Consider the following 72,089-nt stretch of genomic DNA (forward strand, 5'->3'; position numbering starts at 1 on the left):
TGATGCTCCAAGCAGCTCCATGAGGTAGAAGATGAAGTTTAGTCCATATTTAAAAATGAGGAAACGTTGATACAGAGAAGTTAAGTAACATATGTAAGGTCACAAAGCTTGTAGGTGGCAGCTTGAGTCCTAAGCCTGGTCGCTGAGGAGTCCTGCTTGTTGGTATGGAAGTGCATCATTGATACTAAGCTTATAAAAATGCAAAACAGGACCCATATATTGTTAATGGATAAAAACCAAGTTCAGAAGAGTGGCTGCCTCTGACGAGGCAAGGAAGAGAATAGAACTTCTTGAGAAGTTTCAGCTTGATTGGAAATGTTTCATCACTTTAAAAAATTTTTGAGTCAAATAGAGCAAGATGTTAATATTTTATTATTTTTTTTTAAATTAGCCATTCTTTTCCCAAGCTTTCTCTTTGTTCTTGTTAAAAATACTTTAAAATATCCCTAATTATAGATACCTCCTCCCTCATTCCACAAAATCATTTTCATTTACTCTTTCAGAATTAAGAGTGTGAAATATATTTTTTAATTTATTTAAGAACCTGGGAAAACTCACAAAATAACTTTTGAGTCACCCAGGTCTATGACCCAAGACAAAGTTGGTTGAGAGAAACATGTCCATGGAGAATCAGGAATAATTTTGCAGGTGATCTCCTGAGCAAGGTTAAATAATTATTAAGCATTCTGGGCATGGAGCTAACTAGAAGGTTTTTGCTTAAAAGAACAATGGCATTCTAAATCCATTTCACTCTTTGAAATTTAATTTAAAAAATTAACAATTTCTATTTGCAATATCCAACACAAAGGCAGTATCTGGTTTACTTCTTAGAGATGTCAACTGTCCTTAGAAAATTGTTCAGAGCAAGAGATGACTCTCTTGGTGTAGTTCCTGGACAGACTGGAACAGGTTTCAGGCCACCTACTGTTATCACTAAGTAATAGAAGCCACGGTCTTCCCACCTTCACGTCACCAAATCTTAAGCAACGTGTGTCTTGCCATCCGTCACAGTCAGATGTAGATAGAGTATGATGAACCCCATCCATTCTCCCTGTCGTGTTCATCCATCACTGCCTGGGGAATTCCAAGAGCCTGAGGAGGACCTGTAAGTAGTACAGAAAGTGAAGCCAGGATGAGAATTTGGGAGATACATGTGCTTGTCCCAACTCTGTTATAAAAATAATAGAATTTTAGAATGTGAATGTCAAAGGGTCCTCATCGATCGTCTCACCCACTGCCATCATTTTAAAGATGAGACTCCGAGTGAGGGAGTGACTTGGCCAGGGCCATACACAGCCCATCAATAATTATGGATTGAGAAACAAATGCACTGGAGGGAGAGGGTATTCACATACAGGACTCAAGGGTCTCGGCCGTACTACAGAGCAGTGTGACAGTGTGGTGGTCTGATTCATAACCTCTGACGGTCCCCTTGATTGTCAGCACATTAAAGGGGGGCTACTGTGAGCCCCCTGCCTGTCCTCAGGTTTACTGTGAGGGTAGAACAAAATGGAGACATTTTCCCAGTTTCCTCTGCTTCGCTTTTGGTTACACCTTCTGTCATTCTGCCTTTTATCCTACTGTTTTATTAACTTCATGTCATAAAGAACTCTTGTCATTGTCATTTCTTTAGAAGATCATAAGAGGTACTAAATCTAAATGTAGATGTCATCTAGTCCCTCCAGATTAAAGCGTCACACAAACAGAGGTCATTGCAGATCTGTTTACTCACTGTTTGATAAAATGTTGCTTTTTCTACTCAGCTGTTCTGTCAGGGTTGTGTGTGTGTGTGTGTGTGTGTGTGTGTGTGTGTGTGTATATTGAAGGTGGACAAAGTAGAGGCAGGTAGGGCAGGGGAAGATGCATGAAGCACCTAAAAAGTGGCAACAGTATTTTGGAAAACAGCCTAAGAAGGGGACAGTGGAAGGAGGCTTGACTTGGAGAACAAGATTCCAATGTTACAGTCTGAGCAAAGTCAATTGTGACCAAATCAATCTTACAGAGCTTAAAGGAAAAACAACCAACCAACCAACCAAACAAACAGTAGATGAGTCTGGATGTTCCACGCTACCTCTTTTACTCAAACTCAACTCCATTTACCATCTTTGTATATGATCCAGAAGCAGCTCGTCCGCATCCTTCCTATGTTGTAATGGAACATTGTGCTTCTTGAAAGCGTGGCTGATGCCAGCCTTGAAGAATGCTAAATACCCATGTCACTTGTCACTAATAGAACCGAGCTCCCAATTAGCCTTTTCCACCTGACCCACTTACCATGAGGCCTCACCACAGGTCTGCACCTCACAAAATGGGGATCCTGCTCTTGTTTAATTGGGGCCATAAAGCCACAGAATGAATATGCATGGATGCTAATTTTAGTTGGAAAATTAGGAGAGATATTAAGTCTTTTAACAAACCATTTGAAGTATTTTCACATAAAATGGACATAGCCTAGAGTAGAATGCAAAAATTGCCTGCTTTGGGGAAAACAATGACTACCAGAAATTTCCCCTAAGCTTGTGCTTCAGGTGATCTCCTGGCCCTGAGGCTATGCCTTTGTTGTCTGTGCTGTAAAGGAGAAATGTTCCTAATCACCTCAGCTCTCCTGTACCAGGCATTGGATGAGACTTGTCCTCTGGGAGGAGCTGTGACCACGGGTGAGACAGAGATGGCTTTCTTGGGCTGAAGTCAAATGCCATAGAGGAACCCAGCTGAGAGCTGTCAGCCACCAACTGCAGCTGGAGCTGTGAACTGATCTGGGCGATGCCCTTGGGACCCACTCCATCCAGGGTCTGCTAGCCGCTCCCCATCTCAGCACAAACTAATGATAGAATTACAGGACTCTCTGTGGGTCTGTTATGCAAACACATGCAGCCTGAGAGGAAGCAGCTGTTTCCGGGGAGCACCATCCATGGTCTTCAAGGGCTGCCAGTGGACTGAATTCAGATGCAAGTACACACAGGGAAAGTCTTTTCATACATCACCAAATAAGCTTATTTTCCAAAATGACCATCTCTTTGACTCCCTTCCTGTTCCCCTCAAGCAAATTATTTCCATTTCAGAGTGCCAGAATTTGCCCTTAATGATTGGGATTTGGGGGAGAGAAAAGCTTTTTTGCTCTATGTATATATTCACCTGTGTAATATAATGGGCATCAAATTGATCCTGTTAGATAGAATTCATAATAATTACCTTTAGGGCTAAAAATGTCCCAACCAAACAGTCTTTTTTTCCTTTTTTTTTTTTTTTTAAGGTGCTTTCATCAGTTTTCTGGCAGAAAAAAGAAAGGAGGAAAATGTACTTGAAAATATCTAAAATGTTTTCTTTAGTAAATGTCTAATGTTTCAAAGTTAAAAGAATTTGAGGATAGGTCTATATTTTTTTAATTTGGGAAGTTCAAAACCTTAAAATTTAAAAAATCATCAAAGGACACTCAGGTCTGTGCTCAGGTGTCACTCAGTCCCCTGATGCTAAACACTGGTATGAATGTTGTCTTCATACAAATACCACCCTCTTCACTTTTACTCAGCCTGAGCCAGACTCTAGTATTAACCCTTTCCTGTCTTCCTACCCACCTTAGGGGCCAGGGCAGGGTAAGGAGGGATAAGCTTAGAGATACGTGACAAAGCAAACCCAAATATTAAAATACTAAGAAAAATAAAAAGAGGGTCTGAGATCAAAAAATGGTAATATACCGTGACCTATAAGAGGCAGAGAAAATTCACTTCTGTGCACCTAAAGTCAGGAGTGGGCGGGGGGAGAGCAAAAAAACAACAACAACAAAAAAAACCGCCTGAGCTTTATAATAAGAACTCAAAGAAAGGAAAATCACCACTTTTTTGGGAAGTTATTGAAAGTAAGCTGTTGTGTGGATTTTGATTTACTTGTATCTAATTTCATAATTTTCACTGGTAGAATGATACGTTCATTATTTTTAAATTTTAAATTCACCTTTAGGAACTAAAAACTGTTGCCTTTTATTTGATACTTCAGCTCTTTGTTTACAATTTCCAGATAGAAATAACTAATACTATTGCTGGAATCTCCTTATTAACTTTTCTTTAAGGTCCAAGCAGGAGCTAACCCTTTAAGACCCTGCATCAGTGAGTAATTGCTGTGAGACACATACAGCAAAAAAAACCAAAAAACAAAAAACAAAAAAAACAGAAACAAAACAACAAACTTAGGGTATGTGGTGGTGAACTTGTGTGTCCACTTAGGTAAGCTTGAACGGTGTCTCCAGATTTCCCTTTGTTGCATAGTTCTAGGTCAGCGTGGGCCACAAGAGATGTTTTCCTCCAGAGGGGAAGGTGGAAGTGAAGGTTCTGGGTTTCTGTGCTGGGAAGGTGGGTTCGGAGCATGTAGTGCAGTAATAGCACACCCACGTCGCTGCTCATCTCCTGGGGCACCTTGCTGGCTGGGCTGCAGCTCCTTCAGCCACACTAGATCTCCTCCTCCAGCTTTCCTGACTCTGGACCAGATGAGTGTTCAGCTCTTCCTAAAGGGACACCCCTGTCATCTAAGTTGGAGCCTTTGAGGGATGAGCACTGATGTCAGTTCCAATCAGTCCTCACTGCTCACCCTCACAGGTTCATTTGCTGTCATTGGATTAGACACTCTAGATATGGATTTCCCTTCTCTGTTATAATGCTTCTGCCAAACCAACATCCCTGAACTTATGGAATATCTTATTCACTATCATGGTGTTCCCACACCATTGATTCTGACCAAGGCATTCATTTAAAAGCCAGTGAAGTACGGCAGTATGCCCATGCTTATGGAATTCACTGGTCTTACTATATTCCCCATAACCCTGAAGCAGCTGGTTTTATAGATTGGTGGGATGGCTTTTGAAGGCTGGGAAGTGTCATGCAAGGTGTTAGTGCTTTAAGTCATTGACCTGCTGTGGAGGTATTTCTACTATTAGACAAGATTCATGGATTTGATTATAAAGGAATTTCCATGGAAGTGAATCTTCTTCCTAGTGCTAGATTAGCAACATTTTTGCCTCCCCTCCCTGCAGCTTTGGGCTTTGCTGGTGTAGAAGGTAGTTCTCAAGTGAAGAAGGCTTTTACCAGAAGACACAACAATAGTTCAATCAAATAATTAAGCTGGAAGTGGAGACTCTCTTCTGGACACTCAGGGTTGTTCATACTGGTAATTAATAGGTGAAGAACAGGGTTACTTATACTGGCTGGGATACGTGATTCTGATTGTCAAGGGAAAATGGTATTACCGCTTCACGATCAGGGTAAACAAGGCTCTCTTTGGAATACAAATGTTCTTTAAGGTGCCTCTTAATGCACTCATGCCCTATGATTCAAGCCAACAGAAAACTGAACAACCCAGTACAGTCAGAATTGCTAATGGTGTAGACTCTTTAGGAGTAATTATTTAGATCACATCACTGGGCAACAAACCAAACTAAGGTGTTTGCTTAAAGCAATGGGAATAGAGAATGAGTAATAGAAAAAGGTGGTAAAAAATACCTGCTCTAACTATGGGACCAATTTCAGAAATATGAGAAGTTTGTATAAATGCTGGCCAGGCTTGATTTTTCTCAGATAGGTTTGCTCCTGCATCTGTGATCAGCTGGTGGTTTGGCTGGGACATGAAGCTCTCTCTGCTCCATGTGGCCATTCGTCCTCCAGCCTTCACCTTGTGCTCATAGACAAAGCAGGATTCTAAGCTGAGTAAGAGAAAGACTAGAAGAACGTATGGCCATATTATGATTTTAGCCAGCCTAGACTCAGAGCAGGCAGGGACTACGAAGTTTCAAGACAAAAGGCGTGGCTACAAGGAGACTCTTCATTGTGGCTGAATGCAGTCTACCGTGGACTTTATAGCTTATGGAGAACACTAAGATGCTGATAAATGTCATAGTAGAAAGTCTGAAAGATTTGTTACAGCCTTCACTCCTGATACCACACTTCACCCGCTTAGAACTTGCCTCCTATTTCTCACTTTATTACTAAGGATTCAACCATGTTTTTCCAGTGCCATCTTTGCATCTCCAATTTTAACACCGATCTTTGATTACATTTTCCTGATTGCCACTGGTAGTGACGACTGGAAGTTTGTGAAGATTTGGGGTGTCCCACAAACTGTATCAGCCTCCTCAAAGCTACCTCAAATGAACATATTATCTAAACAAACCTTATGTAGATCTTGTGTAACTGCAGTTTTAAAGACAAATCCTTTAATCCCTTCTCCATTTACCTAATTTGAACCCTATGAATTTGCCAACTTTTAACCCCTCTGACCGGCAAAAATGGTGGTGTCTAATAGTTGAATTAATAGTTGAATTAATTTCAGGTTACTGAAAGTTTTGGTTTTTTTTTTCCCCTTTGGCACAGTGTCTTCAAGGTATCGCTTGGCATTTAACACAACTGGAACCTCCCATTCTTATATACTCTTTTCAGATACGTTCTCCTCATCCCTGGCCAACTCAGGGGGCCAGCTCAGGTATCCAGGAGACTGAAACATTTCATTAACTGCAGAATCAAAAGACAAGGGGAAGCTAGTAAGCAAAGAAGGCACTAAAGTCTCATGCTTTCTTCTGTGAAAATGTCACTGTCCCCTGGAGGTATCCATTCATTTTATTCTTTTGTCGTGTTGAACTGTACTGGGATAATAGTCTGCTATTTAAGGCAGTTTAAAATGGAAATCCTCCTGTTGAGTCGTTTCCATATGTTAGCACCTTATTAAAAAAATCTTTATTAATTTTTAAATTGCATTAATAATTATAATTTGCCTAGCACTTGGGAAATGAAATTGGGGAATGGGGGTGTGTGTAGAGGTAAATCGCAGGAATGGGGTGGGAATAATAGGAACAGGGAATTTGTTATGTTCTCTTTTTGCACCTTCCCTCTCTCAACCCCCACCCCCACCCCCTTTAAATTTCTCTGTGCTCTTCAGGAAAGAAAGACTGAGATCTGAGATATTATATTGTTGGTGTTGTATACAAGTGAGTAGTATATACTTATAGTTTGTCACTTTAGAAATATACGTTGGATCATGACGTGTTGGAGCTAGGGAGGAATCGTAATGGTACACAGGTTGACCACAAAAGTCTACTAGAATCTCCTTCCAGTGTCTTTTCCAAGGGCTGTGATCACGTAGGTGATACTAGGTTTCTCCCAGGATGCTCTCCCACAATGCAAAGCCGTCCAGTCTGTTTGAGGAATTTCTGATAATGAATAGTTTTCCTAAATGAGCCAGAATTTGCTTCCCTGAAATTTTCAGTCATTGATTCTGTTTTTCCAATTAGAAGGCTGTTCAGGAAAAAAAAAATTCAATTTTAGTTGCATAGCACAGACTTAGGGATTGTGGTTTTGTGTGAGTACTGTAAATTGGAAAGGACTGTATGCAAGTATATGCTATTATTATTGTCTCATATGAAAAAAATAAAGCATTTGAAATCAACTATTTAGTCAATGAATTGAATAATTTATTTAAAAAATGACCTAAGCTTCTCCCTATGATTAAATTCCTAAATTAGAGAAATATTATCCCAATGGTAGTCATTCATACTTAATTGAAAGTGGTATTTTTAGAAGCCTTTTTGAGAAGTGTAAGTTGCATTTTACTTTTTCAAAGATAAATCAAGAAATGAGTATAAGTTTTACAAGTAGATCCATAGGGTTCAGTTAAATATTAATCTAAATTTAGTGTATTTTGTGTGATTAATCTTATAAAATATGATTTACATACAACTATTTGTAAATATTTTTGTTAGTAAAATGAGATATATGTATAACTAAATTATCCTTTAAGCACTTTATTCCTTATTGTAAGTGGCTAATCAAACGCGGTACTACTGCTTGGCCACCCATAGTTTTGTACCGGGTAATAGGCTAGTCAAGAGAAGGTGCAGATGAGGAAAGAACTGAGAATCTAGGATTCTGTTCTACAGAATTCTGTAGAATCTTCTGACAGGTTTCCTAGCAACGCGGATATGTTCTTTGTTTCCTCAAAACTCTTGAGGACAAATATTGCATTGACCTTGCTGACCCACCAGTGAAAGACGATGTTTCCACTTTTGGTCTTTGCAAATAAGCCTCACCCCTCTGCTTGGACCAGGAAAGCTGTCTAGAGCTCTGACCCTCGTCGTAATTGTGGAGCGGGCTGGTCTGTGTGTGGAGCGCCTAGAGGCTCCAGGCGCCCTTGGCTGCTGATGGCTGGCCACTCACTGTTCTCACCCCCGACCTTGCAGCTGCCTTGCATCCTAGCTTTATTTCTCTCTCTGCCCTCCTCTTAAGGAAAATACCTTGTGTGAATTAAGCCCTCCTGGTGCTTTTGCTCAGATAGCTACTTATTGTCACCCAGTCTGATGCACTCACTTCTCTGAAGGACTTCCATCCTGCCCTATCCTGTCCATACTCCAGAATGCCACCAGAGTGAGCTTCAAAATAATCTAATCAGGACATTTCCATCACTTAACTCTGCTTTTCCCACCCTCTGGAATTAGCTGTCTATAACTTATTACGTAGAATTTATTTAGCACTACAAAGGGCTGATTGGTCTGCATCCTCAGAAGAGTCTTCTCTGTGAAAGTCCTCCTGTGTATCCTGCACACCACCCACACTGCACTTGTCAAAGTTTCTGTATTAGTAATTGCATCAGTTTCCTATGGCTGCTGTAACAGATGGCCGCAAATTTGGCTGACTTAAAACAACGGAAATGTTGTGAGCAAATGCTCACAATTCTGTTGCCCAGAAGTCCAAAACGAGTATCACTGGATGGAAATCAGGGTGTCAGAACGGCCATACTCTCCCTGGACATGAGAATCTGTTCTTTGCCTCTTCCAGAAGCGGGTGACTGCCAGCATTCCTGGACTTGGGCCACATCACTCCTTCCCCTGCCTCAGTGGTCACAATTGCCTTCCTTTCTGTGTGCTTTTCCCTCTGCTTCCCTCTTATAAAGATACTTGTGATTCCATTTAGAGCTCATCTGGAGAGTCCAAGATCATCTCCTCCCCCAACTCAAGTTCTTCAATTTAATCACATCCTGCAAAGTCTTTGCCAGTAAGACAACATTCGTAGGTTCTGGACGTTAGGATGTAGACATGTCTTTGGGGAGCATCATTTAGCCTACCACACTTATCTATTGCTGAGTAGTGTATTAACCCCCAAATTTATTAGCTTAAAACAGCAATACTATATATTATCTCCTAGTTTCTGTGAGCCAGGAATATGGGTGTGATCGTGGGGAGCCTTGTCAGAACCTGCCCCGCTCAGCTCCCCAAACATGGCCTGTCCTTTCATTACTGCATGCGTTTTCCCCTCACGCTGGTTCAGAGCTGCCTGCCTGTGGAATTCTCCCATATGCCTCCAGTCTGATCTCAAATAGCATCTCTGCAGTGAAGTGCGTCCACACAGTATTTGGAATCCTGCAGCATTTTGTTTACATGTCTGTGTAAACTGTAGCTGTTGAGACATTTGACTCTCTCATTAAGCTGGGGATTCTCTGAGGTCTGGGGCTCTGCCATCTTCCTCGGGATTCTCAGTGTCTTTGTAGCACAGTGAGCAGCACTTAATAAATATTGTTCTGAATATTATTTATTTTCACAGTTGCACAATTTGGTGCTTATCTGATTGAAATGGGATTATCAAACTTCATTGTTCATAGTTTTCTTTGAAGAATCATAGTTCGTCTATCGTGTTTTAGCAGTGTTTCTTTAACTTCACTGTACAAATAAATCCCTTGCAATTTCTGTTAAAATGCAAATTCTTATTCTCTGAACCTGGGATGTAGCTCAAGATTCTGAATTCCTAACTTGTTCCAAGCTGATGCCTGTGTTGTTTGTCCAAGGACCACATCATGAAAGAAAATATTAGCTATCTGGTCATTCTATATTAAGGGTTGGGAAATTTTTCTGTAAAAGACCAGATAGTAAATATTTTCATCTTGGTCCATACAAGCTGTACTGCAACCATTCGGCTCTGGCATAGACAATATGTAACCGAAAGAGTGAGGCTGTGTCCCAGTTCGACTTTATAAACAAGTATTTGGTTAGATTTGGTCCATGGGCCATACTTTGCTAGCTAACCCTGTTCTGCAGGGTCTCCATGTACCTGCCCAACTAAAAAAAAGTGATTTAAAACTAGATCAGATCTGGTAAGGTTTCACTAAGATATTAAATAGATTATACTGGTTTAAAGTACGTTTGCTTTTGAACAGGGAACATACAGTATCTTAACTCAAAGGGACACAGCGCTACAGAGGAAGATTTTCAGGCATTGGGGTCAGGCAGCAGGAAGTTAACGGATACTTTTGATTGAGGGGTCTTTGGAGGGCCTTGTATTTGTGCAACATTGGAAGTTGCTTGCCCTGTCTATATGTGAGGTCAGTCTTGTTACTCAGGGGGAGTTGTGAGCATCTGAGGGTCCCTGCTGAAGCCTTTCTGAGACAGCTTACTTACCAGGATGGCTGAGAAGCCACAAGGGGAACAATGAGCCCTGTTGTTGGAACTGTAAATAATGAACTGACTGCAGTAGTTCTGCTCTTTAGGGCCCCATTCTGACTGCTATTCAATTGTAAATATCCCCTTTCTGCTGATGTGCTGGAGGGCAGAGAGCTGGTTACTATATATTATGCTAAACATTCCCTGGAATCCAACTGCAGGAAGAGAGGACAATGCAGGCAGCGAAACCAGCCCTTTAACTTGCTGTGCATCTGCTTCTGTCTCCCCGTAACTCACAGTGCTGAGACAGCCCGCGCCTTCCCTTTGACACGTGGATATTTTTATAGGTATGGAATACATATATGCATATCAGAATGCATTGCTCTTTGATTCCTTCAGTGGCACCTTCCTGGAGATAAAAAGAGGTCGACTTACGCCATTTATTTTCCCTGCAGTGTTTTTTCCTCTTTCACTTGGTCTTGTTCTGCTTTAACTTTCCCCTGAGAAGCTATAAATAGCTTGGGAGGTATTTCAGAGATGCTTAAATTAATATTCGTTTCACATCTGTTGCCCGTGGCTGTCACCAAGACCCTGGCTTGAGTTGCTGACCAATTACTGCATTAACTTTTTCTAGATGTGATCCTTTCATTTGCCAGTTTCCTAGATTAATTCCTGATTCACTCCTGCTTTCTTGACCTTTGAGCTTCTTGGCTCTCAGCTATGTTTTGGCCCTCTGGTCCTGCCTATTTCTGCATCTGTTCCCTGAACTTGATCTCTGGGCTCTTACGATTCCTACTAAACTTTGGAAACTTTCCTGTGTATTAGATAAAGCAGGACAGTTGTTCCATAGGTAAATTTATAGAGCTTCAGGACTTAAAGGGACCCTAGAAATCATTAATGATAAACCTTTTAAGATGAAGGCCACGAGGCCCAGAGATGTTGCCTGATTGGCCGAAGTCATCCAGATTCCACCCAGATGTCAGCCTCCTTCCCACTCCCCGCTGTCCTCCTCCCTGGGCAGCCACTCTGCTTCTGGTATATTTGGGAAAAGTGTTTATGTTTCCTCCCATCCTCTCGTGACTTGGTTCCTGCCTTAGGTTATCAAATGTGTGGCTCCCAGAAGTCCGGGGGTCTTCTGAAGCTTTGTTAATAACGTCATGCCCACCACTCTTTAAAGTGCCATCAGTTTAATGATGTGTTTTGTAGCACACCTCTCCCAAGCAGACTTTCACTTATTTGGCAGAATCACGTGAATACCCCAGCTGCAAGGGAGGCTGAGAGATTAGCTACTGAGCTTTTCCCATCTCTGTGGAGGCAGGCGGAAGAAAGGGGCTGTGATGATGCGTTGAGTTAGCCAACTTAAGAGTGTCTACCACACCTTCCTACATAAAAAGCAGAGGTTGTTCTAGAAACGATCCCTGAGACCTTTCTCAGATCCAACTGTTTGTGAGTCTCTGAATAGGGAGAAAGAATTCAGTATATAGGACCACTTTTTAAAAAATTGTTTTTTCTTTTTTTGGGCAGTAAGGTAATTAGGTTTGTTTGTTTGTTTGCTTGTTTATTTATTGGAGGTACTGGGGGTTGAACCAGGACCTTGTGCATGCTAAGCACACACTATGCTTCTGAGTTATACCCTTCTCCTGTAGAATCACTTTTATGTGTAAAGCAATTCCTGGTTTCTGTCCAAGTTCTCCCCAAGAAAAGCATCCTCTCATAGTCCATGTACAGGTTAGAGGAGGAGTTGGGGAGAAAGTTTGGAGTAAAAATTGATGCTGCACCTCTCTGGGTTTCTCTATAAGGTAATGTAGTTATATGGTGGCACAGTGTCACCTCCAGGAGGAGAGAGAGGAGGCCAATATTCACATGATAATGTTGTTCTGGTAGTTCTAGGAAAGGAGAAAAACAAAAAAAATCTATTCAAATGGAAATATTCCTAAGAGAGGTACTCTATGTACTGGTATTACATAATGATTTTTCAGTTAAATTTGTGTTAATGATTTTAGGTTTTAGAAAATTTGGAAAACTAGGAGGAAAGCATTTTGGTTTGAAAAGTTCCCTTTCAGTCTTCACTCACATACCTAATTTTGCATGGTTGCAGTCTTACATGTGTACTATTTTGTGCCCTGATCTTTCCACTCAACATTATCAGATTATTATTATCATTGTTATTATTTTACAGAAAGTGGTGTAAGAGCAAATAGAAGGAATAGGAATGACCAAATGAAGTAGTTACACAGGGGTGGAGACAGAGGGACAGGAGAATCCTGGTGTGCTGATGAGAAACTTTGGCTCCTTCACTGACGTATCCAAGATCTTACAAAGATGACGACTTAAGACAGCAAAGTGAGCTTTGGCTGCTGGGACAGCGGGATTCTCTTTAGGAATCCAAGATAGGTACTCAACGTCCAACTACCTCTTGACAGTTCTTAACCACTTGACATAGGAAGTCACTTTGACCCACTGAGCTCACTTCTCTTTGGAATCAACAATTGTTAAGAAATACCATATATTTCTTAGAGTCATGTTTACTTAGTGTATGATGTAAGCACATCCCCAGAGAAAAAGTGCTGACAAACAAAGCATCCTTTAATACCAGGATCACACACAGTGGGTCAACATTACTTCCTACGTCAAGTGGTTAAGAACTGCCAAGAGATAAGTTAAATATTTCAGGAGTCATTAATGCCATTTGCCAATGATGTTCAGTTTTCCGTCCTTTTGAGCACACAGTAGGATTGCATTTTTGGCTTCTCTTTGGTTGGCTGGGGCAATGTAACTAGTGCTTTTCAAATGGGTTGTGAGCCTAAGTGATGAGTTTACTTGCATGCTAAAGCATTCAGTTGTATCTTGTACAAGTGAGAACCTTTAGCACTTTCTTTTCCTCTGACACAAACAACTAACAGTGTTCAAGGTTGTTGTTTCTCTGTTAGTCTGTTCACAAGTAACTGCAAAGAGCAGTTTCTTTCTTTGGGAAAATTCTGGTAATAGGAGTGAGAACTCTACCTCTAAGGTAGGGTTAAGCCATTGGAGTCTGGGAGATATTTACTATCATTCCAAAACTTAGTCTATCCTGACTGTAAAGACTACTTCTGACGTAGAAAGAATCTGAGATCTTTTACCTAGGACGTAAAGAAAAAGTGAATCTGTCAGGGTCATATTAAACGTTTACGATACAGTATATACACATCGATGTATTCGATGGGAAGGGAATCGGACCTAGTTCTTTCAGCCATTAATTGCTTATATAATTTGTGGCTAATCACTTGATTATCCAATAGTATCATCAGTTCATATAAGAAAGGTAAGATAATGGCATGTCTTTCCTTTTATTTATCCAGTTTTCAAGATAATGAATTGTTCCCTGTCAACTTCAGAAGGTGGCCAATTTACCTTGAGTTTGAATCCTTTGGAATTCTCACCCTCATTAAAACTCAAATTGCCCCAAGTAGAAGCCTTTCTGAATTGCCTCCTGTATGCTTTTGGCATCACCCTGGTAGTCCTTAATATGTTCCATGTTCTCTGGTATGTCAAGATATTCTAGGCCTAAACCAGGAATCAGCCATTTTACCAAGAAATTTTAGTGCCTGTAATGGAAAAAAGATACTAAGATCAGAGTCTGGACTTGCTATTGATATTAGTTTGTTTATATTCTTCTAAACTTCAAATGGATAGAAGTAGGGAGGAAAAATATGTATATATGGCTTGTTGCGAGTTTATTGTTTATCATTTTATTTACTGATATCTCCAACTCAAATTCAAGACTCTAAGGTTTTACTTAGCTTTGGTATTATTGTTGGGAAATAAATCTCCATGGATCTGTTGTGCTTCTGAAAGTCTTGAGAGCAGTGGTGTGACCATCTTTGTTCTAGACTGTCTTCTGAAGGTATTTGTATAGTGAGTAGCCTTGAAAGATAATATCTCTGTCCAAGACAAAGGCTAGTGTATTAGCCAGAGTTCTCCAGAGAAACAGAGCTGATAGGATCTATACATTAAAAAATAACAATAAATGCTGGAGAGGGTGTGGAGGAAAGGGAACCTTCCTCATTTAGTCTGAATTTCGTAAGTCATGTATGGATGTACGGTACTCTATACAAGTGATACTCACCTTATGTTGGTGTCTCTAGTAATTCTGATTGTCTGAAGTCTGTTCTCTGGAAGATTCCTTAGGAAGGTCTTCTCGAGACAATATGAAAATATTACATGAATTCTGTCATGCTGGTAGCAGTCTGTGTCTTATATACTTGAAGGTCACTTTTGTTTGTTATAAAATCCTAGTCTCACATTGTCTTTGTCTAAAATACATTACTCAGTATTTTTCTGGCATAAACCATCTGTTCAAATATCTGATGATAATTTGGTTTTCTTTCTTTTCTAGGTCAAAAGAACTTTTTGCTTAGATGACCAAAAGATTTTCTTTCCTTAAAATCCGGGAAATTTATTAGGCTGTGCCTGGGTGACAATTGGTAGTCTTAGATATAGGATGTGCTTTTTATTATTTTAAGTCTTTTTTCTATAAAATTATTTATGAGCTAAAATTTGTAGTATTTGTTAGCTTTTATATTTATTTTCTTCAGGAAATGCTATTTATATGTTGGAACTTCTCTGTGCAACTTGTCCATTTCTCTCAAATTATTGTTATTTCTTTTTGATTTATGAATTTTTTTAAACTTCTGTTCTCTTAAGGCATTATTTGCTGTGATCATTCTCTTGTTTTTCTTCTAGTTTAGTCTTCCCTTCTATAACGTATTCTCTTTTGTTTTTAATCTTTGAATTTACTCCTCATTTTTTGAATTTTCTTATTCTGATTTATGTTGCTCTTTACTTTTAATCATTTTATATGCATTTTAGCTAATTTTTGCAGGTTTTTTAAAAACAATTTTACACCTCCCTCCTTTGTTTGATCATACGTTGATAATATTCTTTTCTTGTTTATAGGAATATTATTCTTTTCCTTTTTTTTTCTCATTTTGGTTTCATGGTAACCTTATATGGAATTTGATCTCAAGCTTTTTTGATGCTCAAATTAATGAATTTGAATTTGAATGAATTTCCTGAAATTTTAGAAGTATGTTCAAATTAGACAGCTCTTCTTCACAAAAGACCTTCTGTGACTTTTGTTGAAAGTCCAAAAATATGATGGTTTGCATTCTGAGATTTCCTGGTTCTGTTTTCTGCCCCCACTTTTGTCGGGATAGTCTCACTCCTTTCTCTATCTTGTCCCACCTCTGCTCAATCTCCTTTTCTCTCACAGCAGTTTAACCTCATGTGGGACAAGTCACTTTCGTGAGTTCATAAGGGCTAGACTGCCCCAGTCTTCTCGGCTCGCTCCATGAGCCTTTCCTGTACTCACTACTGTTGGAGTCCTTAAATTTACCCTGGAATTTTGAAATTTTGAGTTAAGGCCTGTTTCCTGTTTTGGAGGTTTTTTTTTTTTACTCCAAGGTTCATCTCATAACCTGTTGATTCCTTCTGCTTTCTCCCACACGCATGCCAAGGTAGGCCTCGTGTTATCAGTCTTTGGTCTCTACATGGGGGAAAATGTTGTACAGAGGTTTTTAATTGTCCTCTCTAGTTTTTTTATTCTTACGCAGGGATTCAAGAAGACCAAAGACAATGTGGCCACCACAACTGCCATCTTTGTGGAATTCCCCCATCTATTTACTTTTTTATTTAAAACATGTTATGTAACAGCTACAGTTATGTAAATGCCAGAGGTACAAAAGTGAATAGGATGCTGTTCCCCCTTTGAAGAAACTAGTGTAAAATTGAGAAAAAGCTTTGAATACTATGGCATGTTTTTCCTTTGGTTTTTTAACTTAAATTATTTGTGAAGTATAATATACATGCAGGAAAGTGGACATTTTTAAATTGGGCGACTGAGTAAATTTTCACAAATTGAACAAACCCATGTAACCAGTATCTACATTAAGGAACAGAATGTTGTCAGTACTTCATCAGCTTTTGTCTTGCTCCCTTCCTGTCCATCCGCTCTGACTTGCAAGAGCATAAGAGGAACCACTTCCCTGTCTTCGAACAATATAGACGAGTTTTCCTTGTTTCTGCTCTTTATATGACTGGAATGATAACAATATGTACTTTTTTTGCTCAACATTATACTTTTTATGATAATCGTTATTGCATAGTTGTGTGTATTTAAAGTGTGTTCTCATTTCTCTGTGGATATACCACAGCTTTTTTATCCATTCTACTGATTATAAATATTTACATATCCTAGTTTGATTCAGCGCTCTGGGTGGGATCCAGACAGGGAAAAGCTATGACCAAAACTATCTTTCAGGAAACTAGTTCTGGGAGTTCTTTGTAAGAGTAGATTAGAAGAGGGAGACAACAAAATAAAAAGGCTAGTTTAACCGCTATAGAAGAAAATAAGGGATTCGAATATATTAAATAGAAGAAAGACAAACGTTTGGATATGAGTCACTGTATACTGGTAGAATCTGCCAAACCTGTGTGAGGGAGAACAAATAATTACAGTTGACATAGAATTTGGGGTGGGAAGAGGATGGTGAATTCAGATAGGCTATCCTGATGCAAAGCCTATTTACATGCGACTCTACCTTTTCCTCTTATTTCCTGTTCCTACAAGTCCTGAACTGATCCCTCAGGCTTCCTGGAACCATGTACATTAACAAATACAAGACCTTATATTTTTTACACTTAACTAGTAATGCAGTGATTTCAGTAATACAGGGTCCCAGTAACATAAAACACCCATTGAGAAGAATCTGCAATTACTGCCTTCCACTTCACACGACTGTATTATTTTTATTTTATGTCACACACACAAGTTCTTTAAAGGAGCTAATCGAGATTGACAGCTCCTGGGCTGCAGCTCTTCCCTCGCAGGCACACAAGCCAGCCCCACTTCTTTATGTCTGTGCTGTGCTGCACCCACCCAGATGTCTGTGCTCGCCGCCGGAAGCTCGGGTGCTGCGCTTTCCCCCGGCCTGCCCTCCCTTATGAACAGGAAGAAAAGTGTTCCCCGATGGCCTGAGGAAGGGCATGTGACACCAGCAAACTCTCCACATCACGCAGAAGTCTCAGTTCTGAGCGGAGCCTCCCTGTTGATCTATAGTTTTCTACAGTCGGCAGGCACTGATGAAATTTGCATGTGAGCAGACTCTTTGCCTCTTATGGTCCCATCTGTTCCTGCTGTTAATTTTTCACCTGGAGCCCTAATTATAACTAACTTTGGGCAGAAATGCCTATGACATCACTGTCAGGAGATCAGAGCTTCAGGTGGGAAATAAGGTGATGAAGCAGATGGACGTCATCTGAGCAAAGATCTTAGTGTTTCATAAATATCCACTGCCTAAGAATAATAGTGAAAGGAAACGCTGAAGACGGAAGCCAGGACAATAACTCCTAATTACACTGCTCTTTGTTTTTTCCCTTTTCTAACTTATCCCATGTCACCTGTAGTGTAGGGCTGTGATTCGTAGGTATTAGAATCACACTGTTAGTAAGCCTGGCTTCCCTAGGATCCATCATGTGAAATAGACACCCTCTTGGCTTATAGGTTAAGCTAAGACTCTGGATTCCATGACTTTGCCATCCTAGGAGTAGCCAGTGAAGCACCTGGAAGACCACTCAGAAGAAGAAGCCATCACAAAGTTTGTATTTGTCCAAATATTTCTCCACAGTATAAGCAGATTCGTAATTCTTCCAGATTCAGCCCATCTCCCATCTTATCACTCATAGGACCATTGTTATGGGAGGCCGGAGGGGAAGATCTCGCCCTCTTCCTCTAGTGACACGGAGCTTCAGCCAATCAGCTGTCTAGAAAATTGCCTGAAGTATGTACTCCTCTTATGGATGTGCTAAGAACACAAAAAATTACTCACTGACGATGAAAAATATACCTACCAAATATAAGGAAAATGGAAAGGGTATAGAAATGAGATTCAAACTTACAGCCAAGATGGAAAGGAGATTAAGGATTCTAAGCTAGTCTCCAAACAGTAAAATTTCCAACTTCTACTTAAATCCATCACCTACCCTTTTAAAAAATGTTTTTCCATCAAAATATTTCTTTCATGACTGTTCTGTTGACTCTATCAGCTCATGAGCTGCAACTTGGTAGAATAGGTCAGTTTAGGACAGAAAGAGCTAACATGGGGCATTTTACTAGTTGAAGGGGCCTTGCTTAGTCTGATTGAGAATCACATAGCAATTTTCCAAGGATACAGTCATAAGCAGCTTCCCCCCCCCCCCCCCACTATTTGAATGGGACTTGACACAGCCAGCCTCACAGAAAATACACACGCACAAGCAAAATTTATTGCCACCTCCTGCCCTCCAGAGGTCCATTGAGGGGGGCAAAATACAACGATCCTTTGTCAAACAGGAGTTATCTTTTTTCCTACTCCGTGTGGGCTTTGGTAATTACTCTGATGGCAGAAATGAGCAGGCAGATACAGCCAAACAACCTACAAGTTCTTCAGGGAAGCTGGACTTTTACTGACAATCAGAAGAGAAATAGCCAGTCAGTCAGTGGATCTCCACAAGTGATACAAAATCAGCTTTCATATCAAGCCAAGTGAGCAACTGTTCCCTTCCTCTCCCCTGAAGGACAGCTTTCTGTCTTATGGGACCAACTATGCACAGATCCGCCTCCTGGGGACAGTCGAGCTCAGGGCAAGGCTACCTATCACATCCAGAGTTAATAGTCATGTTAGGGCTTCTCCCTAGCCTCCTGAGCAGAAATATACTTTTGAGACAGTTGAAAACCCAGGCACATGTTCCCATTTCAAATACAGTGTTGGAGTCTGAATTCAAACTGTTGCGATATTATCAAGTTGCTTCATGTGGCTTTATATTGAAGGACTACTGGTTTCCAGTACTTGTAGGGAGCATCTCATTGGTACAGAACACAGGTCTGGCTGCTCACCGCTCTAAAAGTTAATACTCGAGACAAGTGCTGGTAGGAATAGAAAGGTTGCTTTTATCAGAAGACTGGCAATCTGGAGAGAAGACAGGTCTCAGAACCAACTCCAAAGCTTCTGCTTGACCATGAAAGTTTTTAAAGGGAAGATGGGGACATAATCTCAGTTAATCACTGAAGTAGGGGCTCAGATTCATTGCCATCTCCCACTGCATGCAGACCTGTCAACATCTTGTGATTTAGTTACTATATTGTTCATACAGATTGTTTACAAGATTACTGAAGGGGAAGCTGGGGAAAATATCTGGTTGGTTTTTAATTAGTTTTTCTTCATTTCTATTTCTTTGCTCTAAGGAAAAACCAACAGGTTAGGTAAAGTATTGTGTAATCAAAAGAAAGATCTGTTTGGGCCACAGCTGAGTAGGGTATAGGAGTGCCTGGTTTAAGATTAGTTACAGTATAGCTTTGCTAAAGTGACAAAATAAAGGGGCCTCCTGCAGAGATCTCTTTCCTACAGAGTTCTTTTCTGCAAAAAGTTGCTTACAAATCCCCTTGGTCAGACATCATTCCATTTCTTTAGGATCATGGATGAAGGTCCATTTTCTGTACCTTCTTCATGCTGACATAGGGCACCATATTTGTGGAGTGGAAGATGTCAACATGGGTTTGTAGCATCTCTCTTTGCTGACAATTTTAGTTGCCCACTTACTTATATAGGCAGTGCAAGAGACAATTATTTTGATGCTCACAAAGATACAGATTATTTTGAGCAATAGTGTTAATCCCGTTCTCTTGAGGCCAGTTCTTGGAATTATGTTAGCCATAGGTTTAGTACGGGTCGAGATGGAGCAGCTTATGTCATGGTTACAATATGGTCATGATGCAGTTAGCTTTTTCCCTCTGGTGGGAGTTAGAGTATCTGTAAAACAACTCAGGAATGTGCATCAGACACTGGAAGATTCTATGACTGCATTGTCCTAATCATTAACTGAGCATGCTTCCTTGTGACTCAGGGAGGCCTGGGAGAATCCAGTTTTTCTATAAACAAGAGGCAGGGGACATGGAGGGCCTTTGTGTTTGGGGTGGAGGAGGGAACTCACAGGACTCTGCTTGGTTTCATCATGACCAAAGATAAAACCTTTCCTTGTGAAATAACATTTGTTTGAGTAGTGCCTAGAATTTTTTCTAGCTCTAAGCAAGGAGGGGCTTATCTAAGGATTCTCTTACCAAGATGAGTCTTGAAATAATGTGAATCTGCATGGACAGGTTCAGAAGACAGACACAGATCAGCAAACACAGGAAAGGCATCTTGAGCATAGAAATACAGAGAGTAAGACCATCTTTGGGGAAGAGTTAAGACAGATTTTTATCCTGGTGGCAGTGTCATTCCTTCATAAAAGCCCTCAGCTGACAGACAACAGAAAAAAATCCTAGTTATACAGCCCAAGATATATCCATACAAAAAAAAAAGAAAGACAGAAAAGGAAATCTAGGTAAACTAGCTGATTTCAAGTTTTTAAAACAAGGCCTGAGAGTAAAAAATGTACAAAGTCCAAATAAACAGGTATATACACAGAGGAGATTCATTGTCCACTGCCAGTCGTAGCTGAATTTTTTTGCCAGTAGGTTCCCTTATATCACCTAAAAGTAAATCCACACCAGTGACAGATAATGGGTATAATGTGACCTTCTTCCTCTCTTGTTTTTATTCTTCTCTTAAGGTGTAATAAAATAGCTGACATTTCAGGCCAAGAGTCAGAAAGTGTTGGTTGAACATAGACTGACCTGAGCCTCTCTTTTTGCCAAGACTACTTCTTAGAAAATCAATGCATTGGTTTTGGTGTCTTGATTAGAAGCCTTGACTTAGAAGAAATATCTCAGATTTCTTTCATATAAATCCTCTTACAAAGAATTGGCCCCAGTCATCATGTGCTGGATACTGTCATGATTCTCAAAATAAGAAATGAACCTTGTTCCTCTCCAACAGAGGGGGGGGGAATATATATATATATATATATATATGTATATATATGTACACACACATGCACACATATACATATACATATACATATATATGAGTTTGTGTTTCTCGTTTTTCCACCGATTGAAAAAGAAGTTTCAGCACCATTTTGACAAAGTCGTCTAGCCAAATATTTTTATTACCTTTTTAGCAGACACCTGAGTAAAAATCAAGACAACGAGAAAAGTATTTCTTTCGGATATCTGCATAATGATCCTGCCTCAGTGATTGTGTATGTTGAAGGTAAGAGAGGATGTCCTAGAAACGGCCACAAGATTTTATTCATTTTACTCCTTTTGGTGGGCTCTGTACATGTGCTGCAGAAGGGTTCCTTTAGCAGAGTGGAAGTTGGGGGCCAAAGCATTGCCCCCGGCAAAGCTTATTCTGTCCTGTTGTGAGCATCCCCGATGGACTTGCTCGGTGATCTGAGACAACTTGCTTATTCTCACTGAATTTTGTCTCCCATTTTCTATTTCCGTTAGATTCTCTAATTAGCTATTTATACCAGTTCCAGCCATTTGTGTACTGCCATAGGAAAAATAAATTTAAAAAATATAGCGTGTGAAGCCAGCCCACAATTAATGAAGAAATCTCATTTATTTTGTCTTGAAGCTGGATGTTAGGAATTCAAAATTTATTTTCCCATAGAAAAATATTATAAAGCATAGACAGGTTATTAATTTAGACTACCACATTTTATTTTTTAGAGAATGTAGATGAAGATTAAAATCTATTTTTAAAACCCTGTTGTCTCGTCCACGATACTGTATTTGCATTTTCCAGATTCACATACCATGAGCATACCTGCTCCCAGCGCAATCCCACCCCCTTGAACCGGGTTAGGGTCGGGGGTAGGGGTCAGCTGAGATCCAAGTGGTAGCAATGGCTCAAGTGGGGAAGGAAGGAGAGGAAGTCTCCATGGCAACCATAGCTCAGTTGGGAGGACTCAGTCCCCAAGCCTTAGGCATCTTTTGTTTCATGGGTGAAGGGTGAGGATTCTGAGTGTCTCCAAGAAGAGCAGGAAGAGTTAAGAAAACTCCCAGCAGTCCCTTTGTTGAGGTGAAGCTATAGGAGGGAAAGTATCTGTGCGAAAGGAAGATTTGGGATTGAGCGTCATTGGTCTCTGATGATGTCCAAGTTCTCTGGCTTATTGGTTGTTTATCTGTAGCTCCTGACACCATGCCAGGCAAATAATAGGCTTCTGGTAAATATTAAATTGTCCTGGAAGATTATCCTTGGAAGAATTAAAAAATAAGTCACTTTGCATAGGATCTAGCTAAAATAATCCTGCTCAAATTTGTATTTCACTCTCTAGAGGGTTGTAAGCTTCCAAATATTTGCAAATGTTTGCATACTATGGTACACAAAGAGCAGGGGTAGACACTGTTGTTGGAATAGAACTATGACCTACAAGTTCACTGGTAATAGGCTAGAATAGAAACTTCTGCCCTAACACTCTAATGACTCAAAACAACCAGCCAAGAAACAATAGAGCAGAGGGGACAAGAGCCCACATTTTAGAATCAAACGGAACTTGATTTGATTCATAGTTCTGTGCAACGTGGCTGAGTTTCGTGTTCTCAAACTCTCCATTTGTTTATGTGTAAAAATGGAAATATTTTTAGAAGAATGCACTGCCACATTGGATCGTGGTGAAGATTAAATGAGATATTGGACGTGAAGTTGCCTGGTGCATAGTAAGAACTTAACAATGAATGCTATCTTACAATATTTCTGACTTTGGGGAAATGTGACTCGAAGGCAAAATAAAAGCCTTTCTACAGAGCTGAGACCAGCCACACCAGGGCCAGGAGTGAATTTCAGGGCGCTCCGCCCCGTACCTGAGCTCCCTTGAATGCTGATCGCAGCCATCACAGCTCATGGGGGGAGAGAGGGAGAGGCGGGAGGAGTCAGCATCATGTTTCTCCTGCGGGCTCGTGTCGTCCGCCATGACTTCCACATCCATTGTGCTTGTGCTCCAGGCGGCTCTGTTATTAGTTTCGGTTGCTGGTTCTCCTCCAGCTGTGTGTCCATCAGGGTCCATTGCAGAATAGCAATCTGTCCTCACACGACACAAACGCAGTGTGGCAGTCTGTGAAAAATACCCTCAGAACCCTAGGCCTCCCCTAGTCTCGACCCTCAGCGGCTCACTGCTTGGAAGACGTTGTTCCCAAAGTTTCCAAGGTCTCCTTTGTTACTTCTCAGTCATACTTGCAGCTTGTCGCTCTGAGCTAACTAGCCCCACAGCTAGACCTTTGACAAAGATATTGTCTTTTGCTGGTATTGTCTATTTCCTTAGCAGAAAAAAGTCAAGGCTGGGGATCTTTGATTCTGAGAGATTATCATTTCACTCATCCTGGAAGGACATACACAGGTTATCTTTCATCCCTGCCTTCAAGTCATCATGGTCCCCTAGTCAATATGTCATTACCTCCCCTGTCACCTATAACCACAACCTTTTTATTAACTCTGTGTCACAGTGTCATGACATGAAACTGCCCCATGCTTGCTTCTGATTTCTCTTCCCACATCTCTGAACTTCCCTTTCAGGAATCCATGCTTCGTATGTTTTTGTGTCTGTCTTAGCATCTTAACCCCTTAACCCCCAGCCTTGGGAAACCACATAGAAACTCATGTCTGTGACAGATGGAGCGACATGACCCTCTCAAGGCTTCTTGCTTTCCTGGAGTATATCACGTCCACACAGCACCATCCTGGGTCAGCTGCCGTGTGAAGTTCATTGTCCCCGGGAGTGTTCACTCCTACAGTTCCTCCATTATCAGCGGGCTTGTGAATTCCTGCTCCTCCTCCTCCCTGCCCTAACAGTCAGATGGAAGAAATGGACAAAAAGCAGCTCGTTAACAAACATTAAGTGATCATGTTGTAGTTCTTGGGAGTCATTCGGATCAAGAGGAAGTCAGAGTAGAAGAAAACAAGAGATGACCAGAAGCGGGGGAGCAGACTAAAGTAAGCTGGAGAAAAACTGTTAAAAGCAAATGTGGGCACTGTTAGGGGCCAGGCACTGTTCCCGGCTCCTTCCACGTAAGCACAGTGTGTTCTTATATCAGCCACCTGAAGTAGGTCCATGAGTGAGAGCGCTGTAGTGTGTTTGTTATGAATGTGGACTTCAGAGCTGATCACCTGGGTTCTAATCCCAGCTCCTCTGTTACCTAATTATGAGGCCTTGGGAAGTGGCTTAACTCCTCTGTGTCTCATTCCTCATTTACAAAACAAAGCTAATAGTACCTACTTGGTACAGTTTTCTTAATAATTAAATATGTTAATACATATAAACTATGTAGAACAGATCCCATTCTGTAATAAGCATTCATTAAGAATTAGTTATTATTATTACAATTACTTCTTCATTAAGAATTGTATTCTCATTTGCAGAGCTTGGCCAGGACTTTAGTATATGTCCACCGAGGACAGTGCAGCCTGACTGTGGACAGTCATACCCCCTTGCCTAGGCAGAGACCCCTAAAGGTCACTGCCACTGCCGCCTAGTGACTTTGGGAGAGAAGGGCACACTTCTCACAGTGCCCTTGTGCACCAGTAATGCCAGTAGCTGCTCACACTCTGTTCAGTGGCAGATTTCAGCATATGCTTCAAGAGCATTTCAACCTTTTGCATATTATTACCATAAACTGTTAAATCCCTTCTGTTACTAGAAGCAAATTGGGAACTAATTAAACGTAATCTTTCTGGAAAAGATCCTGTTTGGGCTTTGCAGCGTGGGACAGACTCTGTTTTATAATTCCTTTCTGAGAATCCCCCAGTCCCCATTTACAACTCTTTCAATTATTTTTAGTTCAAGAAAAATACCCATGAAAGATCCCCTGGGCAGATGAACATACAGTAAAATAAAGTGCATTTTCATATTAGAAGGCTTATCCACTCTGGTGCTTGCCAGGCTACAAACTTCAGGGGAATTGGTGAAAGACTCAGCCCATCTCTGAAGTCCTGTGGCTCCTTGAATCATTAGCAAATTGTTCAGCCATTACTTGATACCTAATCGTACATGTGTCAAGAGATCTAATTCTTAATTGTAAGCTCATTGAAGTTACAGATCATGCCCTATGTATTCTTCCCTGGACTCATCTTCCACCTACGAGGACATGATTTCCCCTTCATTCCCCATCTCACCAAAGTACCTCAGTTTTACCTCTGTTTTGAAGACCCATATGCTTGTTGTGGCTCTGCCAGGATCACCAGCTGTCACTTCTCTGTTCTCATCACATGTGTGCTCCAGTTACATAACCTCCTCTTGAAGGTACTGGGAAAGGCCCTTCTACAACGGGGCCTTTGCACATGCCATCCCCTCCATCTCAGTGCTCTCCCTCTCTCCTTGCTCCTGTCGTTATCTCCCCTTCTCCCACCTAGTCCATGTTTATTCATCCTTCAGATGTTTTGACTCCCCCCACGACCTCTCCCACCAACCTCCCTCACCTCTCCACCTAAGTACAGTTATTTAATACTAGCAATCAGTGAATTACCTTCATTTCATTGAAGGTGCTTCTTTATATTGGCAGTTAAACTTTTATTTATGCAGTTATTTCATTAATGCCATCCTCCTGACTAAGCTAGAAGCTCCATTAGAGGAGGAATTGTTTTTTCTCATCATTGCATCTTCAGCATTGAACACAGTAGTTAGCACAAAGGAGGGCCGCAGTAAATATTTTTGAGTTAATTAATGCTCAACAAGTATTTGCTTTTCAGTGATTAAATGCTTCGTTGTTATTAGATTAGTAGATTCAATAAAGTCTTCGAGAACAAAGATTGAGCATAGGATTTCATGTAGTCTTTTCCAGTAGTTCCAGGTGCTATGAATGGATGCGTCTGGTGTGCAGGAGACAAGCCTATAAAGGATAGGAGTCAGAGCAGAGGTCATTGACTGGTAGGTCATCCTGGTCTAGCATTCTCGTGAGCAGCAGTGTCAGGACAAGCTGGCATGAATCAGGGTAACAAACTAGGAACAGGATTGTGGGGTGCTCAGGTGTTGAATGGAGAAGAAATCTGTGTGATAGGCAAGAGAGCCAGAATCCTGTTTAATGAACTCATTTATTTGTTGCAGAAGGATGATATGCTAGATACTATACTAAGAACTGGACATATGCAGACAAATGATTCTGTTCCTTCTCTAGAGTCTGAGGAGGGCAGTCTGGGGGAGAATAATTAACTATAATGTGTTGTGAAAAATCCTGTGATAGAGATGCTGTAGGAAGACAACATTTCATAATCTATGGCCTTTACAGAAGGCTTCTTGAAAAAGATGACACCTGAGCTGATCCTTGAAGAATGAGCAGGAGTTAGGACGTCAGTAGTAGGCATGGAGGGAGGTAGTCAACATAATGAGCAGCAAATAGGAAGGACAAAAGATGGAAGAGTGCCCCGAGTATTTGAGGAACCAGCAACCTCTGGTGGGTGACTAAATTGTGGAGGGCAAAATGGGGGTGGGGGGCTTAGTAAACAATAAGGCTGAGGTGAAGGCTGTGCGCTTGATTGGGGTGGGGTTTGAGAAGCCACTGGAGAATGATCGGACGTACCTGTGAGCCAGGCTTTGCTTAGAAAGTGGCTTTGCCGTTAGAATGAGAAATGGATGAAAGAGGAGCTGCGCTGACTCAGGGGAGAGTATTTAACAGGTAGGAGTTTGTGAAAGGGACACACGGTCATGAAAGGACTTGGGGAAGTGGCGTTTGAATTTCAGGAAAGGGGTAGACTTTCGGTCTGTTGAAAACTAGAGTCAGCAGAGGTTGGCCACGCAAAGTAGGAGGAGGTTTCTGACTGACAGTTTGGTGAATGATGCTGCTACCAAGAAAGTCCACAGCAGAGGGAGAACAGCTTTTGTTGTTTAGAGGGGGATAAATTTGTTATAGAAAAATACTGAAGGACAGTGAGTCTGCTTGCTGGCCCCAGATATCCATTTTCTCCCTTAAAAAATAAATGTCCATGTTTTAGGGAGGCCTTTCCTAGCTTACTTGCATCTGGGTGGTGACCATGTGATTAAGTTCTGGCCAGTGGGATGTAAGCACACCATTGGATAGCTCTTCCAGTCAGTGTTCTCTCTCTCCCTCATGTCCTCAGTCCCACTTTTGGGACTGTGGACATGTTGGCTAGAGGTCTAACAGTGATCTTAGACCATGAGATGGAAGCTGCTTATTGAGGACGGTTGAGAGAGGAGATGAAGTATCTTGAGACCATGATGATTATAGCCTTTTCAGGCTTGGCAGCCAATTTGTCGTTGTATGGATCAGTTAGCCTCTTTCTCCAGGCACATCTGTCATCACTCAATGGGCTCATGAACAAACTGGCCATCCTGGTAAGAAGCATGGACTTACACTTACCAAGACTGACCTGGCTGTAGCCCCTGCTGAGTGCCCCGTCTGTCAGCAGCAGAGATCAACAGTGAGTTCCCGGTATGGCACCCTTCCCTGGGGTGATCGCCCAGCTACCTGGGGACAGGCTGTTTACGTTAGACCTGGAATAGATAGTTACTCTGGATATGGATTTGTCTTCCCTTTAGACAGCGCTTCTCTCAAAGTCGCATCCGTGGGTTTACAGAATGGCCTATCTGCCTTCATGGTATTCCACACAGCATTGCTTCTGTTCAGGTTGCTCACTTCATAGCAAAAGGGTAGTGATGGACCTTGCCCATGGAATTCTCTGGTCTTACCATATTCCCTACCATCTTGAAGCAGCTTGTTTGCTAGGGTTGTGGAATGACCTTTTGATGGCTCAGAATCTATAGGATATAGAATATGCATCTCTGTCTCTGTCTCTATTTCTCGATATATTTATACCTCTATCTATTTATCTATGGCTATATATATGTGTGTGTGTGTTTATATGTATATAGATATAGAGAGAGAGACAATGAATATGAATGAATGTGTGTGTGTGTGTGTATACATGTGTATATATATATGTATTCCCCCTGTATCTTACTCTGTTTCTCTGTAGAATTTTGACTAAGTGAGATAAAGTATCTGGAGATTCTGATGATTATAGAGCTGCCTTTCTATCCTTGACTGCCAAGGTGAGAGAAAAATAAACCTCCATCCCATGTAAGTCTCTGATTGTTACATTCGGTCACTTACAGCTGCACTTAATCCTGACTAATACATTTCATTTGAGATGCCCATGACACACGGACACATGAAGGTGGACAAAGAAGTCGAGCTCATCATAAAGGTCTAAACTAATGATGAACGTTTGCACTCATCAGCACAGTGCCATTAGGAAGGTGAAGCCCTATAAAGGGAGTGTGTCATGTAAGAAGTATAAGCATTTAACCAATGAAAAGAGGAGGATGAACCTGAAAAGAAGATTGCAGACAAGTCGATCAAGTAAGCCACGTGGTTAACTTCTCAGTAAGTTTAAGATGTGTCAACGAGGAGATTGCTGGTGCTCCTAGGTGAGCTGTATGACTGGAGGGGCGATGGTGGAAGACAGTTGTACTGATGGAAGAGTGGGTGAGGACAGTGAAATGAAGACAGAAAGCTTAAAACACCTTTTAGAAACTGGTTGTTAACAGAAGGAAAGAAATAGTGTAGTAATGTAATGACATCATAGTGTCAAGTAGGTATGGTTCCTTCTTTCTTCTTCTCCCTTCCTTTCTTTTAATGGGAGGTGTTTGAGCTTACACTGAGATAGAACCTGTTTATTTTATTTTTAATTGTTTTTTAATTTTTAATTAAAAAATCTTTTTCTACTTGTAGCAAGTACTACTATCAAACTCCACTCATTGGGCTAGAGACCCTCGTGCTGTTAAAGAAAAACTTGCCCCTCATGTAACACACTGCCTACACCTGCGAGTTCATCGGCTGGAACCAGTTTAGATGCTCCTCCGTTAACCTACCTTTCTACAAGTCTCCTTGTGACTGTCTCTCTTCAATGCAGCAATAAGACATTTAGTAGACCTTGAATATGAGACCAAGAGTAGGCTTTATACGCAGTTTCTAGTAACTGAGTGAGTGGCCTTCTTCCTCCTGCTCCATTCCATCCTCCTTCACCACATCCCACATTCGAGTCTTCCAGCTGCTTTCCTCCATCTAAACCATCCAAACTGACTGCTGCTGACGCTGCTCAGCTTCCGGTTAAGACAGTCAGTTTCCAACAGTCTTTGTTGTTTTGTTCCCTCATTGAACCTGTCAAGAGAGTCTTGCGGGGGGAGAAACAGAGGGACTTTGGAGTTGTTTTACTCTCTTGGATTCCCTTCATTGCTTCTCCTCACCTCATTGCTGAAGATCTACAGGCTACCCTCTAACCTCCTGGTACCTGCAAGGTAGAGGAGGTAGTCCGCCAGTTAATGACTCATCGTCTAGAGTGAGAGCCCCCAAATGTGGTGGGTTCTAAATTCCCAGATGTCTTTGAGAGGTACGAGGGCCTTCAATCCACAGACTCAGCAAGGATGGTTGTGGTATGAATGAACGAAGACTTACTCATCCCAACACAGCTGTTCTCCAGAGGTGTGAGTATGGTGTCATCGATACAACTCAAAGCCATTGAGAACACTTCTGCACAAAGAACAGGTTTGACATTATGTATTTTTTCCTCTGAATCAATGGAAGCAGTAAAACATATTAGCTTTAGATTCCGAGCTCTGTAATCTAAGAGCTATGAATGCGTCATGACCTGTGTAACCTTGGGGAAATTGCCTAAGCTCCTTGAACACTCAGCTTCTTAGTTTGTAAGATAGGGATTAAAATACCTTCATCACAAGGTTGTTTAATAGAGAAAATGTGTGTAAAGTGCTTCTTCGAGTGCTGAGTGCCCAGTAATTGATGACTAGTATTGTTCTAGAAGTCAAACCACTGTCATGAGAGGGTCCGAATCTTTTCGACATTAAAAAGTTCATACTCTGAAAGGAGGTATCTCCATTGATCTCGGGAATTTTTCTCCAGGCCATGCCATCAATCCTGTGTATCCTTTGTTCAATACCTGCAGGGTGAAGCTGATGTGTTGAACTCATCTCTGCTAATGATTTAATTTGTTTCCCCTCCCAAGTAACCTTTGCATGGTAACAGGGAGACTTTCAACGCCTTAATGAAAATTAGTGACTAATGTGAGGATTGCAGGCACCTGGCAGAGCCAGAGAACACGAGGCCTCTAGGCAGGGGCTCATTTCCAGGGGACTTGTACATGACGCGACACCAGCAGGAGCAGGAGGCCGCCCAGCCTGCCCCTGGGTAAGGCTGGCCTTGTTCTGCGGGGGAATAAGTCTGTGCGAAATCAATACTCCTCCTGTTGTTTCCAAGTTTAACTCCCCACCTTTGGAGTGCGGATGCGCAGAGAGCATGCGGCAAACATTTGTTGAATGCAGATTGAAGAGGAAGTGGGGGCAAAGTGGGGGACTGAGAGGCTCATCTCAAGAGGTCAAGAAAATGAGAGAAAAAAATCACTTGGAGCAAATAGCTGATTGGACATGATCTCTTTTTATGTATTTTCTTTTGATTTTATCATTATCTTGTTCCTTATTAGTTGACTTTTTATTTTTATTTTATTTGTTTCAGTCTGTGACAGAGAGCCCAGCAACTCCAAATAACGTGAGCAGCCCACAGTAAAAATGAAGGCAGTTAATCAGTTAGCGTTGCTCATTAATGTGGCGCCTGCCACTCAGCTGAATCTTACATGATTTCAGTTACTCCTTGTTCAGGTGTTGAGTTACTTTTTTTTTTTTTTTGAGTTACTTTTTATTCATTATATTTGCAACATATGAAAAATACAGCAAACATTAAGGTTTTGCAAATATATCATTTAATTCAGGGATATTTTTTCTTTTTATTAAAAAAAGTACACCTTCAGAGAATCTGAAAATTTGAGTCAACCAGGAAAATGCACTACACACACATTTCTACAAATAGTTTTCAGGTAGTCATGGATTCTCTGAATCTTATTCATAAGGCTGTTAGAGGACCACGGGTCCAAGGTTAAGAACTTCTGGTGGAATCCAACCCCTTTATTTTATGGGAAAAGGGACTGAGATGCAGAGATGTTAAAGTCCTAGGACCAATTCCACAAAGTACTTGGAACTCCTAGAGCACAACCCAGGGCTTATGACTTCTGTTATCTCAAGTTCTTGATAAATTCTAATGAAGCTTAACATTTTATTAAGCTAAAGGCAATCTCAATTCCAGATAAATCTCTGCCATGGATGATAACACAGCATCTTCCTGGTAATTCAGGCAGAGATTATACCCCTCTCTTTGAAGAGTCCTGGAGTTCTTCAACTCAAAGCATGCATTTAAACTCCATTTGCTAATCATTGTGTCCTCAGGTAGGTTTCCGCCTCATCTCCCCATCAGTCTTGCTGGCCAGTAGCTACTAAGGGGACATGTTGGAAGGAGGATGAACAGCAATATTCAACCCTGGGCTCTGAGGCTGGTGAGCTGAGAGGAAAATGAAGTCCAGTTTGTAGTGTGCTTACTAGACGCCAGGCAGGAATGGATTCAGATTTTGTGGTGCCTGATAATTGTATGATTTGTGGGTTTCTAAAAAAAGAATAGAAACTTTCAAACACAAGATTAAGTACAAAAATGAACATTTATTTAGAATGAGAAAGGAAATTACGATGAACTATAATCATATAAAACCAACAAGTATCAAAAAGACAAAACTTCAGAAAAATAACATAATAATTTAGTGTGTATTTATTCATTAACTTCTGGACACACGTTTATAATCCTTTTTTAACCTTTTTTGGGGGGAGAGGAATACTTTTCCATCACCTCTTTGTTTGAAATGATTGTACAATATTTTCTATAAGTAGAATAGCAAGATAATTCAGTCTTTCTTCAAGTATTTTTTTTCCTCTAAAATTTGTTTCTCATGGAGTTTAGATTTTTTTTCAGTTTCATAAGTTGTTATGAATTTAGGATTGTTGCCAAACTTGGGAAAAAATATCATGTTTCGTTTAGGTATGAACTAGTACAGATGTACTCAGTGTCTGTAATATTGCTATAGATTTGTACAACGACAGGGGTTCAGTTAAATTCTATTTAGCCCCATTCCCATCAGAAAGTTTTTAAAAAATATGTCAGGCATTTATAACTATATGCACTTTGCATTTTCTAGAAAATTTTTGATAAGAGACAACTGCTGTTTTGACTTGGTGTCCAAGAGAATCAAATCCTCCAGTCACAATGTTGCACGTTTGATGTTTGAAGAACTTTCCAGAAAAGCTTTAGTCCCATACCTTTCAAACTTTGGTTCTCCATGTGTATCTGGTGCAGATTGCTGTACAACACCATGATCTTTGGCCCTGCCTTTTGGTGTCATGATCACAGTTGAGTTAGCCCCGTGGAGGTTAGGTCTCCTTCTAGAAGCCATTCCTAAACCATGACAAGCAGCAAATGCTTAATTTTATATGGAAGTGACTGTGAACCATATTAATAGATCTAATAAACTTAAACCAATTCAACCTTCTGTTAGAATTTCCAAGAAATGGAACCTCTTTCACAAGGGAAATCTCCATGTAAGGGAGAGAGGTTGCAGTGGAAAGGGCCAGTCATCTTACTTGAGATATGACTGGAACATCTGAACTTTGGCAAATGTTACAAAACATAGATCAGTGTGAACATGTTACTGAGTCTTTGGAAGGACTCTGAAGCTTGCAGCTTATCAGCTTCATGACTAAACTGCCACTGATGCCAGTGGTCCTAAAGGACCAGATCTTTGAGCATCCCAGTGCCCCAGGGCTCAGACCTGAATTCTTTTTTTTTTTTTTTTTTTCTTTTTGGCCCTATATATCCCCTCCCCTGATGATCTCAACCAGCCTCCTGGCTTTAAGTGCTCTCTGCATTCAGGCAACATCCAGTTTCTTTTCTATGCTGGTAGAACGTCAAAATCACGTATCTAAGTATCTTCTCAGTATCTCCACTTGGATGCCATTCACATTCAGCATCTCCACAAGTGAACTCTAGATCTTGCTCCCTAAACCGTCTCTACCTGGAGGCTTCTCAGTTAGCGACAACTTTATCTTTTCAATTATTTATACCCAAAACACGAGTCTCGTGGTCTGTTAAGAAATCCTGCATGCTCAGAATATACAGAAACCTGATTGCTTCTTACCTACCCCTGAGCTACTTCCTTGGACTTAGCCATCACTGGCCTTCCCCTGGATGGCAGCAGAAGCCTCCGGAAGGGCCTCTCTTGTTTCTGTGTCACTGGTCTGGTTCTCAGTACAGCAGCCTGTAAAATATAAATTGGGTGTTGTCATTCCTCTGTTCAAACCCAGTTCTCTCCAAGAAGCCAGAGGCCATAAAATGGCTGAGAAGGCTCTAGTGATCACATTGTCCGGCCTCTCGTGCCCTCTCCCTGTCCCAGTGTTGCAGCCACACCAGGTGGGGACCTCAGAGCTTTTATCTCAGGTGTCTACCTGGATAACGCCTTTTCCTCCTTCAAGTATGTCCTCAGATCTTACCTGTTCAATGAGACTGTCCTGGCCACCTAATTCCCCCCCACACACGCACACATCCTCCATCCCTTTTACCCTGTTCTCCTTCTTCCGCGGGACTCTAACACCAATCACGTGCTAGCATACTGTAGGTTAAACTCTTAATCATGTAGATGTGCTTATGGTTGCGAATATACTATATTGTTGACAGTTTACTGTCTTGCTCCCTTGGTAGAATGTAAATACCACAAGGACAGGGATCTTTGTGTTTTTCAATGGTATGTCCCATGAGGTTAGAAATTCATCTAATTCTCAAAAAATAAACCAACCTGTGAGATAGGTGCTACCATTTTTATAGATTAAAAAAAAATTAGAGAAAAGTTAAGAAGCTTGCCAAGATTACAGAAGTAGGAAAGATGGAATCCAAACCCAGATAGCCTGCAGAGCCTGCACCCTTAGCTGGTGTGCAGAGGGGAAAGTGTACGGAGGGGAAAGGCAGCCAGTGGGGTGGAGGACTGGTGGCCCTGGAGGGTGATTGCCGGCTGCACCTGTGTGCTCATACCAGGTTATTAGCCTCTGAGCTAAATGCCAACTTGACAGGTAAGAGTTCCAGGACTAAAACTTACATTTCAAAAAATAAACTACTTACATATAGCAAGTATAGTTGTGACTTAATCATTTTCCCAAGGAAAGAGTGATAGTTTCTTCCTTTTCTGAGTCATTGTGTATGCGATTTGGCCCTTTGCCTGGCTCAGTTGCCTTCACCAGAAGAAATGTGCTACGCTGGGCTGTGATTCTGTGCTAATGAGAGCCAAGAAAACTACAGCAGTAATTTCAGACACATTATTGTAACGCCACGTTGTTTGGGAGGTGAAGGTGGTTTGCATAATGTGAGAATCACTTGATCAGGTGGAAAAACTGTTTCTGGATATAGGTCAGTGTGGAAGAATCTTGCAGGCATGCAGTGGGGCTGGGGTGAGCCATTTTTGAGCCTGTCTTTCACACACACACACACACACACACACACACAAGTTTGTTTCTGGACTCTTGCAAAGGCCATATATCTGGTCTTCCTGCTTCTAGCTTTCCTTTACCCAGGTCCTCTGCCCCTAAAATTACCTTTTGAGAACCTAGACTTCTCTACTTAAATTCCTCCACGCATTCCTTACATACTATAGAAAGCACATACTTTTTCATGGGGCAACCAGTTGTTCAATCCGGGCAGACTCACCTGTAGCTCTGCCCAGCCCCTGCATTACCTTCTATTTCCGAATCACAGAGTGTCCCCAGGCACCCACTGCCTTGCCACATCTTAGGGCTTTCTGCATCTGCTGAAACTCCCTTTCCTGGCTCTGTTTAGCCAAATTACACCCAACTTTTTGAGAACGAGCTTAAATGCTGCCATTTCTAGGAAGCCTTCCTGACTAAATCTCAACCCCCATCAGCTCCTGCAAATATGCAAACACACACACTCAAATGCTATAAAAATAATAGTTTTCTGTGCTTGCACATGACTTTGTTAGTACTTAGGAATGGTGGTCTTACTTTTATTTTGGTGATTTCCCTCTGTTCTGCCATGATTTGGAGAGTTTCCAAATGGCTCTAAGAACTCAAAAAATCCCTTTGGGTGCTTCTGGAGAGGTGAGTTAGCAGGTCTCTGGGTGTCTAAACTGCTCATAATGCGAATTATTACCTGAAAGTTGACTTGGAGAAGCACAGATCCAGAGACAGAAAATGTGAGTGGAAAGTTCTTGAGCGTCCATTCATCTACTCACACGCTCAGTTACTTAGTTGAACAAGCCTTTCTGGAGCCCAGTTTCTGCCAAGATTGTGCTAGGCACTGGAGCTAGCATGGTGCCCACACAGGTTGACACCTGCCCTCCTGGAACTTTGTGCACAGGAAGCAGTTGTGCTGCAGTGATGCGGGGGCCACCTGCAGCCGTGCGGGGGATGGGACTAGTTCCTTAGCTAGAAGAAGAAAGACTTTGAGTTTTATTTATTTATTTTTACCTCCTACACTGACTTCAATTAACTGTCATTAGTTAGAATGGAAAAGACTTTTCTGCACAGGGAGGTTTTCAGTAAATAGCTGATGATGGAAGGAGGGAGCAAGGGAGAGAAGGAGAAAGGGAGAGTGAAAGAGAGGGACAGATGAAGGTCTCTTGGTTATGAAACCAAGCTCAAGCTTCTGGTTCAAACTGTAGAAATAAATCATGATCTTCTTCACATGTTCTCCTCAAGATGTTACTGCAAACCCTTGCAACGTTTGCACCAAAACCAGTAGTAAGGGAAAAAGGAAGTCAGAACAATACAAAATTAAATCCCTGGCCGAGAGCCTAAGCACGGTTAGACCATGAGAGGGGCGTGGTCCTTGATGGTGTAACCCCTCAGCCTGTCTCCTCCACGCCGGCCTTTTTCTTCAGTCACTTCCAAAAACATGTCCTCTTGGGGTTTGCATGCCTAGGAGGCCTTGGAGATGAGATGAAGGGAAGCTGAATACATTTAACAGGACCGTAATTATCTCTTTTTCCTTTTTTTTTTTTTTTTTTAAAAATTCCTATGGGGCTCTAGAAATGTCATGGCCTGCATTATTGCAATGCAGTGAATGTGGGGTGAAGACCTACCTGTGCCATGAAAATCTCTCCGCAATTTGCAGCATTAAGGGATGGAGGATGGAAAGGAAGATTGGAAGAGGCTTGCAGTGTTGATTAAGACAACAACAGCACAACAGAACCCTCGAGCCCCTCCCAGGAAGCACAGAGGGAGCCGTGAGGTGGGACTGATGCCGAAGGATTAGAGCAATGCGGGGACCTGTGCTTTTCTCTGCTCTTTACAAACTGAATCACCAGGCTTTCCATGGAGGCAGCTCACCCCTCAGGCACCTGCAGCCGCTGCAGAGGAGAAACCAGATTTCTCCTTACTCTCGGCTAAGAATCTGGGAAGGAGGAAGATGATTAAAGATTGGGGGAATTTTTTTCACATTCTTTATTATCCTGTTCTGCCTCAGTCATCTCAATATTCACAAAGTAGATATGGAGGAAGGCTGCATAAAGGAAAGGACAGCTCTGCTGGGAGGGCTGTTGCATTTTCAGTCCTCTAAGACTTTTCTCCCCCTTCTCCATTTATTATCTCTTTTCAAAGCCCTGGAGTAAAGGGATTGTCTAAACCCCATTCGTTGGCAGCCGTTCAGGAAGCTTCATCTTGTAGCACAACTAGGGGGAGAACCAGGAGTGAGTTCTTAGAAAACTTTTCTAGGCGTGAGAAATGATAACAGCAACTCAATGTTTAGCACTGACGTGAGAATTATAAGCATTAGAAATGACGGCTCAGTGCTTTCAGCACACGCAGCGCTCTGTCCGCACGTCTCGGGGCTCTCTGACCCTGTCATCCCACCCTAGCCCCCATGGCAGGACATCCCTAAGGATCTAGACCCAGGATGTAGACCTGCACTCTTCCAGGGCGACAGTTTTTATTTGTTTGGTTGTCCTGACTCAGGGGGGTCTTAAGCTGTGCCCTCAGGTGATGGGATTTGCTGCCTTTCCTGTAAAGACATTTCTTCCTTGGGGTGAAGGGTCCGGGAGGGGCTCTGCTTTGGTGCACAGCAACTTTCCTCCCAGCTCCTATGACTGCTCTCTTCTCATCCAGGCGCCAGTCTTCCTCCGGGACACCCTAGGGTATGTGGAGGAGAAGCCTGTGAGTGAGTGCAAACTGTCCTTGGGCCAGCTGCTACCAGTGTTTCATGTTCTCCCACTGGCCCCTATTTGGCCGTTAGCAGTTTGTTTAGACTTCTGGCCGACTTGTCCTGACCAGTGGGCATGATGTCCAGCAGCATCTGTTTCAGGTCATTCTTCTCCTTAGAGGGTCTTGTCTTCCCTTGTAGTTTGGGTTAGTTGGTTGCTCTGTAACCTCAGCTCTCTGATGGAATCAAGACAGTTGTCAACGTGCAGACTGTAGTCTGTGTGTGTGTGTGTGTGTGTGTGTGTGTGTATATGTTGTTGCTGTTGGATGAGTGTTGATGTTTTCACCTTTCTACAGGCTAAGTGGAAGACACAGTCAACCGATGTGATGTGTCTGTTGAACTCAGTTTCAAGGTTTATAATTTAAAAGGATGCTTTCAAATTTCGTTTCATCCAGAGGAGAGTGATTCAGGTGTGCCTAGAAGCCAAGGTTAAGGAAATACAAACATCTAAACTAAAGACAAAAGGTCTCAAGGAAGAACGCTTCAGCTGTTCCCAGGGCAGCCATTTGGAGGCAACACTACATTTAGCTGGTGTTACTCCAGAGCAGAAGTAATGGGTGGAGATTACAGGGAAGCCGCTTTCTGCTCAATAACAAGGGGGAAGTGTTCTGCTAAATAAAGAGCTATTAGAGCTGGAGAGAGTGTTTTCTGAGGTCATAATCTCCCCCTGTGACCACAAAAATGGCATAGTTGAGCTTGCGTGAAAGTTTGTTGGAATATTTTTAAAGGTGGTTTTAGAATTCAGTTAGGAGTTTGGAGTAGATGAACTCTGACATACTTGAAACCCTTCTAATTACAAGGAATCAACTCCTCCTTTTCAACCTCTGTTTTTTTTAGGTTCATCCTCAGCACCAGAGTAAGAATCCACAGACTTCAAATGCCTTGCTATTGTGGTTTAATAAAGTTGTTGCTTCTGAAGACAAAGCATGTACACCACAGTTTTGAGCACTTAGCTATTAAACGGGGTTCCTTTTTGACTTGGTCCAAAAGGAGTATCACAGATGATGGGCAGTTACTGTTAGAGGTGTTTCCTACTTGGACTGGAATCTTTATCAGACAGCTTAGAAGTAAACATTAAAATTGAAGGTAAAGTAATGATGATTTAGCCTAACAAATGTGACATAGAAATTTTGTACAAGAGGAACTTGAGTGATTTTGTGGGGGCTCCAATTAAGAGATCCCAAAAGGTCAAAATCATTTAGCTTTGAGGAGATAAAAAGGAAGCGGCTGTATTAGCTGAAGTGGATCGCATGTGAATGTATTCATCATGGGCAATACAGGTGGAACATACATGGTTATTTAGAGAAGGGAAACATGCTGTATTCCATGATGTCATAGTAAATCAATGGCTCCCATTAAACCAATCAGAATCTGGAAAACCCAGTTGGAAAAGAGGATGCCGTTAAGAGACAGACTTCCTGGGAGCAGAGCTCCATGTGGGGACAGAGCAGGCGTGAGGGCTGTGTCTTGGATTTTCTAAGTGGTGGTGGTGTGTGCCGACTCAGGATGTTCTTGCAATGCTTGGAGCTGAGTTACTGATATCTGTAGGTCTTCTATATAGAAACAATAGTGCTATAAGTAGCTTCTGTGATAGTACATCTAGTTTTTGCCTCATAGGTATTTTATGTTGAAGGTTGAGATAATAAAATACCCTTTCTTTAGGGTGTCATCAAGAGGGCCCTTTGATCTGGGTCAGTGTATACACAGAAGCATTTGTGCCACTATTGAGACGTAAGCAGCACTCAGCTCCAGCCTCTCGTTTCCCGTTTCTACGCTCCTACACTCTTCTGCACAATCTCCCTTTTAACTCCTCCATAATCCTCTCTCCTTCAGAAAGAGCCAACCCACATCTTTATGTGGCTCCTGGCTGTTCCTGGTTTACCATTTGGGAGTAATGTTGGGTTTACAAAGACCAATTTGGCAGATATATTAGAGCTGATAGGAGGATAAGTGGCAGATCTTTAGAGGAAATGATTTTACCTCTTCTAAGTATAAGACTGCTTCTGCTTTAAACAGTGGGCTTTGTCTTATGTTATACTTTGTTTGAAGACATCAAAGCCAGCAGTGTGGTTAGCAGTGTGTGTACAGTGTGCAGGCAGCTTGTTTCTCCTCCTGCTCCTCTTCTTTCCTGCATTTGAAGTATCTTTCTGCTCTCTACGCTTCCTCAAGAACAGCTCCCACAGAATCTCCAAAACAAAGGAGGAAAAGAAAATGGAAACTGATCTAGTTTGTTAATTTAATTTTAATTTTATTTCATCTATTTTTTTAAATTGAAGTATATTTAATTTATAGTATTGTTTTAGTTTCAGGTCTACAGCCTAGTGATTCAGCATTTTTTCAGATTATATTCCATGCTAAGTTATTACAAGGTAATGGGTATAATTCCCTGTGCTAGACTGTATATCCTTTTTGCTTATTTATTTTACACATAGTAGTTTGTCTCTTAATCCCATATATCTATCTCACCCCATCCTCCTCCCCATCCCTACTGATAACCACTAGTTTGTCTGTGTCTGTGAGTCTGTTTCTGTTTTGTATGCGCATTCATTTGCATTATTTTTTAGATTCCACATATAAGTGGTATCATACAGCATTCGTCTTTTTCTGTCTGACTTATTTCACTAAGTGTAATATTCTCTAGGTCTATCCATATTGCTGCAAATGGCAGTGTTTCATCCTTTTCTATGGCTAATACTCCATTGTGTGTCTGTTTATATATAAAATCCTCTTAAGCCAATCGTCTGCTGATGAGCTCTTGGGTTGCTTCCATGTCTTGGCTGTTGTAAATAGTGCTGCTGTATGCATTGGGAAACGTGTATATTTTCAAATTAGTGTTTTCATTTTTTCCTGGTACAGACCTAGGATTAGAATTGCTGGGTCACATGGTAGTTCTGTTTTTAGTTTTTTAAAGGAAACTCCATTCTGTTTTCTAGTGGCTTCACCAGTTTACATTCCCACCAACAGTATCTGACGGTTCCCTTTTCTCCACATTCTCTCCAACACTTGTTATTTATAGACTTTTTGATGATAGCCATTCTGACAGGTGTGAGGTGAGGCATGTTTGTGCTTGTGTTTCTCTGATAATTAGTGATGTTGAACATCTTTTCACGTGCAAGTTAGGCATTTGAATGTCTTCTTTGGGAAAATGTCTATTCCAGTCTTCTGACCATTTTTGGATTGAATTGTTTGTTTGCTTGATATTGAATTGTATGAACTATTTGTATATTTTGGATATTAACCCCTTTTCAGTCATGCCATTTACAAATATTTTCTTCCATTCTGTAGGTAGTCTTTTAGTTTTGTTGATGGTTTCCTTTGCTGGGCCAAAGCTTTTAAGTTTAATTAGTTCCTATTTGTTTATTTTTGCTAGTATTTCTTTTGCCTTAGGAGACTGACCTGAGAAAACATTGCTATGATTTTTGTCAAAGAGCATTATGCCTATGTTTTCTTCCAGGAATTTTATGGTTTCATGTGTCTTACATTTGGGTCTTTAAACCACGCTGAATTGTTTTTGTATATGGCATGAGGGAATGTTTTAATTTCATTGTTTTACATGTAGCTGCCCAGTTTTTCCAGGACCACTTCTTGAAGAGATGGTCTTTTCTCCATTGTATATTCTTGCTTTCCTTGTTGTAGATTAATTGACCATAGGTACATGGGTTTATTTCTGGGCTCTCTATTAAGTTGCATTGATGTATGTGTCTGTTTTTGTGCCAGTATCATCCTGTTTTAATTACCAAAGCTTTATAGTATAGTCTGAGGTTCGGGGGAATTATACCTCCAGTTTGTTCTTTCAGGATTGCTATGGCAGTTCTGGGCCTTCTGTGGTTCTGTTATAAATGTTACGATTATTTGTTCTAGTTCTGTGAACATGTCCTTGGTATTTTGATACAGATTGCATTAAATTTATAGATTACTCTGGGTAGTATGGCCATTTTAATAATACTGATTCTTCCAGTCCAGGAGCATGGGATAGCTTTCCATTTCTTTGAATCATCTTCAGTTTCCTTCCTCAGTGTTTTATAGTTTTTAGAGTATAGGTCTTTCAACTCCTTGGTTAAGTTTATTCCTATATGTTTTGGGGTGTGATTTTAAACAGTATTTTTTTTAACTTTTTCTTATATTTCATTATTAGTGTATAGAAATGAAACAGATTTCTGCATATTAATCTTGTATCCTGCAACCTAGCCAAATTCTTTTCTTAGTTCTGGTAGTTTGGGGGTGAAGATTTTAGGGTTCTCCATATAAAATGTCACACCATCTGCAAATAGAGGCAGATTTACTTCTTCCCCTCCAATTTGGATACCTTTTATTTTTCCTGTCTAATTGCTGCGGCTAGGATTTCCAATACTGTGTTGAAGAGAAGTGGCAAGAATGGGTGTCCTTGTCTTGCTCCTTGAATTTAGTAGGAAGGCTTTCAGCTTTTCACTGTTGACTGCCATGTTGGCTGTGTGTTTATTGTAAATGGCCTTTATTATGTAGAGTCCTGTTCCCTCTAGACCCACTTTGATGAGAGTTTTTACCATGAATAGATGTTGAATTTTGTCAAATGTTTTTTCTGCATCTGTTGAGATGATCATGTGGTTTTTGTCTTTCCTTTTGTTAACATGGTATATCACATTGATTGATTTGCGCTACGTGGAAACATCCTTGTGACTCCGGGATAAATCTATCTTGATCGTGGTATGTGATCCTTTTGATTTTTGTTGGATTCCATTTGCTACTATTTTGTTGAGGAATTTTGCATCTGTATTCATCAATAATAATGGCATGTGATTTTCTGTTTTTGCAGTGTCTTTGTCTGGTTTTGGTATCAGGATAATGATGGCATTGTAGAAAGATTGTAGAAGATTTATCATGGGGAAAAAAAACCAGATACCAAGAAATATAAGTGCATTTAGCCCCAGAGACTGAGCATTAGAGCAAAAAGGTCAACAAGCACAGAAAAAGAGAGGAGTCCTACCGCTTATCATTTGCTGACACTCACACTGTCAGATCCTTCATCTGAATTTCCATCTCTGTAGTGACCACGACCACCCTGTTGCCTTATAAGTGTCTACTTCAGTCACATGACAGGCAATTTAGAATTTTTGTAATTATCTAAGGATTAGCAGTGGAGTGGGCTTTGTTAGTTCCCAATTGAATGCTCAATTTTAGAGCCATAATTGGAAAGATTTCCAGTAATTTGTGGCAGTTGTATTTAGTAGAAGGGATAGAGGTGATTTTTGTTACTTTGTTCCTTTGTTAGGTCTTTATAATCCACATTTGGCAGAGGTATGAGATAATCTCTGGCAATATGCCTCTTGGACAAGATTTTTCATGACACAGCTGCAGAGGAGATTCAGAGTATCCTATCCTGCTACTTACCCATCTTCCCTGAGAACTATTGATCACCTGTACTCCTAATACTATAAGGCAGAGCCATTTTTCTGTCATTGATGAATCAGTGAAAGTAAATTTGCTCCACATTAACTAGTCTGTATTTTTTAGTTTGTGATTGAGTTACTAAGTGGTTGATGATTGGGCCAGTACTAAATGATCAAAAATAATGTATGTTAAATAATAAAATTGTGTCAGCACTGTGGTGTGCCTTGTACAGACACTTGCAAAGGCACAGATTTAGCTTTCCTTGTTTGAGATCAGAACCAAATACGCTGACTCCCATATATAAAACCAAATGGGGTAGAATCCTCCAGTTCTATTGCATGGTACTAAGAAAGCGTTGATACTGAAACAAACATATGTGGATATGTATCCATTTGCATAGATGTATGTATAATACAAGTGGTCATCAAGAATCTATGTTCAGTCAATGAAAAATTAATCTCATGTCATGCATTTATAGATCAAGTTTGTTGTTACCAATGCTGTAGTCTCTTTGGGTGACACAAGGGTGAAAGAGGTAATAACATATTTCTCCTGTTTTCACTAAATTTGCTTGCAGACCAATTGGAGATAGAATCACAATAAATAAAACATTTTTTGTTTATGTTTCATAGCAGTTCTAGAAGTAAACCATTGAATTTTGAGCAGAAAAAAAAGCAAAGGCACCATTTACTAATTTTCAATAGAACTGGTTTTGTAAATCAGTGGCACTAGAGTCATAAGGTCTAAATTTCAGTCTTGGTTCTGATATGGTGATTAATCTGCCTTCTGTTTTTGTATCTATAAAACATAGGAGTTGAACTAGAGTAGTAAATCTCCCAGCATGTCAAGTTACTGAAATTCTTCAGAGCTTTGCTGCTAAATTTTAATGAGTATGTGCATTTCACTGTGAAACAAATGATGGAAAGATGAGCTTTGTCACAGCAAAAAAATGGGGAATAATCTACTGTGAGCAAAAAAGACATAGTCTAATGTGAACATAGTTCAAAACAGAATTTGGGTTTACTGTAATATGTAAGTGCCTTGCCTCTTCAATATTTAAAGTTAAATACTTTGGATGGTAAACAATTTGATATAAATAGCTAACCTGTAGATAGCATAGTAACCACCAAACATTTATTTTATTTCATTATTTTTTCCTAAGCTTCATCATTAAAATTCCTGTTTCCTTGACCATTTCAAGCATATTTTCACAAATTCTAGAATTTCACCAACATAAAATGCCCAAAAATCACTGTCATAGAGGATTTTAAGGTCTTGTTAAAGCTCTTGAATTTGATGATGCTATATGTATCTAAGACAGATCAAAAATCCCTCTTCTATTCAGGACACCCTTCATCAGTGAAGGCCAAATAAAGACTTCGTCAGACAGCTAAAGTCTAAGAGATGTAATTGCTAGCATATATGCATGAAAAGAAGTATTTTAAAAGAAGTTCTTCAGGGAGAAAGAGTATGATTGTAGATAGAAATTTGAATCCATAAAAGAATTAAAGAGTACAGAAGACTGTAGATATGAGGATAAAGATACATTTTTAATTTATTGTTTTTTAAAAGTTAATTATTTAAAGCAACAAAAAGTTAACAGTGAGCTGCATGATTTATAACATGTCCAAGTAAAATGTATTCAATATCACAAAATATAAAAGTATACGGTTACAATATTTTAATATACCTAAAGTGGTGTAGTATTAACTGAAGATAAACTTTGATAAGTTACAGGTGAATTCTGTAAACTCTAAAACAAGCATTAAGAAAATTGTGATTCCAATGGTGCAATCATAAAAAAAAAAACACTAAATGAAAGCAAAATAAGTCAGAAAAGGGGAAGAGAAAGGGACAGATCGGACAAAGAGAAAAAAACTAGCAAATTAAAAACTTTAAATCCAAACATCAATGATTGCCTATATAAAAGGCAAAGAGTGCCAGATTAGATAGAAATGCAAGGCAGCTTTATACTATTGACCAACCACCCCTCACACACTTTAAATATAAAGACGTAATTGTGTTAAAAGTAAAAGGATAGAAAAAAGGTATACTTTGCAAATGCTAAAGTAAGTGTAAATGTCTGTTTGAAGACATTAACTGTCCTAAGTAGGTATGCACCCACAAAAACTCTTCAGAGTACTTCAAAATACATATGAAAAAATACTCAAAGAATAAATTTTTAAAATCCATAAGTATAGTTGTAGACTTCAACACTTTCTCAATAGCTGATGGAACAAATAGACAGAAAATCATTAAGTATAAAAGACTTGAGCAGTACTGTCAAACAACTTTGATAAATTACCTTTACATGATGTGCCTCACAGTAGAATAATATATCTTCTTTTCAAATGCAAACAGAACATTCATCAAGATAGACTATATTCTGGGCCATGACAAAAATCTCACCAATTAAAAACAAAATCATAAAAATGGGTTTTATGCTTGCAATGAGTTAAAATAGAAATTAATAATAGAAGGATATTTGGAAACTCTCTAAATATTTGGAAATTAAACATTATACTTCTCCTTAGCTCGTGGGTGTAAACAGACATAACAGTATTTTGAATTTAATGCAAGTGAAATATAGCATATCAAAAGTTGTAGAATATGGCTGAAGTAATGCTTAGAGAAAGATTTGTATGCTTATTAAAAATCTAAGAAAGTGGGAACTGTTTTGGTGATGGAACATTCTACATCTTGATTTTGGTAGATAGAGGTTTACTGACTATACATTTGTGAAAACTGATTCTACTGTACATATAAAATGGGTGAATTTTATAGCATGTGTATTATTCTTCAATAAATCTGGCTTTATAAATATTTAAAGCAGTCAATTGTTATGGAAATGATCAGCAAAGGTAAATTATCGCTACAGTTGAAGTAGACATAAATCATTTCATATCTAATCTGGGTAAGATTTTTGAAAAATACCTAGTGAATTAGATTTGTCAGCTGGGGGTGGTTTGGGAGTCAGCATTCTGGAGGTCCTACTGAAGTGTGTTCTCCATAATGAAGAGACCCTTGGTAATTTATTTGATGCCTAAATGATTGAAAAGTGTTAAAAGTTATTCTGAGGGCTGTGGTTATAAGTTATAAGCTGAATAAATATGCTTAACTCTCAAAACCCTACTCAAGTTATAGTGGGTTTTTTTTAAATTCTTAAATTAATTTTATGTGTTGATTTAAAAATTACAAGAAACCCATCAAGAGCAAGAAAATTATAGTGGACAATAGAAATATACCATAAAAGTCGGAAAGTACATAATAAATCTTAGCAGAGAACAGACATAAGAGCAGAAAGCTAAGCTGTAGGGCAGAATCCCTAGAGGATGAACCCAGAAAGGCTCAGGTGCACAGGTGCCTCTGACATGGCAATCAAGGTAGGAATGAGAACAGGGTGATTAAGTCTATTCAGGAAGTGGTGTGGCTCTGAAACCCCCTCTTTGATCCCCTGCAGATGGGCAGATTGTTTTCTCCAGTGCAGCTGAAAACTGGACATACAGGCATATGGCAGAAATGTCGTGGGTTCGGTTTTAGACCACCGCGATAAAGCAAATACTGCAATACGGCGAGTCACACATTTTTTGTTTTCCCCACTACAATTAAAGGTTATGTTAACAATATCCTGTAGTCTGTTAAGTGTGCAATAGCATTTTGTCTAAAAAAAGGACATACCTTAATTAAAAGATAAAAAACAGAAAAATGATTACAATAGTAACATCAAAAAGATTACAAATCACCACAACAAATACAATAATAATGGAAAAGTTTGAAATATTGCAAGAATTAACCAAATGTGACAGACATGAAATGAGCGATTCTTTTGGGACAATGGCACTGACAGACTTGCTTAGTGCAGGGTTGCCACAACCTCCAGTTTGTAAAAGATGCAAGAACTATGAAGCACAGTGAAGTGAAGCGCATTAAACAAGGAATGCCTGTATATTAGAGTGAAGCAGGAAACTGTGGAGTATTAGACAGGAATAGCATATTGAGAAGAGTGCATTCACACTCAGCTCCCAGAAACCGAGCAGTTAGGGTTAGAGTTATACCCCTCAGGGAAGGGCAGTACCCCCTTTGTTGAGCAGCAGCTGCAGTTTGGGGTTTAGCTTGACACTCACCCTCACAGGATGCAGTGGACAGCGTACAGCTTTACGAATGTATACAGAAAAAGTCAGCAGCATGGCACAGTGACATAGCAGGGATGGCCTGTGACACTTAGCGTGGCTTTAAAATTTACCAGCCACGGCAAATTTGGGAAATGCATGGTTGTGAAAAGGCAAAGTTGGGTGAGATCAGACCATCTCAGCCCAGGAAAACCATAGTTCTTGGGTCTTTTTAATCTGTTGTATTAATCGTATTAAGAGGTAGCTCCTTTGGGGCTACATGACCAGTACTCAACCTCTAAAACAGCTGTGTCTCATGACTACCGGTTGCTGATTACAGTTCCAACAATGGGGTATTTGTACTTGGTATGATACTCGGTTGCCTCAGCGAAATTCTCACTTAGCTTGGATGAAGTGTATTGGTAAATTCCTCAAATTAGTTGCAAGATGGATTAAATCTAAGGTAAATCCTTAGGCGTCCCTCAGTGTAGAGAAAAGGTCACAAGCCAACATTGGCAGGATATTCTCCAAGGGTCTCTCGTGCTTCTGCACATCTTGTCAACAGAGACACTGACTTCCCTTTGGTCCAGACTATTGTTTCAATGATGTCAAACAAATCAGCCTTTGCGGATAAGCTAATGTCTTCCTCTTCAGCAAAGGCAGGGATGCTTATTAACTAGTGTAACAAAGAGAATGTTTGCTTCCATGCTTATAACCCATTATTAAATATTCTAGAATCCTAAACTCAGGGTCACTCTTATTACTTCACCCGCAGTATATGCAAGTATCCATCTGATACGACCTCAGCAATACTCAGAACCTCACCCTGTGTCGTCCTAGAGCCTCAGAAACCACGTGCTATAATCCCTTTGTCCTGTTCACTGGTGTTAGTACAAGATCATTAAGCCAAATATTCATTCAGCTACTATTTTGTGCTTTTACCCCCCTGGTTCTTCACAGTGGGCTTCCTTCCTTTGGGAACCACATTTAGTATTAAGTAGATTTTCTCTCACTCTTGAAAATCCTTGTCTTAACATAAACCTGGCTGTTCCCCAAAGACCCCACTTCCTTTTCAATATTCTCCAAAGGATATGCTTCTCATACGATATGTATGTTGAGACCTGGGGATGATCTTGGGATTGTTTAAGCTACTTCCAGACCATGATTTTTTCTATAGCCAATGCAGTCATTCTTCCTTCTCTGTAGTGTATGCTGCCCAGCTCTGTCATTGATTATCTGACATAATCCTGGTCTTCTGAAAGGCCCCTACTTTATGCTTTTGAGAATTTTGGTTGAGACCAGTCTTCTTTCTCATTACCATCCCTGCCAGCATCTGTGGGAACTTTAATAGTCATATGACTCATGTAAACCCATCCAGTAGCCTGACCTTACCCATTTGAGGACATCCATCCATGTTTCAGATGCATGGCCTCATCCTGGACTTTATTACACCTGGAGAAATGCTACACTCTTGGGATCATCCAAATATGTAACATACCAATGTCTCATGACCAAATTCTCTAGGACTTCTCCTATTTTATTTCTACTTAAACTTGACACTTCTCTTCCTATCTTCTATTTCCTTGACAGGTCTCTTCCTATCTTCTATTTCCTTAAGTTTGTGGTTGTGTTTTACAGTTTTCCTCTCCTGTTATAGCCTCACAGTGCCTCTGGAATTATTCTTTCGATGTTATCTTCTTCAGTGTCCCCTGGGTTACTGGATGGAAGAGACTCTTCTCTCCTTTTGCCTTACGACATGCTACTATTTTAGTCACAGCAGCAAGTGACAGATTTTATGTGTTTTACTTGTCTCTTCTATAGGGATGAAAGCACCACCAAGCCTAGGGTGTTGTCAACTTTTTTCATGTATTCCTGGAGCCTAGAACAGTTCAGGGACCATATTCATGGTTGAGGGAATACTTAGTGAATGAGTTGATGAAGCGGGTTATAGAATGGAAGATCTTGGTTTATCCCAGCAGTTATTAGTCTGTAAACAGGTGCCAGAATGAGGTCAATATGACCCAAAGGTCTTTTCCTTAGGGAAGTGAGTGAGCCTATGGGAGAGTTACAAAGCAAAGTGATCAGCTCTGAATTCAATATATCAATCTCAAGCATGTGATTGTGTCTCCTTGGCTTGCTCCCTGAGAAAATTGAAGCAGTTAATTGAAGGTAAGTGACATGATGAATTTCATCTATTCTGCCAGCTACAGAGGACAGATTAGAAGTTGCAAATTTATTGCCTTGAGCCTTTAGCCATACCTCTGAACCTGAAAATGTTTTCTTCTTCTCGATACCGTCATGTTCCTAATTTGGAAAAACTAGACAAACAAACAAAACCACTTGTTTTCAAACAGCACATAAACCCTCCTCAAATTTTTGACCCCAAACAAGTATCCTTTACCAGTGGGTCCATAATTAGGAATGTGGAAGAAAAAGAACCAGATATGAAATCAGAAGTCCCATCTCTTTCACTTTTAAGTGTATAACTTTGGACAAGTCTCATTTCTTTCAACCTCAGTTGCTTAATTTGTAAATAAAAACACAACTATATGGATTATAAAGATCAAAAAGTGGACAGCATGCAGAGAGAGATTAGTAAATTGAAAATTATAGAAATATGGATTCTTTTTATACATTTACCATTTAGCATTTCATAAGGGTGAAAAACATTCTATCACTGCAATGTAGTCGCTGAATTACTTCAATTTTACAGAAGACTACGAAATGTCCTCTGATGTCACAATTGCTCTTTGCGTGCATATGTATATACATATATATGAATGAATGCAGATGTGGATTCCAAAATTTAAGGAAATAAAAGTTTGTTTTTCTCCTGGGACTTGTAAATTTCTTTATTTCTCACACTGGACAAATTTGATGTTATGTCTTGCTTGTGTTGAACATGTATTTTTACTCCCTTTTTTGTTCCAATTAATGTATAAGTATTTACAAAATATAAACATTGTGACAAAAATTAAAAATATGTTGTTAACACATTTTTTCTTCTGTTTTTATCCAACTATAGTTGACATACAATATTATATTGGTTTCTGGTGTTCAACATAGTGATTTGACATTTATATACATTAAAAGTTAATCACCGTGATAAATCTGGTAACCATCTGTCACCATACAAAGTTGTTACAGCATTATTAACTATATTCCCTATGCTGTACCTTACCTCCCTGTGACTTACTTATTTTATAACGGGAAATTTATATCTCTTAATCCCCTTCACCTGTTTTGCCCAGCCTCCCAACTGCTCCCCCAAGGACCACCAGTATGTTTTCTCTATCTATGGGTCTGTTTTTGATTTCTTTTTGGGGGGATTCACTTGTTTCGTTTTTTAGGTTCCACATATAAATGAAGTCATAGGGATTTGTCATTCTCTAACTTACTTCACTTAGCATAATACCCTCTAGGTCCATTCATGTTGTTGCAAATAGCAAGATTTCAGTCTTTCTTATGATAGTAATATTTTATTGTGTGTACATGTGTACATCTTCTTTATTCATCTATTGATGGAAACCTAGGTTACATCCATATTTTGGCTATTGTAACTAATGCTGTGATGAACAGGGGGTGCATATATCTTTTTGAATTGGTGTTTTCATTTTCTTCAGATAAGTAACCAGAAGTAGAATTACTAGATTGTACATGAGTTTTCAGAATTTTTTCAGAAAACCTCCATACTTTTTTGATAGTGGCTGCACCAGTTCCCATCATGAGGATTCCCTTTTCTCCACATCCTCTCCAACACTAGTTATTTCTTGTATTTTTCATAGTAGTCATTCCAACAGGTAATATCTCTTTGTGGTTTTGATTTGCTAATGATGATTAGTGCTGTTGAACATTGTTTCATGTGTCTGTTGGCCATCTGTATGTCTTCTATAAAAAAAAAAGTCTATTCTGGTACTCTGTCCATTTCTTAATTGGATTACTTATTTTTTGATATTGAATTGTCTGATTTCTTTATATAATTTTGATATCAATCCCTAAACAGATATGTGGTTTACAAATATCTTTTCCCATTCTGTAGGTCGTCTTTTTGTTTTGTCGATGATTTCCTTTGCTGTGCAGAAGCTTTTAAGTTTGATATAGTCCCATTTGTTTATTTTTGCTTTTGTTTCCCTTGCCTGAGAGAGAGATTCCAGAAAGGTATTACTAAGACTGATGTCATAGAGCATTCTGCCTATGTTTTCTTCTAGGAGTTCTGTGGTTTCAGGCCTCACATTTGAGTCTTCATTTTGAGTTAATAATGTCTATGGTGTTAAGTAGTAGTCTAGTTTGATTCTTCTGCATGTGGCTGCCCATTTTTTCCAGCACAGTTTATTAAAGATACTATCCTTTCTCCATTGTATATTCTTTACTCTTTTGTCATAAATGTATTACTCGTATATGTGTGAGTTTATTTATGGGCTCTCAGTTCTGTTCCATTGATCTGTGTCTGTTTTTCTGCCGATACCATACTGTTTTGATTACAGCTTAGAGTAAAATTTGAAATCAGCAAACGTGATGTCTCCAGCTCTTTCCATTTTCTTGTACCTTCTTCAGCTTCTTTCAACAGTAGTTCATAGATTTTAGAGTACACATTTTTCACCTCCTTGGTTAAATTTTTTCCTAGGTATTTTATTCTTTTTTTTTTCCCACAATTGTAAATGGGATTGTTTTCTTAATGTTTTGTTCTGCTAGTTTGTTGTTAGTGTATAGAAATATAACAGACTTTCGTGTATTGATTTTGTACTTTGCAACTTTACTGTATTTATTATTTCTAATAGTTTTTTGATGGAGTTACTAGCATTTTCTATATATATCTATATGTGTCTGTGTGTGTGTATATATATATATAAAATCATACCATTCACAGATAGTGACAGTTTTACTTTCTCCTTTCCAGCTTGGATACCCTTTATTTCTTTTTCCTGATTCCCTGTTCTGGCGAGGACTTTTAATGTTGGATCCGTTGAATAAAAGTGGCAAGAGTGGACGTCTTTCTTCCTCATCTTGGAGGGATAACTTTTAGTTTCTTACCACTTCATGTGATGTAAGCTATGGGTTTATCATATATAGCTATTATCATGCTGAGGTACATTCCTTCTATACTCATTTTATTGAGAGTCTATTATGAATCACTGTTGACTCTTGTCATATGTTTATTCTGCATTTATTGCGATGATCATATAATTTTTAATCTTTATTTTATTACTGTTGTGTATCACATTGATTTATTTGTGGATGTTGAACCATCCTTGCATTTCCTGGAGTTAAATCCACGGGATCATGGTATGTGATTCTTTTAATGTATTGTTTAATTAAGTTTGCTAATATTTTGTTGAGGATTTTTGAACCTGTGTTCATCAGAGATACTGCCCCATAATTTTACTTTTTTATGTTGTTCTTGTCTGGTCTTGGTATCAGAGTAATGTTACCCTTGTTAAATGTGTCAGAAAATGTTTCCTCCTTTTCAATTTGTTTTGGCAAAAATTTGAGAAATGTATGTATTAATTATTCTTTAATGTTTTGGTAGGCTTTGCCTATGAAGTCCTCTGGTCCTGGACTTTTTTGGTTTTTGATTAGTGTTTCAATTTCCTTACTAGTGATTAGTTATTCATTTTCTCTGTTTCTTCATAATTCAGTCTTGTAAGGTTGTATGATTCTAAGAATTTATCTACTTTTCTAGGTTTTTCATTTGTTGGCATATAGCTATTCATAGTATTCTCTTATAACCCTTTGCATTTCCATGGTATTCATTGTAATTTCTCTTATTTCATTTCTGATACTATTTATCTGAGTCTTCTCTGTTTTTTTCTTAGTGAGTCTAGCTAAAGGTTTGTGAATTTTGTTCATCTTTTCAGAAAACCAGATCTTAGTTTTATTGATCTTTTATATTGTCTTTTTAGTCTCTAGTTCATTTATTTTCACTCTGATTTTTATTTCCTTCCTTCTGTTGACTTTGGACTTTATTTTTTTCTTCTTTTTCTACTTTCTTTGGGTGTAGGGTTAGATTGAGGGTTTTTTTTTTTTTTAATGTTTGCTTGTTTCTTGAGGTAGGCCTGTATTGCCATGTACAGTACCCTTGAACAACACAGGTTTGAACTTCATGGGTCCACTTATGCACAGATTTTTTCACTAAGTACTACAGTACTACACAATCCATGGTGATTGAGTCTGTGGATGTGGAACCATAGATATGGAGAGCTGCCTTTAAAGATATACATGGATTTTAGGCTATACTGGGGGTCAGTGCCCCTAGCCTGCTTGTTGTCCAAGGGTCAGCTGTGCTTTCCTGTACTTTTGTTGTATCCTATAGATGTTGATATGTCATATTTTCATTTTCACTTATCTTAAAGTTTTAAAAAATTTCTTCTTTGATCCTTTAATGTTCCAGTAATTATTCAGTAGCATGTTGTTCAGTCTTCACATATGCGTGATTTTTCCAGCTTTCTTCTTGCAGTTCATTTTTTTTTTTTTCAAATCTTTGTGGTTAGAAAAGATTCTTGGTATGATTTAAGTCTTTTTAAATTTAGTGAGACTTGTTTTATATCCCAATATATGGTCTATCCTTGAATGTTACATGTGTACTTGAGAAGAAATTGTATTTTGCTCCATTTTAATGGATTGTTTTGTATACATATGTAGAGTCCACTAGGTCTAATGTTTCATTTAAGGCCAGTATTTTCTTACTGACTTTCTGTCTGGATGATCTATCTATTGATGTACATGGGGTGTTAAACAACCCTACTATTATTGTGTTGCTGTCAATTTTCTACCTTTATGATTGTTAATAATTGCTTTATATATTTTGACACTCCTGTGTTAGGTGCATATATATTAATAACTATTACATCTTCTTGATGAATTGTCTCCTTTATCAGTATTCAGTATCTATTTTTGTTTCTTACTAGCCTTTGTGGCTTGAAGTCTATTTTGTCTAATATGAGTATGGCTACATGGTTTTCTTTCAGCTCAAATTTTCTTGGAGTATCATTTTTCATCCCTTCACTTTCAGCCTTTTTATATTTAGAGCTAAGATGAGTCTCCTGGAATCAGCATGTAGTTGGAGCTTGTGTTTGAATCCATCCAGCCACTCTCTGTCTTTTAATGATTATTGATAGATGAGAACTTAGTATTACCATTTTACCTTTTGTTTTCTGGTTGCTTTATATCCCGCGCCCCCCCCCCAACCTTGTGTTGGTGGTTTTCTATGATGTTTTTCTCATTTTCCTCTTTTTTTTTTAATTGAAATATAGTCAGTTATCATGTGTCAATTTCTGGTGTACAGCATAATGTCCCAGTCATACATATGCATACATATATTCATTTTCATATTATTTTTCATTAAAGGTTATTACACGATACTGAATATAGTTCCCTGTGCTATACAGAAGAAGTTTGTTTTTTACCTATTTTTATATATAGTAATTAATATTTGCAAATCTCGAACTCCCCTATTTATCCTTTCCTACTCCCTTTCCCTTTGGTAACCATAAGATTGCTTACTATGTCTGTGAGTCTGTTTCTGCTTTGTAGATGAGTTCATTAGTGTCTTCTTTTTTCTTTTTTAGATTTCACATATGAGTGATATCATATGGTATTTTTCCTTTTCTTCTTTTTCACATTTTGTGTCTCTGCTCTAGATTTATGTTTTGTGGTTACTGTGAAGTTTGTGTAAAATATCTCATAAATGAAATGGCCCTTTTCCTGCTGATGTCATCTTACCTTTATCTTCCTATAATAGTTCTGTTTTTTTCCCTCTTCCTGTTTTACATTTTTGTTGTCTCAGATTACCCCTGTTTACATTATGAGTTTATTACCAAATTGAAGTGGTGATTATCATTTTAACTATGTTTTTCCCTTTAACCTTTATGCTATAATTGTTTAACGGCCTATTCTGACACAGAATTGTAGTTTTCTGATTCTGTATGTCTACTTATTATGTTATTCAAAGTTTTGTGTGCTTTCGCCTTTTCATTTCAAGTAGAAGAGCTCCTTTCAAGATTTCTTGTAAGGCAGGCCTAGTGGTGATAAACTCCCTCAATTTTTGTTTGTCTGGGGAAGCTTTTATTTCTCCTTTATGTCTGAAGGATAAATTTGCTGGATAGGGGATTCTTGTCTGATAGTTTGTTTTTCAGTAGTTTGAGTATTTCATTGCACTCTCTCCTAGCTTGTAGGGTTTGTGCTAAGGAATCTGTTGATAGCCTAGTGGGGTTTCCTTTGTGGGTTACTCTGTCCTCCCACCACCTGCCTTTAAAATTCTTTGTCATTGATTTTTGACAATTTTAATATAATGTGTCTTGGGGAAGATCTTTTTGTTTTGAGATAATTAGGTATTTCTTAGCCTCATGGACTTATACATCCAGTTCCTTCCCCAGGTGAGAGAAATTCTCAGCTGTTATATCTAACTAAACTCTCTGCTCCCTTCTGCCTGTCTTCTCCTTCTGGGGTACCCATTATCCTTATGTTGCCCTTTCTAATGGAGTTAGATAGTTCTCATTGTATTTCTTCATTTTCTCTCTTCTTCACATATCATTTCTAGATTTCTGTATTCAAGCTTGCTAATTCTCTCTTCCATATGGTCTGCTCTATTTCCAGTGCTTTTTAATATCTTCTTCATTTCATTTATTGAGTACTAGTTAGCTCCAGAATTTCTGTTTGGTTCTTTTTTTTAGAATTTCAATTTCATTGTTAAAGTTATCCTTCTGTTCATTAATTTTATTTCTGAACTCATTGAACTGATTTTCTGAGTTTCCTTGTAGCTTGCTGAGTCAATTCATGGTAGCTATTTTGAATTCTCTATCAATTAGATCACAATATTTTGTGACTTAATGTTTGGATTCTGGAGAATTGTCATTTATTTTTGTGATGCTGTGTTGCCATGGCTTTTTTTTTTTAAACTTGATGAGTTGTTCCTCTGCTGACACATTTGTAGTAGTGAATGCCTTTCTTCTTTAGGTAAAGATTTCATTACACAATTGGTAATTAGAAGCCTTTCTTTTGTTTTTCAGTAGGTGGCGCTATAGCACAAGTTTTTGTCTCCCTTACCTGAGCTACCTACAGCTGTAGGTGAGATCAGCATTTTCCACTCTCTATGGCCTTGCCTCCACTAGGTGTAGGGGTGTTGTCTGGTGCCCTCATTGTCACTGGTGTGCTTCTGGGGTCACTGGTGCCTTGCTGGTGCCAGTGTTGCTGGTGCCACTGTTGTTGCTACTTGGAGCACGAGCACCACATGGTGGTAATAGATGCTGGACTTTGAAATTTCAAGTAGAATTTGCTGACATTCATAGTGCAGTAAAGAGGTAAAGAGATTAATATGCATGGCTAGAAAGCACAAATGAGAAGGCTCTCCACTTTTCCCAAGGATGCTTTAGAGATTCAGGACAATAGTGAAACTGGAGAATACCATTATCTCATCTGATCTCTTTCCTTTCCTGAAAAGACTGGCTACAAAAGGCATCCCAGTTCTTAGGACTGAGAGAAAGAGAAGTCACCTGGCTCAGAAAACGGATCTGAAAAGGTATGCACCCTCCTCTTCCCATCCAGAAGTAAACGTGGGCTAGAAGGACAGGCTGAACTCCTGTAGACAAACAAAAGCACACTGAGCACCTCAGCGAAAATGGTAAGATTGGGATTTGTAACTTAGCTAGTGAATCCCACCCCCCCCCAAATGATCTAATTTGTATTAAAATTACACATATCAATTCCCAGTCCTAAACTTATCACTTTAGCAAGTGACTCTATGCCATAGACTGAGAGTAAACAAGATATCCTCACTTCTCCCTCCACACACATGAAAATGAAAACAGAAACTTAAGAAATAAATTAATGTAAGTTGCATGGGTCCTTAGTGATCTGCTTCACAGAACCATAGGTACAGATGCCAGGCTGAGAATCACAGATAGGATGGATAAGTGAATTCTGACACCATCATGGAAGTAGGAAAAGGAAGAGAAGGGATGCAAAATTCCCTCTGCTTTTTCATATGTGCTCCTTCAATGCAGTCTCCATAGCACATCCAAGTTGGACTTTTTCGTCAATAGTAAGTCCTTAGTAAGTATGGAGGAAAGTAATTGTGACGGATGCGTGGGTGAGTCTCCTAGGAGTGAAGATGGATGTTTGTGAGTAATAAAGGTAGACAGGTATTTAATTAGAGTGTTTATATATGCCTGTAATCCTGGTGTAATTATGGCTACTCCTTTTACTCTCAAAATGTCACACTTCAAACAATAAGTAACATGATCACCATTTGTGTAAGTAAACATACACACAAAAATAAGACACCATTTTGGGTCTTTTTCCCCAAAGACACGTGTGGCAGATGCAGAGTTGCGCATCTTAGATTCCCCTTTGGGATAGGACATGCTGTCCCAGCTGAGGGGAATGTCCTTCACCGACAAATTCTAGTTGTCAGAATCCTCCAGAGTTTGTATCATGTTTTGAGAAACCCTCAGCCAGTGACTGAGCAAGGCGATTGTAAGTGAAGTCACACCTTCTCAGGTTTCCGTCAGTAACTCAGCAAGATGGTGGTACAAAGCCTCTTGCCCCTAGCACGACTCCTCTGACAGAGAAATCCTGGCCCCAGAGTTCCCCATGGGTCTGACTTTGTCAGATGTGCATCACCATCTCCTTTTTCTAGCCCTTTTCCCATCCCAGGAAATCTTTTGTATGCCTGTCTCAGAGAACATTCTTGACACAACGCAACCCCATAATCTGTAACACTTCTTTCAAGTCATATTCATTTATGGGCTGGAAATTTAGCAACATCAAACTATTTAAATAATTCTAGTTCAAATCAAATGTTAAGTTATCCAGTGTGGCAGGTTTAACGTTTCAGTGTAACACGTTCCATGGGCATCCAGGGATAGACAAGCGTGAAGGGTGGTGGAGGGAACAACTTCTCAAAGAGAAAAGGCCAGTTAGAATTTGACATCTCTTTGCCAAGGGAAAACTACCCTTGAAATCCGTGTTGCTCATGGTCAGACATGGACATGATCTTTTTCTCTTTTTCCTTTCTCTTTTGCTGCAAGACAGAAAGGAAGCAAAGGCTTGAGCGGGGAATTTATAAGGGCAAATATAACCTTTGGCTTGATGCACAGTAAGCTGACAGTTAAAGGTGTATCATGCTAGATAAATGTCAAAAGCCAAATAAAAGCCTTAATAATAAGCTGTCCAGAGGCTAAAATCCAGAACCCTAAAGCATGAGAGAGGGGTTAATCTTTAAAAACAAATTTCAACCCAAACTGAAACTGTCCAAGGTAGTTTAGAGTGTTCTGATAAACTCAGGGTTGGGGTGGTTGGTGAGTATGAAGAAAAGAAAGGGAAGAGGGGACAAATCCAGGGTGGAAAATGTACCTCATTGCACCAAGATTTTTGTATTTATCTTACTCTAAGAAATAGAAGAGCTAAACCCAATACATATCATTGTGGACTAAATTGTGTCCACCCCAAATTCGTATGTTGAAGTCCTAACCCCTGGTACCTCAGAATGTGTCTGTTTTTGGAGAAAGGGTCTTTAAAAAGGTAATTAAGTTGGAACTGAGGTCATAGGGTGGGTCCTGTTGCAGTATGACTGGTGGTCCCTGTAAGAGGAGGGGATTAGGACACAGACAGACATAGAAGGATGGCCGTGTGATGCTACAAGCAAAAGACAGCCATCTCCAGGCTACATGGTGACATAGGAACAGGGCAGTCTTTGCAGGGGAAAGCCTGGAGATAGAAAGTCCAATAGAGAGGATTTATTTCCAGCAGGAATAAATTCTCTCTAGTATTGGTGCAACTGAAACACAGGAATTGTGGCCGTGCCACACGCTGAAAATGGTACTCTGTGCTGCCCTCCATCCTCAGTTGGTTTCCCTGGTTACCTTTTCCAGCACCTAATTTAGAAGATTCTTGGATGGTCTTAATGCTCTTGATTAAAGTTTGTAAAGAAAAGTTCAGCTGCGATGTAAATATTTCCCACTTACTAGCAAAGGATCATTCTCTCCAAATGCTTGTTTTAACTAGAATCAGACGCAGTCTTCGACTTACTCTTTTCTTTGTTAGAATTAACTCCCTATAAGGTAAAAGCGTTTCCTCATTTGGAAATGCAAGTGAGGGATTTGCCAGGTCAACCTAAAAAAATAATCTACTTTTATTTCTGGGGTCACAATATCTGTGACAAAGGCTTTGTGGGTTTTTGTTCATCCTAAAGAAAAAATAATGTGTGCTGAATTGACTCAGGCGGTCTTTGGGTTCCTAACCCACCATGTAGAATATTTGGGTAGACAAACTTCAGAGGGCCAGGGCTTGTTGAGAGGTGACTAGCGTTTAAGAGCTCAGCTCTTGCAGAATTAAATCTTCCCATAGTGGCAGCAGCACTTGTCTTTATCGTGTTGGGGTTGCTAGAGATGAGGCTCATTGCAGCCCCTCACTCAGACTGGAGGACAGCAGGATTTTTGTCTTACCTCCTGCTGTCACCTACTGACGTGACTTTATGTGCACCTCCAAAGCTAGAATGATTAAATCACCAAAGACAGTGGCTTCCTGGCTCTCAAGTTGGCCCAGAAAAGCTATGCTCACGGACTCATCCTGACACAAGAAAGGCTTGGCTTAGAGTCATCTGACAGGCCCTGATACTTCTCAAGGGCTTAGTGTAAGTTAAAAAAAGAACATGGTTTCAGATGCATTGGCCCACTCCCCTGTGCTCTCCTGGGCTTATCACATGATCTTCCTTTGGCTTGTAGCAAAAGAAGGGGCTCTCAGAATTCAAAGGCTCTTCTGCATCTAAGACAGGGACCTAGATTCAAGAATAATCAGTTTCATGTGTCATAGAGCTGAATGAATTACACAATGGTTTGGATGCTTTACAGTGCTGCAGACCAGAAGTAAAGGAGGGTTTCATTTACAGCTGAGGCATTCTTTCATTGTTTTAGTTACTACCTCCATTGTACATTTAGACAGCACCCTTTCCCCCCACCCATTTCTGGTGATCCTTCTTCTCCACCATTATTTTCCCCATTTCTTAGGTGTGGGGCCTTGAAAATAACTTAGGATCTATATACCATTATACCGACACTAAGTCAGCAAGTCTATATTTAAAGCATGTTGCGTGTTCGTCTTGATGTGTGTGCTGTGCGGTGAGACATGGGACAAAAGTCGTCGTGGAGAGGTTAGAAACAGAGGGTAGCTTCTTGGTTCAAGAATTTTATGCCCTAAATCAGTGGTTCTGAACACTGGGTACACATCATTATCATCTGGGGAACTTTTCAAACACTCTCCCAGAAAGCCTGATTAAAGGATCTACAGTGAGGTTCAAACAGTGGTATTTTCTTTTGTTTTTTTTCCTCTGGATTATTCTTATGTGCAGCCAGGATTAGGAATGGCTGGTCGTTGGAACCATCAGGTATAAACGTGAGCATGAGTGTGTGTGTTTTTGAAAGTGCCACACTAAGTAATAATGGGACCTGCACGAACAGCACATATCTGGTGAGCTGGCCAGAGTAGGAGAGTCAGTGTCTAGAAGCAGATGGAGCTGTTTCGTTCACTCTTCCGGAAAGCTGACGCTTGGATAAATCTTGGCTGAATTGTGAGTTCCTTGTTTTTTGTTATTTTTCAATTAGGGTTGTTCTTGGGAGCCTGATCTAGATTATTTAAAAGCATGGATCCTGCCTTGAAATTCCTCAGAGTTAGACTTCCCCCTTAATGTCTAAATATTTCAGAACGTTTCCCTTGAGGGAGGTTTCAAGCTGAGTTTTTAAGGAAGTGAGAAACATCGATGGAATTGGCAGGTTGAGAAAATTGCGTGTGAACAGAATGTTGGGAATGGGAGAAGCAGGCGAGGACGGGATGGGGCGGAAGGACTTGATAATTGTGCCTCACAGCCCTGTGGAGGGGCTGTGGTCCGTGACAGGATGTGCCTGAGACCTAATGGTCTCTTAATCTTTAGGTTTTAGGTTATCTTTTTCAAAAGTAGTCCAATTGTCCATCTTTTGGGATGCTCCTATGAATCTACTTTACATGATGTAGATATAATTTGTTTAAATCTAGGCTTTATTATAATTAAGCCATATTCCCACAAAAACTATTTCATGAAAGAATTAGGGGATTCTTAGTATTTCCTTAAATGAAGTTATTAAAAAGCTAATTTGTGTCCTTGTGATAAATTAGGAGAGCATGGAAAAAGTGTAAAGAAAGAATTTAGTCATCTGCCATTCCATCACCTAGAAATAATCATCATTAATATTTGGTGTACTTTTGGGCCATATTGGAAAATCAGAACTTAGATTTCCTTTTTTATGTACCATTCTCCTGATGGTAGCACACGGTGAGGAACATACTTGATGCTTTCTGTTTATGTATTGGAAAAATGCAGGAATATTGACCTCAGTGGTATCAGATCATCGACACCCATCTGGTGACTTGGATCTCTATTTAGCTTTCGACTTTACAGCCTAGGTTTTGTATGTCTTCATTAGAAGCTTGGTTCATGAGGCTTTGCTTACTTTCCCAGATCAAAGAGCAATAAGAAAAGAGTTGCTCAGTTTTGCTCAAGTTGAAAAAATGGCAGTGAACTTTAAATTAGGTAAAAGGAGAGATGCTAGATCCATTGTACCAATTATGATCTGGATCTCTGGAGCAGCCAGCTTTGTGTGTGTGTGTGTGTGTGTGTTTTTATGAAAAGACAGCTCTCCTTCTTCCAAACAAAAGAGCTAATAAAGTCCATCATTATGGTAATCTAAATTTTCAAAGCAACTGCCATTAGCTTGACATAATTTTCTTCTGCTTCACAATTTCTATTTGGGGATCAAAATTTATAATGCAAATATTGTAAATGTATTGCTTGATCATTTGCATCTGTTACATTGATAGCTTGGTTGAGAACCAGGACCACCATTATGTAAATCCAGGTGCTTTCTGTTAACCCCAGTGGTCATAGGCAGAGTTTTCAGCTCTTTTGCCCTTTCGGTCCTTCTCCAATCTGTCTTAAGAAATCTGCAGTACATCATGCTGCCTGTTAGCTTGCAAGGACACCCAACACATTATTGGACCCCTCTTTTCCAGGGAAGCAATTCATTCTCAGTTTCTGTCTTTGGTCCCTAACCTATCATTCCTGGCTTAGGCATTGTCTCTCACCCTCGGCACTGTTGACATTCTGGGTGGGCAGTTCTTTCCTGTGCAGGGTTATCCAGTGCAGTTTAGGAGTTTAGCAGCATTACCAGCCTCTGTCCACTAGATGCCAATTGAACCCCCAAGTTACGACAACCAAAAATGTCTGCAGACATTGCCAAACGTGTGCTCAGGGAGCAGAATTGCTCCCAGTTGAAAATGACTAAAGCAGTCTTGGCACACATTAGCTTTCTGTGCTAACCATCTCAGGTGACACATTTGCATTTGAGCTGGCGATTTGATTTCAAGTCCTTAACACTCAGCTAGTGGTTCTCATTTGTTGTGCACACTGGAACCAGAAATCTTCTAAAAATTGCTAATGTCCAGGCTCAACTTCAGCCCAGTTGGGTCTGGAATTGGGCCCAAAGCACCTTTTTAACTCCCCTGGTGAGTTTCATGATTGAAAATTTAAAGAGAAGGTTGAGTATATATGACCAAGGGTGGAGAGATGCCTTGATGGTATTCATATCATATCATTAAGGTAGTAGACTATTTAGAAGGCATCCTTAAGCAACTTCACAGGTCTGGCTAGTCCTTCCCTGGCGCTTTCATAACGGGAAGTATAATGACATTCCGGGGTCAACCTTGAGGTGTGTATTTATTTTCTTTTTTTCTGGTCACTAGCACATGTCATCTGGAATATGATTGGGTCAGGTTTTATTAAAGTAGGTAATGTGTTCTTGTAGGTAATTCTCTTCTTGACAGGAATAAAGAACACGTTTAAGACAAAGCTAAATACTAATAAAATTTTAACTCAATTATTACTTTAAACAGAAGAGAGAAACATAGCTTAAATAAAAGAAAATTCAATTTACACTTAAGTGTTTTTTTGCTTTTGTGTGTGAGCCTGTTGAGTGTTTCATAGATCCTAGCCATCAGTGATCAGCAAGTTTGTACATAAGGCTAGAGATGATATTTATCACTATGAAGTACTCTTAGGGGGATTAGAATTTGGAAAAGAAGACTAAACAAGGCAATGTATCTCTTTATTGACTCATTAAACATCATTTTGGTATCCTGGGGTATCTACTCAATACAAGATGTGTCCTGGGATTTTTGTCTGCCCAGTATACTTTACCTCCTTCCTCCTGGAATTGGTATGTGCTTTTCTTTGGAACATATACCATATTCCTCATGCTGCTGTAGATGATCAAACCCAGTGTTCTATCCTCACCTTCAGTCACAGGCATGGGTGTGTGACATAAGCTGGGCTAATAATAACAACATGGGATCACCCGTAAAGAGATGTGACATACAGGTTGAACCAATTAAATACTCCCCTGGAATTTTCTTCATTGGAGGTTGAAAGATAGTTCTCAATTCCTCTTGAAACTTGAGCCAAAATATGTATCACCCTAAGGATACCAGCAACCATCCTTGCTGGTACATGGAGAATGCCTGCCTGTGTGCATTAGAGAAAGTGAGCAGACATGGGCTGCGAGAGTCAGTAATGGCATCTTTTTAGACATGTGCCAGATGACATGGTGCCCCAAAGAATGTGATCCAATGAAGGGAAACTGCCTCACTGTAACTTCACACATTCCATGTATGCAGCTAATACATCTGAATTTCAGTCGTAAGAATTGCCCGTGAAGAATTGGTTTTGCTTTCCTTTTGGTTGTTACCGTCTTCATGAAAGAAAAGGAGTTCAGACCAAAACCTCCTGAAATTGTGAAATTGCTGTGATTTTTGAATATACGTTTATGGTGTGTCTATTTAAGCCGAAGGGAATTGTATATTTTAGGTGTCCACAGTAACACAAAGTGAGTAGGACCATGTTTTGTGTCGTACCAGATTTTAAAGAATGAAAATCGTAACGCCATAGGATGTGAGCATTTGAACAAACCTTGAAGGTCCTCTTGTACTTTGACTTTCAACCATATGGGTGGTTGAGAAGGAGGCACACACGTGTGCAGAGAAAAACTGAGGTCAGTGGCTTATCACTTAATTCTAATAGTAGTTAAAGTACTGAAGTTTGCGATGATTTGATTCATTTCTTACAGGCTAGAACAGATTGAGGATTGAAAGTTCAGCATTCCATGACTGGTTGTCCATTGGTCTCATATTCCTCACAAAGGGAACACTTACCTGTTTATAAATCAAATGGAAGTGTCTGTCCCATCACAGAGACCTGGAAGGAAAAAATAAGATTCTCTTTGTAAACAGGAGCTCATAGAGCTACGTGGAGGACCAGAGTCTTCATAACAATGCACTTTGAGATCTGAGAGAGCCAGGTGCCCTGCTCCTAGCTTGGAACACAACTTCACCCCACCTTGAGTTCCTGTTTGAGGTCTCCAGCTTCAGATGGTACTTCTTCTCCAGAGTGCCCACTGTCCTTGGCCAATGAAATGTATCTTAAGGGACATTTACTGCGTTATCTGTAACTGACCAGCTTCCTTCCTGTCCCCATATTTAAGTTTTATGTAGTCTCCTCAATGACAGAAATATCTTCTTTTGTGTATGTCGTGTTGCTGAATCTGTTTCTAAACAGTAAGCACTGATTATTTTGCTTATTAATTTGAGGAACTTTATGTTGTAACTGGGCTAACAATTAGGAAAAAAAAGAATCATAGCAAAGAAGAATTTTTAAATGTATCGAAGCTCAGATAATTAGTCTTAAGCAATAAGGCAGGGTGAAGAGTCTCAGTATTGTTGCTTCAAATCTTGAGTCTCAACAATCCTTGTGCTCAATTCTTGTGCTCAAATTAAACGAATGCTTTATATTAAGAAGGGAAAAGTTTACAGTGGGTCATCAAGCTTGTCAAAACTCTTGGAAATGTGGTAAAACTGCTAAAGTGGGTCTTATAGTTGTAAACTTTTTGCATTAATAGCTGTTTCAAATGTCACTGAAACAGATGATTTGTGGAAACATGATAAAACTCTCTCGTAAGTGGGCACCTCATTAGGGCCAGCCCAGCACCTCCTCAGCTGAGCTGAAAACTTTTTTACCACCTATTTTATAGGTTCATTTAAATGATTTTCAACCTTTCAGGGAAATTGTTTTGCGTCAGAAAAAGCCTGAAAACATTTCAGTGAATCACTAGCAATGGCATTCTCAGTTCAAAGTACCAGATACATTTTCTACAAATAAAACGTGTCTGCAGACAATTTGTATATATAACTGTGTATAACTTTAATTAGCTTTAAGGTAAAATAATTATATCTGATTAATGTTTCCTTATGTTGGATTAGTGTTGTTTTCAACATAATTAAATAAATTCTTCGAAGTTCAGAGTCTCCCATGTTATCCAAATAGGATGATTGTTTCTCTCCCAATCAAAATGGTTTGTATAACAGAAATTTCATTCCTGTTCGGCCCCTGTTTGTCTCCTTTTCCTGACTTAGTGGGATAGGTCATCCAAAAGTCAACCAAACACCTGTAGATTTCCATGTAGAGAGAAAGTGAAATATAGTTGCCGCCAACTGCGTCCAAACACATAGATGCTCTCATGATATAGAGACGTGAGACAAAGGCCAAAAGGAGAGAGCAATCACAACATTGCACAGGCAGGAGTGGGGAGAAATTGGTCTGAAACCACTCTTTCTCTTGCGCAAGTGTTCAGAAATTGGGACCAGGATATATTTCACTCCACTCTGAGCCCGGCTGAGTGCATTATAGGGCCACACCAGTGTCTGAAAAAGAGGACTAACCGATGCTATCACGCCCACACCTGACTTTCAGATCTCATCACCTACATGTCTACCAGTCATCTATAGTGGACACTTTGATCTCTAATGATTTGCTGCTTTTATTTGGAAGACATCTGGATGCCCTACAGGGCTAGGAAGGTTTAAAGATGCAGTCTCAAATTATTTACTCCAATATATGGTGTTTTTGGTTTGCATTGTTCTGTTTAATAAAAGCTAGAGCCTTACAGAGGAGACACTGTCAGGTTCACATTGTAGATATTGACCCTCCTGGCAGAATCTGTGGCGCTGCCTTTTCGATTCTGGGACGTAAGCATCAGAGTCCCTCTGCCTGTCTCTGCCGCTTGGCCCTGGCGCACCCTAGCATAGGACTGCCCCTCTGAGCTTCAGTTTTCCCCTCTGTGAGATAAGGAGAGTGTTGGTAACTATTACAGGACTGGAGCCGACGTTAAAGATGCTATGTGTGAAGTGCTAAGTGCTGTTCCTGGGATATATCGAGCCCTCAAAAATTCTTGTGAACGTTACATAGACACCATCGCTGCCCACTCCCTGACAGGTCTCTGTATCCACTCATGTCCACTTTGAGATCTAGTAAGATTGGCATTCTGTTCATTATGTGTAAGAGAAACTGAAAGACAATGGGATTTATTTGAAGACAGTATCGAAATGCCTGAAAACATGTAAGGGTTAGCTCACTAACCAAGGGATCCTGGAAGATTTCCCACTTTACCCCAGAACATTCTGTAACTACGGTATCTGTATTTATGATTTAGTAATAGCTCCTGTGTTAAATGACTCGTTATATAATATTTTGGCTTGTGATTTAAACTGAAAGCTTGAGACAGCAACGTACCTGACATGGTATGGCTAGAAATTAATATGACTGGAGATGAACTTGGACATCCCAGTGCTGGTTATCTTTCCTAAGGCTATTGAGTTAAAACTGCCACCAAGAAGCCCTGCTTCCTCCCCCCATACTGCGGGGCTGTTTCTTTGGAAATTTTCCAGACTCCTTCCCTTCTAAGTGAGGTAGTAAGTACTTACACATGGAGTGTGAGTACAGGGAGTGTGTGTAAATTCCAGGATGAGCTGAGAAGCAAGTGTACAGTTTCTCCCTTCTCTCCCCCTGTCAACTGGGTACAGAGGACTCAGGCTGAAAGGATACTAGTGCTGAAAGATAAAAGGGGTTGTGTCCCTGAATCACTGCATGAAAAGCTATACGCTGATCAAGAATGCCTGCAGTGGGTGGGCTGTGTAGCAATGGATAAACTCCTACTGTGTTGAGGCCTTGAGATTTTGTGACTTTATTATATTAGTTCATGCATCTGTAACTAATATAAAAATAATACAATTATCCTAATGACTCACTGTTGTTTCAAATGTTTGCAGACTCTTTTGAGATTTCCTATTCAGGCTCTTCGCCATTGACAAAATTTCATTGTTTTAACTTAGTCTTAATTTTTTTAGACACCACCAAAAGCCATCCAAAGTCTTGATTTACAAAGTTTAGATGTAGAAATTCTCAGTGTACTATTAGAAATCATTTGCGAGCCATGCAATGTAGGTTCTTCATATCACGAAGTCTTATCATGTTGAACCACACTCTAGTTCAGTGGACCTAGTTTCTTCTTTTAGCTTTGCTTCCTAATTTTTATCCGAAGTATAATTTTTTAATTCCAAAAAGCAAGAGGATGACAAATAGTGGGCATGGTACAGACACATTTTTATAAAAGGCTTGGAATTTATAGAAGTAAATGCCGGGCTGTGCTTTGAATAGTAAGTAAAATGTCCATATGGCAATGTTATCAAACATCACTACTTGTTGCAATGCATGATGGTATTATTTCCTAGATATATTCAAAATTTTCTTTGTAAAAATAGCTTTATTTAAAATTCTAAAAACCCCTTTCAGTGAGCGACCTCCTGTAATCAGATGAATAATATTGCAATATGGGGTTGTGTGATATTTATATCAGCCCCTATGTTATTAGCATGCCCACAACAGCTGGAAAGCAAAGTTTAAAGGACTCCTGATATAGCTGAATTAGTTTCTGGAACAGGACTGGTTTTCAGCCAAATTGTGAAAAAAAAATTATATCTGGATCCTCCTTTCAGATTTCTGCTTTGCTGCCATCTTCCCCACGACTCTCCTTAGAGCTGCAGCCCCTGGACCACAGCTTGGCCTTGAATGTATGGAGACCCATGCAGATATTTTTCGAAGACCCCTATCTAAATAAACAATTTGCTTTTTAAGTGTAATATATATTTGAGATAAACTTGGTGCATATTGCAGTGCTAGCAAGTTAGAAAATACTCAAAAAAAAAAAAAAAAGTGATGGGGGATATGTTAAAGGGACACACGTGCCAGTTGAGTTCCCAATGGCCAAAGATGGAACAACTTGAGATGTTTCTCAAAAAATCTTCAAAAAGTAGTCTTGAAATATAATGTAAAGCATAAAATAAATATTCATGAGTCAACATAAAATATAAACAATTCGAGAATAAATAAATAAATTCTATCTGGAAGAATTATAAATAAGTTATGCAGATGGTCTACCGTCAAGAAAGTGGAGCATAGTCCCCCACTTCTTCATTGTGGACTGGGAATAGCGACTTCCTTCCAAAGAGTACAGTATGGTAATGAGGGGGAAAAAGGAACTACAGTGGAGAATCCTGACAAGCCCTACTTCAGTCAGGTGACAAGGTCAACATCAGCAGTGCTAAGTGACATTGATAGTATGTGTCCTTGATATGATGTGATGAGACCTGCATGTTACGTTTGTGGTCTTACCCCAAATCTATAACCCCAGTCTAATCATGAGAAAGATACCAGACAATTCCCGATTATGGGGCATTCTGTGAAATACCTGGCTGGTACTCAAAACTGTCATGGTCACCAAAAACAAAGGGAGTTTCAGAAACTGTTTCAGCCAAGAGGAGCCTAAGAGACATGGTGACTGTCAAATACAGGATGGATCCTGAAACGTAAAAATGGACTTTAGGTAACAACTTAAGAAATCTGAATAAAATACGGCTTTCGTTAATAACTGTGTATCGATACTGGTTTATTAATTACAACAAGTTCATCATACAAATATAAGGTGTTAATGACAGGGAAACTAGGTGTGAGGTATGTGGGAACTCTGTATTATCTGCAGAATTTTTCTATAAATCTAAATGTTTTAAAAGAAAAAGTTAATTCTAAAAATTGTTAAAATTACTAATAGCCTGTATAAGATAGTATAATTTATTAATGATTTAAAATAGACTGGCAAATTTTTTTGGTGAAGGATCAGATAGTAAATAATTTAAGCTTTGTGAGCTATGTATGGTCTGTGTTACATATTCTTTTTTTGTTTATAACCCTTTAGAAATATATGTCATTCTTATCTCTAGGGTTATATAAAAACAAGCAGAGTAAGATGTCAAAGACCCTGATTTAAAGCAACATATAGAGAAGAGGTATTTGCACATTTGTTTCCCACACATCAGCACACATTTCCTAGCGTCCAGGCACCATTTCTTATTCAGGTCCAAAAACCATTCCTTCTTCCTTATCATTATCAAATGCATGATTCCTGGTTAATTTCATCTTTCCCCACAAGACAGAGTTAGTAATGATGTTATTACCTACGATGTCATGGCTCCTTAGACCCTGTTTTATTGAAACAATATGGATCTCCTTGCCTTTGCAGTTTCCTTCTACTATTAACGCACAACTGTATCATCCTTCGAGCCACCTTTGAATACTGGTTTCTAATGATTGTCTTAAAGGTTGTTGATGACGACCTCAAATAAAAAGAATATGCAGGAAAATGTGAACCATAATTAATTTTCCAGACATGCTGATCTGACTGTTCAAAAGTTTATAGTATGAAGGTTGAACAGCACACCTTCCAATCATGTCTTGCCTTGGACTTTTTAGGCTGTCCTCACCACGTCCCTCGAATATGATATCTTTCCATAATGACTGCACCCCTGCCTCCCATACATGGATGCCAGTAGGGAGGAGAGACAGTGGCCCCTTCGACAGAGTGGAAAAGGCATTCCCACTTGCACAACGAATGTCCTTTCTTTATCCAGCATGTTTAAGACCAGTTTAGGAAAGCACAATGTCACCCTATTGATCAAAGGAGAAAGAGAACATAGATTGAATGAGCCATTGATGTCAGGAAGCCATAGTTTCAGAATCCCTCAGAGGAGATGTGTGACCATTGCAAAGAGGCTTCCTCAGTCATGGTGCAAAGTCTGGAGGAAGTGTCAAGACTTCCCTGGGTGATTTAAAACCATTGTAGCAGGGGAAGACTGCCACCAAAAGGAACTTCTGCCATCATTCCCATGTGCTACTCCCCTCACTGTCTGCTGGTGCTGAAGATCAGAGGCAGCCCTGTGGTTGGAATATGAAGGATGGAGAACAGGCCCAAGGATCTGTGGTAGATGGCCAGGGTCCTGACCTTGTCCAGAGTCCTGAATGAGAGTCACTCCAAATTAGTGTGTCAGCACCATTCTGGCAGCTCAGTCTCACACAGTTCCCCAGAGGAATCTCATATCAGCCAGCTAGAATGATCTGCTCACTCTCCTGGACTGGGACTCAACCACGGGACCCTGGGGTGACCACAGGAGCACAAATCAATTTCCAGAAATCTAGACGACCGCATGCACAGCAGAGTTGGAGGTAGAGTAGCAGAGAGACTTCTGAATGAAGAAAATAGGGAGTGGGGAGCCTGCCACTTCCACTCCTGCTGATACCAGGCCACCAGAAGGAGAGAAACTGTAGACAGTTTCCACAAATGCAGAGCTGTCTGGGATGGGGACCTAGGACAGAGACTTCTGCTTGTCTGTGCCAAGAGACTGACTGCCTCTTCTCAGTTCAAGAGACAGGCAGTGCCCCTGTGCTGACCCCAGACCTCCAACCACCCTCTAAAACTTCCGCCAGAATCCTGCAGGAGCAGATTGCAAATCAGCACTCAAACTCACTTTTTGCCACTGTTGTGGCATTGGGGGTAGAGATGAAAAATGTTTCCGGGGCTTTAATAAAAGGGTATGTATCCTACAGCCTATTCCTTCAGGTCCCTGCTGTCTAATAACTAACTGGCAGAACTAATGTAGGCTAAGTTGGTAATCCTGATAATATCTTAATTCCAGACAATGCACTTACATTTCACAAGACCTTTTTTTTCCCTAATGCCTCACACTAAGTTGTAACTCTGGCTTGGCTTGTTGAAACATGTAGGTTCACAATTAACCGGCTGCAGAGCGTTGATGAGCTCTAGCTACTTGTCAGGGATTATCATTTTACGTTTACCCTGCTGAATACGTTTTACACTCAACTAAGAGAAGCGATATTTATTGAGGACTTTGGGGGAGGTACAGGGAGAAGAGAATGGTCTATATCTATTCTCAGTGATTCAGTATCTAACCCTGAATTACACCAGATGATGAAGAAGCCATGTGCTTGGGTTGAATATTGCTCTTCCCTCTCTCCAAAATTTTGTTCTTAGAGTTGCTCTTATTGACTTGTGTTTTGATGTGGCGCCGTTCATCTAACCTGAGGGGAAAGGAACCTAATTAAACTTGACGCCCTGTTTTCTGAAAGCCTGTTGTTGAGCATGTTGTTCATCAAAACGCAAAATCCATGTGTGAGAACTTAGAGCAGGAAAAAAAAAATCAGTCTAATTTTTTCTGGGTAACTGGTTGGCTTCTAGGGACAGAATTTGGAGACTTCTGTATGTCTTCTTGTTTACTGCTGGGGAACTCCCAGGCGCGTTCGAGGCTCATCTCCAAAGGGCTTTAATGGCATCATGGTGTGCCCTAAATTGACTTCAGATGGTCCTGTTTACCTGTCCTTGCTTTTCTATCTCATTTTACTTTCTTATATTAACTTCAGTTCTCCTGTGATGTTTACATATTTGTAAGTTAACCTTAGATTTTTTTTGGAACAAGGCTGGTTATAAATAATTAAGAAGTTGGAGCTAAAGTGCTTTAGGGAGACGTTACGTTGTTGCAGAAAGAGTGTGGGCTTTGGAATGAAACAGATTTGGATCAACTATTAGATCTGCTGCTTATAAGTTCTATGACCTTTGGCAAGTTTCTTAACTTATGTGACACATTTCAGAGATGTCATAACTACTGATTAGTTCCCTTCTCCTTGTCCCTAATGCCACCCTCCCTTTAGCTTTTTTACCCATGTGATGCTTTCCAACACATTTCTCTTTATGCTGGCAAATGAGGTAAGGCAATCTTAGGTAATTTTCACATAGAAATGAATACCAACAAGAGAAAAGATCTGGGGATCCAGACAAGAGCTGAACTCTCTAAGAAAACTAGCAATGAGTATCAAAATTCCATATTTATATTATGG

General features: G+C 39.8%; 1 non-coding gene across 1 annotated transcript; it reads right to left on the minus strand.

Moving 5' to 3' along the window:
• Nucleotides 1–29,040: 29,040 nt before the first annotated feature.
• On the minus strand, nucleotides 29,041–29,183 carry LOC123618664 (small nucleolar RNA SNORA62/SNORA6 family). The gene has a single exon (XR_006727130.1). It is a non-coding gene; the product is annotated as a small nucleolar RNA SNORA62/SNORA6 family (small nucleolar RNA).
• Nucleotides 29,184–72,089: the final 42,906 nt, after the last annotated feature.

Source organism: Camelus bactrianus, chromosome 30 (assembly GCF_048773025.1).
Source record: "Camelus bactrianus isolate YW-2024 breed Bactrian camel chromosome 30, ASM4877302v1, whole genome shotgun sequence".
In the NCBI taxonomy this organism is placed as follows: Eukaryota; Metazoa; Chordata; class Mammalia; order Artiodactyla; family Camelidae; genus Camelus; species Camelus bactrianus.